The following is a 70,458-nucleotide window of genomic DNA, read 5'->3' on the forward strand; positions in this document are numbered from 1 at the left end:
CCCACCCACCCTACCCCACCCCCACCCGGCCACAGTTGTGACAACAGAAATTTCCCCAGATGTTGTCAAATGTCCCCTGGGTGGGCAGAATCACCCTTAGTGGAGAGCCTCTAGTCTATTCTTATCATGCAGGTAGCTACGTTTATGGACACCCTTGTACATTTTGGGGACATGGACTCAGTGTGGCCACAGCTAAACCTGCCATCATATCTTCCTCCATCCCTGCCTCCACCTGCGTTTCATTGAAGACCCCACCTGAGGGTCATCACTGACCTTTTATTCTCCCAAGTCCTGTTTGTCTTACTTCCCAAATAACTATTAAATCCGTCCATCTAATTCTCTCCATCTCCTCTGCCACCACCAAGGCTTCCCTGGACTATTGCAGTAGCCACCTCCCAGGTGGCCCTGCTTTCATTCCTGCCCCCTACAGTCCATTCCCCACACAGCAGTCAGAGAGACAGCTTTTCTAAATGCAGTTGTGATTATAGGCTCAGCTGGGTCGGGGAAGCTGCTTCCAAGAAGACTCCCTCACATGGCTGTTGGTGGGAGACCTCAGTTCTTTGCCACCTGGGCTTCTGGGGTATCCTCATAACATTGCACCTGGCTTCCCCTGGAGCGATTGACATGAGAGAGAGAGAGAGAGAGGGAGAAAAAGAGAGAGCAAGAAGGCTATGGTGCCTTTTATGACCTGGTTTCAGAAGCCTCACGGGTATTGGACACAATTACTTCTGCCATATTTTGTTTGTGAGAAACAATTCACTAAATTCAGCCCATACTCACAGGGAATAGACTTAGGCTCCACCTTTTAAAGCAGTGCCCAAAATGTGTGGACATATTTTTAAAAACCACATTCCCTTCACGCAGCTCAATATCAAGAAAACAAACAACCCAATCCATAAATGGGCAGAACACCTAAATAGACATTTCTCCAAAGAAGATATACAGATGGCCAACAGACACATGAAAGAATGCTCAACATCATTAATCATTAGAGAAATGCAAATCAAAACTACAATGACACGGGACTTCCCTGGTGGCGCAGTGGTTGAGAGTCCGCCTGCCGATGCAGGGGACACGGTTCGTGCCCCGGTCTGGGAGGATCCCGCGTGCTGCGGAGCGGCTGGGCCTGTGAGCCATGGCTGCTGGGCCTGCGCGTCCTGAGCCTGTGCTCCGCGATGGGAGAGGCCACAGCAGTGAGAGGCCCGTGTACTGCAAAAAAAAAAAAAAAAACTACAATGACATATCATCTCACACCGGTCAGAATGGCCATCATCAAAAAATCTACAAACAATAAATGCTGGAGAGGGTGTGGAGAAAAGGGAACCCTCTTGCACTGTTGGTGGGAATGTAAATTGATACAGCAACTATGGAGAACAGTATGGAGGTTCCTTAAAAAAACTAAAAATAGAACTACCATATGACCCAGCAATCCCACTACTGGGCATATACCCTAAGAAAACCATAATTCAAAAAGAGTCATGTACCACAATGTTCACTGCAGTTCTATTTACAATAGCCAGGACATGGAAGCAATCTAAGTGTCCATCAACAGATGAATGGATAAAGAAGATGTGACACATATATACAATGGAATATTACTCAGCCATAAAAAGAAAGGAAATTGAGTTATTTGTAGTGAGGTGGATGGACCTAGAGTCTGTCATACAGAGTAAAGTAAGTCAGAAAGAGAAAAAAGTAAAGTAAGTCAGAAAGAGAAAAAAGTAAAGTAAGTCGGAAAGAGAAAAAAAAAATATCGTATGCTAACACATATATATGGAATCTAAGAAAAAAAAAAAAGGTCATGAAGAACCTAGGAGCAAGACGGGAATAAAGATATAGACCTACTAGAGAATGGACTTGAGGAAACGGGGAGGGGGAAGGGTAAGCTGTGACAAAGTGAGAGGGTGGCATGGACATATATACGCTACCAAACGTGAAATAGATAGCTAGTGGGAAGCAGCTGCATAGCACAGGGAGATCAGCTCGGTGCTTTGTGACCACCTAGAGGGGTGGGATAGGGAGGGTGGGAGGGAGGGAGATGCAAGAGGGAAGAGATATGGGAACATATGTATATGTATAACTGATTCACTTTGTTATAAAGCAGAAACTAACACACCATTGTAAAGCAATTATACTCCAATAAAGATGTTAAAAAAATAATAATAAAAAAATAAATAAAAACCACATTCCCCAACAATTCCTCGGCAAATTCTATTGAATCCACTTTCAAATTCCTTCTAGACTATTACCCTTTCCCTTAACACCAACCTGGTTCAGCAACCCGAGTGTCCATCAATGGATGAATAAATAAATGCTGTCCATCCATACAATGGAATATTACTCAGCTTTAAAAAGGAAATTCTGACACCTGCTACAGCATGGATGATCCTTGAGGACGTGATGCTCAGAGAAATAAGCCAGACACAAAAGGGCAAATACTGTGTGATCCCACTCACAGGAGGTCCCCAGAGGAGTCAGATCCACAGAGACAGGAAGTAGATGGTGGGGGCCAGGGGCTGGGGGAGGGGCTGGGGAGTCAGTGTTTCATGGGGACAGTTTCAGTTTGGGAAGATGAGAAAGTTCTGGAGATGGATGGTGGGGATGGCTGCACAACAATGTAAACGTGCTTAGTGCCACTGAGCTGTGCTCTTTAAAAAGGTTTAAATGATACATTTTATGTTCTGTGTATTTTACCACAGTTAAAAATTTTCTTTTTTAATATCCGACCCTTATATGGTGCTCCCCATGTCCCAGGCACCATGCTAAGCTATGTGTTACCTCATTTGATCCCCTCCATCATCTGTGAGTTAGGGACAATGATTATCAACCCATTTTACAGCTGAGACAACTGAGGCTTAGAGAAGAGCAGTGATTTGCCCAAGTGCTTGCAGCCAGGATTAGATGCCCTAACCCTTGTACATACTGCTTTGCCATGAACCTCGGTGGTTATCATTACTGCTTCAGCTGAGAAGGAAGACACACAGCTGAGGCTGGTGACATTGCCTGCTAGGGTCCCTGGGTGTCAGTGAGTGGCTGAGCTGGGATGGGGACCCTGGAGAGTCTGAGCCCACACAGCCACTGCAGGCTCGATTTGTGAGGAGCAGAGGGGCCTGTGCTGGGCTGTGGGTTCCAGCCTTCACTTATATCTCCTCTCTGGGCCTCAGTTTCCCTTACTGCAAAGCTTGAAAGGACAGTAAGGAAGCAGCCAAGGGAAATGGGTACCTGGGGTCCAGGAGTCCAAAACACAGGCTCTCTGGGCCTTGGTTCCCTCATCTTCAAAGTGAAGACTAAGGGGACCTCCCTGGCGGCCCAGCGGTTAAGACTTCGCCTTCCAGTGCAGGGGCTGCAGGTTTGATCCCTGGTCAGGGAGCTAAGATCCCACATGCCTCGCAGCCAAAAAACCAGAACATAAAATAGAAGCAATATTGTAACAAATTCAATAAAGCCTTTTTTTTTTTTTTTTTTTTTTTTTGCGGTATGCGGGCCTCTCACTGTTGTGGCCTCTCCCGTGGCGGAGCACAGGCTCTGGACGCGCAGGCTCAGCGGCCATGGCTCACGGGCCCAGCCGCTCCGCGGCACGCGGGATCCTCCCGGACCGGGGCACGAACCCGTGTCCCCTGCATCGGCAGGCAGACTCTCAGCCACTGCGCCACCAGGGAAGCCCCAATAAAGACTTTAAAAAATAAATAAATAAAATGAAGGTTAGCAAGTTCCCTGGTTGCCTAGTGGTTAGGATTCTACACTTTCGCTGCCGAGGGCTCAAGTTCAATGTCTGGTTGTCAGGGAACTGATATTCCACAAGCTGTGAGGTTGCGGCCCCCCCCAAAACAAACAAACCTTGTTTAAAAATAAAATAAAATGAAGATTATACTTAATAATAGTTAATAATATTATTATTACTTTTCACTTCAGCAAGACTACATTTGGGGCTGGACTGTTTTCTGTGGGAGGCGTCCTGGGCACTGTGGGGTGTGGAGTATCATCCCTGGCTCCCACCCACTGGATGCCAGGTGTACCTCCAACCGAGACAACCAAAAATGTCTCCAGACACCCCAAGGATCGCCCTGATTGGGACCCCCTGTCCACACTATCAGGTTGGAGGCCTATGTTGAGTTGTTAGTATATCTGATCCTAAATGCTACTGAGATTCCCAGCTCTGCGGTTTCTGTGCTGTGTGACCTTGGGGGAGTCGCTTCTGTGTCTGAGCCTCAGTTTCCTCATCTGTAGAGCTCGGATTCATCAATAGCCCCTCCCTCCCGAAGTCTCTGGATTAACGTCTATAACCGGTATCAACCGCAGTAAGCACTCGCTCCAGAGGCACCGTTGCTACCCCAGTGGGGGGGGTCTTCTGGAAGATTCTGGCCCACAACAGCGGGCCCCTGCACCCTCCCTGCTGGCCGCCTCCCCTCCGGGCCTCCGATTGGGGGACCATACAGGCGGGCGTTGGGAACACTTCCTGTGCGGTGGCCGCCAGTGCCCGCTGGGCCAGGTGTGCCAACGGGAGAACGCAGCTGGGGCCGCCCCACTTCCTGCCCTGGGTGGAGGCGCCTCTCACGCTCCTTTGCCGCCACCCCCAAAATAACATGCCCCCCCAAACCAAAGCCACCCGCGCCAGCTGCAGCCTCCAACTTAGGGGACGCAGGACAGGCGGGGGCCAGCAGCTGTCATCACGGCGCCTGTCCCGCTGGGAATGTCCCCCCCAACCCCCCGCTGCTGCCACCTCCGGCATTCCAATCCCGAGGGGGTGACCTGGCCTCCCCCAAGGTCCGGACACAGGAGCTCTGAGCAGGCAGGGCTGGCTGGGGGGGAGGGGACTCCTCGGCCACGCTGGGTGACAAGGGACCCTCTCCGGCCAGAACCCCCAGACCCGAGGTGCCTCCGATCTTCACCTCAAGGGACCGTTTGAGGGGGGAGGGGCTGGCTGCCAGGACAAAAGCCCCCTCCTCCTCCCGGGAACGAAGGGGAGGCCGGGAGAGCCAAGGGCTGCGTGTTCTTTCCCCGACAACGTGACATCCTGGCAGCTGGCGCTCGGAGGGCTGGGCCAGAGCCTCTGGGCCTGGCCACCCGACACAAGGCCACTCAGTATGGGGGCACTGGGATGGAATGGCTGCGGTCCCGAGGGATCTGGATCAGCTGCCCGTAGGCCTCTGTCCTTCCAGTACATTCTGACAAGGAAGTCTGCCGGCTCGGCCTGCAGAACTTCACAGAAAGGCCAGGAGGCCTCCGCTGTCGGGCTCCGAGCTGGACGGGCCACCAGGATGGAGGGGGACAAAGGCCACGTGGAGGCCTTGCTGCTGCCCGCACCCCTGGCCCTGCATCCCGGGGCCGGGGGTACCCAGTGGGACCCCACCCCATCCCGGCCCGGGAGGGGCCGGCCCAGGGGACAGTGGCTCTGGGAGCAGCTCCCCTCCCCCAAGCCACGCACGGGGCAGCGGGCAGCTGGCGCCACCAGGGCGGGGTGAGGGGGGGCGGGGACAGGCCAGGGCCTGCATGTTAAAAGACCCCCAGCTTCCTGCGGCGAGCGGGACAAGGAGACAAAACCTTGTCTTCCGGCCATTGGGGCCACAATCGGTCAGGCTGTCCACCCACTGGCCGGAGCTGCGGTTTGGGGGGACATCGTGGGCAGATCTGTCCTGGCTGGGGCAGGGTTGCCAGAAAAAAGTACAGGTCCCGCAGGTAAACAAGTAATTACTCAGCGTATGTCCCTTGCAATACTTGGGACATACTTACGCTAAAAAAAATTTCACTGTGCATCTGAAATTCACATTTAACTGGGGGTCCTATATTTTTACTTGCTAAATCTACTACCCGAGGCCAGGGGCTCTGGGAGAAGCAAAACTGCTTACCAACATCCCCCCAGACTTGCTCCTCTGCTGGTCCCAGCCTCAGGGGTGGTCCCACTGTCCCTCCACCCTCACCCCTCACTGGATTCCCAGCCAGAGGCCCGTATCAGCCTCACCTTCCAAACCATGGCCCGTCACTCTCCCGCTGCAGTCTCTCTCCCATCTGCCCCTCATCCTCAGCAGAGGGGGCCATGAGTTCCTGCCTGCCCCCCAGATATCCGGCCCCCCTTCCCTGAATCTCAAAGGTTCCACGCCTCCATCCCCAGAGATCTGAACGGGGCCCCTCCTCTGCTCTGAGTCCGACAGTTGCTCCCCACTGCTCCCACAATAAAGGCCCAAAACCTCTGCTGGACATTGGAAGTCCCGTCCCCAGCAGGGCTCCAACAAACCCCTATACCCAACTCCCAGCCCCCCTCTCCTCAAATGAGCTGTGGTTTCCCAAAAGCTGCCTGTTCTCTCAGGTCCCCAGGTATGGCCCGTCACCCCCAACCTGAGTCAGGTCCCATCCTTTCTCTGCCCACAGGCCTCCATGGCTCCCACCTTCCTGAGAGTAAAAACCCAAGTCTCCCTGGGGTCCACAATGTCCTGCACGAGCTGCCCCTGTCCCCTCCCTGTCCTTACCTCCTCCCTCTTTTCCCCCTTGCTCTCTGCTCCAGACACACAGGTTCCTTGCTGTTCCTCCAACACACCAGGCATAGTCCTGCCCCAGGGCCTTTGCACATGCTGTTACTGCTGCCTGGAGCACACCTCGTCCTAAAAGCTACACAGTCCAACAGCCTTCCCTCCTCCAGGTCTCGGCTCAACTGTCACCTCCTCGGTGAGGTCTCCCTGGTCTACCTTAAAAAAAAAAAAAAAAAAACATTTATTTAATTTGGGTGCGCCGGGTCTTAGTTGCAGCACCTGGGATCTTTAGTTGCGGCATGCAGACTCTTAGTTGTGGCATACATGCAGGATCTAGTTCCCTGCCCAGGGATCGAACCCAGGCCCCCTTCATTAGGAGCGCAGAGTTTTACCCACTGGACCACCAGGAAAGTCCCTGGTCTACCTTATTTAAAACTGTAAACCACCCCGACTCCCCATCTTCCTTTCCTGCTCTATTTTTCTCCACAACTTATCATCTTCTAATATACTATGCATTGACTGTTGCACGTGGTCTGTCTCCCCAACTAGGACATCAGCTCCGTGAGGGCAGGGATGTTCTGTCTGGTTCACTGCTATATCCTGAGCAGGGTACACAGGGGTGTTTAATAAATACTTCTGGAATGAATAACCATCACCGTTTCTGGAACAGCCTCCTGCACACCCCCCTTCCACCTTTCAAGACTTACCTGAAGCAGGTGGGCTCGTGTTCCTCTCCCAGGTTTCCTTTATCCACAGGATGGCCCAAGATAGCTTTCGAATGCTCCAACATGCCCCTGCTGACCTTACTGCAGAACCTTCTGTGGCTCCCCAGTACCCTCAGGACTCTGTTAGCCTGGCCTTTGCCAACCTGTCTGGCTCCATCTCTCCCCCACCAATACTCCCCATCCCCTGGCCACGGTCTACCCTCCAGCCTCACTCTGCACCTTCACCCTCTCTGTTCCCTCAGCCTGGAACAGCTTCTCCAGTACCTTCACCTGACTTCATCCCTCAGGCCTCAGATTAGACATCACCTCCTCCTAGAAGCCTTCCAGGACCACCATCCACACCTAAGTCCAGCACCTCTTCTGGGCTCCACCATGCCTGAGCATCCCCATCACAGCCCTGACCACTTCTATTTTAACCACCTGGTCACCAGAGGCAACTTGTCATCAGACAAAGGAGACCCCAGGTCCACAGCACTTTCAGGAACCCACAAAATGGCTTCATTTTAATTTCTCTTAAAATCAAAAGAAACAATGAATAAAATAATACCAATTCAATTGTAAGAGATCATTTGTAATATCTTTTCATGAAGGGAGGCGTCAAGTGCCTCAGGCCCGTGAAGGTTTTTTGTTGCTGTTGTTGTTTTGTTTTTCTGGGTTTTTTTTTTTTTTGGTCGCGCCACGTGGCATGTGGGATCCTAGTTCCCTGACCAGGGATTGAACCCTGCAGTGGAAACCTGGAGTCCTACACACTGGACCGCCAGGGAATTCCCCCCGCGAAGTTCTTAAAGGGGCCCTGCTGATCCCATGTGGGTCTCCCCCCTGGACTATGAGTGCTGCAAAGGCAGAGGTCGAGACTGGGTCCCCACAGCTGCCTGGCAGTGGCCTGGCATACAGCAGGCACTTAATAATTGTTGTGTTGAATAACTGAATATCCAGTGAATCGCTGGGTCCTCACAGCCAGGCCTGGCTCACACATCATAGGAGATGCTTGATAAATGGATGGATGGATGGATGGATGGTGGATGGGTGGATGGATGGATGGATGGATGGACGGAGGGAGGGTCAGAAGGCAGATTGACCAGGACACCAATCTGGGACCAGCAGCGCCACCTTGTGGCACACTGCTTGCCTGCCTCTCCCTCTCTTAGGTTCCAGTGGAAAAGTTCTGGGGAGTTTTCAGAGCCTTTCCACTGGAAGGGGATGGAGAGGAGGAAAAGGAGGAGGAGGAAGCAGCAGGCAGTGAACTTAGAAACAAAGACCTTGGGTCCAAATCCCGCAGCCACCTGTTTGTGGCTGTGTGTCCCAGGGAAAACTACATCACCTCTTAATTCTTCAGCTTCCTCATCCAGAAAATGGGGGAAATCCAAATCTGGCCTCTGAATAACGTAATGATATAGCTCAGAAACAGCAGCTATTTCTTACTTCCCACCCTAGGACTCCTGGACAGGTGCTGTCCTCAAGGAGCCCCCCAAGGCTGGGAAGTGACAGAGTTTTCATGAAGACATGGCTGGGGCAGTGAAGTGGACATGGGTTTGGGGGTAGGGTTGTCAGGTTTAGTAAAAACAACAAAATAAATAGGATGTCCAGCTCAATTTGAATTTCAGATCAACAATGAATAATTTTCTAGTATAAGTATATACCAAATATTGCATGGAATACACTTAAACCCCCAGAAGGTATTTGTTGTTGACCTGAAATTCAAATTTAATCAGGAATTCTGTATTTTATCTGGCAACCTTAGCCTGGGGGAGCCTGGGGAGGCAGGCAGGAAGGCTTCCAGGAGGAAGGGGCAGTGGTGCTAAGAGCTGATGGTGTGGCCACCTTTCCTTCCCCTCCCCCACCTACACATGCACCCTTGACTGGGTTCACAAGGGACTGGAGGTGGGGTTGATCTCCACACCAGGGAAGAAGGTGAGTGAGGCTGCTCTCCTTTTGTTCAGAAGATGTGGGGCAAAATCATCAGGACTTTATATTCCACATCAAAATTGAGTTACATCCCCTTGACCAGGGATATTTTGACCACATCCCAGCACTGAAGGCCACTTGGAAGCTGAAGGCTACCAGGCATATCTCCTGGTGACTTTCCAGCTGTGTGACCTTGGACAAGTCACTTTACCTTTCTGAGCTCTACACATCGCAGACCTGTTCTCCTCCAGTGCTCTCCCCCCCTCTCACTCTGCCTCAGCCACATAGGGTTTTGGCTGCATCTCCAATTCACCAGGCGTGGTTCAGCCTCAGGGCCTTGGCACGTGCTGTTGCTATCATGAGGAATACTCTTCTCCGGATCTCTATGGGTCTCCCTCCTCTCCTCCCTCATTTATGTGCTCAAGCGGCACTCTGAAAGGCCACCCCTGACCACCCTACTAAAAAGTGTAGCTCCCACATTCTCAATCCCAGTTCTTTGCTTTTCTTGGTACCATTTACCAACACCAGACCCGTTATGCATTTCACTCATTTATCTAGTTTATCATCCATTTCCCCACTGGGTGGTTAGCATCACAAGGCTGGGATCTATTTTACTCACTTCTGTGCTCCCCTCCTCAGCACAGCAGCTCAGTAAGAATTGTTGAATGAATGAGTAGGAAAAATGAATGAATGAGTGAGTGGGAACAAAGGCCTGCCGCAAATGTGAAATTTGTATCTGCTATAATTTTATATAATTGCTTTAATCATTTGGGGGTTTCAGAGTCACTTAGGAATCGGACAGGCTGCATGTGGTTACTTAAATATGTATATTCAGTTTCTTAGTGGGCAACAGCCGTATGGTGCCAGGGGCCACTATACTGTGTGGCACAGAGTTCTAGAACATTCCTCTGATCTCAGAAAGCTCTATCACACAATGCTAGTATAGACCCTTTCAAAAAAAAGAAAAAAAAATGCACTAGTCACAGACACCCCATTTTTTCCATGTTCTTTCCGGAGGTTCCAGAATTCCCACCCCAACACAAATAATTTAGCAGAGGTGGCAAACTTGTGGCCCCTGGACTGGATATGGCTCCTTTGGGTTTTATTTGGTCCAGAGGTTTTTTTTTTAAAGAGGCAGGACACTTTGTCTACAGTCTGGAATCCCCATGGATCTGTGAATACGTGGGGGGGGTCTCCCCCAAGGTAAAGCTCTGCTCCCTCTAGGCAGGACATGCTGTCACTTTTTTAGCAGAGGCATTTACCTCCTGCCTGGCCCCTGGGGCCATCTGAGTTTGAGACCTTGGTTTATAGACGAAGAGAATAAAGGATTTTTTTTTTTGGTGGGGGGTGGTGAAAATCCAAGTGAGCACCTTCAGGAAGGGGTTGATCCAGGAGTCAGAGATCCAAGAGTTGGCCCCTGCACTGTCCCTGGATGACTGTCTCTGGGTCTCGGTTTTCTCATCTGTAAAATGGGGATGATAAAGGGATACACAGTGTTGGGAGGATAAAGTGGCGTGACGCTGGTCAGGGCAAGTTGCTCATAATGCTGGGTCCAGGTTGGCTCCATTACCCGCTCGCGGAGTGGGGAGACGGGGAGGAGGGGCGGAGGGGGAGGAGGGGGGGAGGGCTGGCCCCTGACACGCAGGAGGCATCACGCAATGCTCTCTGAGTTCCCACTGCCTCGATCTGGCCACTGGAGAAAGAAGGGCGGGGGACCCCAGGATCGCACTCACCTCCCAGGGCCGAATTCCTAGGGTCCCTGGCAGGGAGGGGCGTCCCTTGGCTGGATCCAGCGTCGTACAGGGTTCGCCCACTGGGTGCACAGTTGGCACGGCGCGCGCCCGCGAAATTCCAGCCCTTCCCGGACTTCACTTGTTGCTCCAACGTCCGGAGCCGGGCGAGGGGCGTGGCCTAGCGGCGGGCGGCCCCCCCAACCAGATTGGTCCTTCAGCCCGTCAGTCCCGGGTGCCCGCCCCCAAGCATAAAAGCCTGCCTTGGGCTGGCCCAAGACGGTTTTGGAGCTGGCCTTGAAGTAGTGGTCACCGTACCCTGGATGTCCCGTTGACCGCGGTGAGAGGCGAGGGCCCCCGATTAAGTGGGGGTGGGGGCCACCGAGTCCTGGGGTGCCCCAGAGGAGGAAGGGCAGGAAGGGTCTTCCTGGGGGCTCTGCTTGTCTTCGCGGCCTGGGGAAGGGTCTCCAGCCTGGGCTGAGCACACCTCCCCCCCAAAAAAAATACAACTTCTGGAACAGGCTCAGACTTTCAGACTCTCTTCTCTCAATATCTAGGACTTTCAGGGTGGGGTGCGGGAAAGAGCCCCCTAGAAGTGGCAGTATCAAGCGGTGGGGGAGGGTTAAGTCTCCAGTCCCAATCACATCCTCTTGCTTTGCAAACGCACTTTGGAGGCAAGCCACAGCCCATTCCGCCCTCTCTGGGTCTTCAGAGCGGGCCCCCTCCCTCCCCGCACCAGGGGGCAGTCCCTCTGCCTAGCAAAGCCCTTTCCCTTCCAAATAGTTTTGCAGCCCGGGGACTCGGCCCCTCCCTTGATCTCTGACACACCCAGCTGACCCTGGCGAGGTCTTGGGGCAAATCCCGCCCCCTTTTCCTGGGTGGGTATGGCCAGTGGATTGCACAAAGTGGTGGTGGGAAGGCCTACCCCCTTATCTGAGTCCTTGGGACTTTTGTAAAACCAGAGCCTAGGCCTGGGGTCCGTCCCTGGGAACTTCGGAAGTTGGATCTTCACATTCCCTGGCTGCAGCTGGACGACTGCGTGACTCCAGCCAGTTTCAGCCAGTTCTTGCTCTCGCTGCTGGGGCCCGCTGCAGGCAGGTTGCTGACCCCAAGGACTTTAATGGGGGTGCTGACATCTGCAATGGGTGTCCTTGGTTAAACCATTTCCAAAGGAGTTGATGGACAAAAGGGATGGGAGGGAGGACCTCTGAGCTGCCCAGGTGAGCTCAGGCTGCAGGGAAGGTAAGGGGAAGAACAGGGGTCAGGTGATGATCACTAGGGGTAGGTGTGCCTCCTTGCCCCACTTCCCAGTTGGGGGACCTTTGTACCAAGCAGAAGCTCAATCCTGGCTAGTTTCACCCATTTCTTTGTGGCAGGCAGAGTGGTGTGAAATGGATCTGTTTAATGAGCACCTACTGTGTGCCAGGCACCAAGCTACGTTCCAGACTCTCCTCCAGTCTACAGGGACTCTGTGCTAGGAACGGTTCTATCCCCATTTCATAGACGTGGCAAGTGAGGCTGCGAGAGGGGGTGCTGCCTTCCCAATCTCCCACAGCTAGGGAGTTGCAAAGCTGGGATTAGAACCCAGTTTGGACTGTAGAGCTGGTGCTCTCAAAGCATCAGTTTGCTGGGTTCCACTTGGGGGATAGCAAAACACGATGTCTGGAAGGAAATGCTCAAACTCAAGGTCGGGGGTTCACCACAGGCTTATCCCAGAATGATCTGGGGTGGGCTGGCTTCCATGGCAGTCCAGTGGTTGAGACTCTGTGCTTCCACTGCAGGGGGCATGAGTTCGATCCCTGGTCAGCTAAGATCCCACATGCTGCGTGGTGCAGCCAAAAAAAAAAAAAAGGACCTGGAGAACCAGACTTAAGGCAGGTTTAGCCCCATTTTACAGATAAGAAGACTGAGGCTAGGGGCGAGGAAGCTCCTTGCCCAACATAGCACAGCATGGGTGGAGCTGGGACTCCTGAAATCTAATCTGACAATGCTCTAGGTGTCTCATCTCATTTGGCCAGGGAAATGGAGCATACCTGTGGCTGCCATCTTGCCTGCAAATGTGTGCATTAGATTCAGAGAGCCTCCCTTGCCTTCCCCACATCCCTGAGACTGACTTGACTGTCTGCAGAGGGGCCAGGAATAGTCTCTCTCTTTTTTTTTTATTTAACTTAAAAAAAAAAAAAAACTTAACTTTTTTTTGAACAGGTAATGTTATCTACCTGGCTCAAAAGTCAGAGGCCTGCCCCAGCTACCTGATCTTCCTCCCTGAAAGGTGGCCACTGTAACAGTTTCCTGTGTCTCTTTAAAGATTCTGTCAAATACAAGCAAAAACTTTAGCCCCACTCCCACCTTTTTGTCTCTTAATATCTTGGTCCCAGTCAATTACATGTAAGCTTCCACACTTAAGCCACTGCCCTGGGCTACCACTTTAGTCCCCTTCTGTTGGGCCACCAGATTGTTTCCAGTGTCTGTGGCCAACACAGGTACACACATCTCTGTCCACGTGGCAGTACCAGTGTGGACTGTCCCCACAGTGAGGTTTCTGGGTCAAAGGCAAGATGCCTCTTAAAACCCAGTAGTAATCGACAAATTGCCGTCTACAGGGGTTTTGCACCATAGTATTGATAGAGGTGAGCCCTTGGAGGGCCGCACACAGGCCTTGCCCTTTAAGGTGTGGCCCCCGGGATCAGCTGCATGAGCAGCAGCTGGGAGCTTATTAGACTTTTGCTCTGCTGAATCAGCACCTGTTTTGAACAGGCTCACAGGTATGTGTCAACAGTTGAGAGGCAGGGCTCTAGGAAATTGGGGGCGGGGGTGGTCAGAGGGCAGGTGTGAACCCGGACATCCCCCTGGAGGGAAGAGAGGAGCAGGCTGTACCCAACTGGTCCTTCTGTTCACAGTGCTTGCTTCTGAGAAATGTCTACCAACGAGACAGAAGCCACTGCCAGCACCCAGGTGTCAGCGGAAGAACCGGTACAGCAGGTGAGGAATTTCTGAGATCTGTGGGATGAGGCTTCCCACCTGGTGGTGCCTTGGCAGGGAGCTGATGCCAGCACAGGGGGGGGTTAAGAGACACCCTTCTGAGTGGGTTGGGCAGAGCTATTATACTAGCCCCTAACAGGTGCCCCTCTAATAGGTGGAGGTGGGAGAGCTGGGGATTCCAAGGGCTCTTGGGAGAGCAGGGGTACAGCTCTGTTTGAAACTGCCTGGCTCCCCCCAGGCAGACCTTCCCTGTCTCTGCAGTTCTCTTAGGGTCCTCCTTTTAGGAAGCCAGTTTCTATCTCACCTCCTTTCCCCAGTTTAAATAAAAGCCCATTTTAATAAACAACTTTTTAAAAGTTAGGTATCATTCACATACCATAAAATTCACCCTTATGAAGAGAACTACTCAGTGATTTTTTTAGTAAACTGCCCAGTTATGCAGCCATCACCACCACACCGGAACTTTTTCATCTCCCCCCAAAGAGACCCCACACCCATTAGCAGTCGCTCCCCATTTTCTCTCCTCCTGGGAACCCCTGGGTTCTGTCTCTATGCATTTGCCTATTTTCGACATTTCATAGAAATGAAAACATACACGACGAGACCCTTTGGTATCTGGCTTCTCTCACTGAGAGTCATCTTTTTGAGGTTCATCTGCATTGTAATGTCTGTGGTGCTTTGTTCCTTTTTTATTTATTTTTATTTTAAAATTAATTTTTATCGGAGTAATTTTTACAATGTTATGTTAGTTTCAGGTGTACAGCAAAGTGATTCAGTTATACGTATACATATATCCCCTCTTTTTTAGACTCTATTCCCATTTAAGTCATTACAGAATATTCAGTAGAGTTCCCTGTGCTGTACATTAGGTTCTTATTAATTATCGCGTTCCTTTTTTAAACTTGTGGTAAAATACACATAACATAAAAATATACTATTTTAACTGTTTTGAAGTGTGTAGGTCAGTGGCAGTAAGTATATTCACAGTGTACAACCATCATCACTATCTAATTCCAGAACTTTTTCATTACCCCAAATCAAAACCCCATATCCATTAATAGTCACGCCCATTCCCCTCTCCCCCAGCCCCTGGCAACCACTAATCTGCTTCCTGCTGATGAATTTACCTTTTCTGGACATCTCATATAAGTAGAATAAGTGGAATCATTTTATAAAAGTAGAACCTTCTGTGTTAGGTACCACGTAAGTGGAATCATACCGTAGTTGTCCTTTCGTGTCTGACTTAGTTCACTGAGTATAACGTCCTCAAGGTTCTTCCATGTTGTAGATCTTGTCAGGAGTGCCTTTTTTAAAATAAATTTGTTAATGTATTTATTTTTGGCTTTGTTGGGCCTTCGTTGCCGCCCACGGGCTTTCTCTAGTTGCGGCAAGCAGGGGCTACTCATCGTTGCAGTGCGCGGGCTTCTCATTGCGGTGGCTTCTCTTGTTGCAGAGCACAGGCTCCAGGCGCGCGGGCTTCAGTAGTTGTGGCACACGGGCTCTAGAGCACAAGCTCAGTAGTTGTGGCACACGGGCTTAGTTGCTCCGCAGAATGTGGGATCTTCCCGGACCAGTACTCAAACCTGTGTCCCCTCCATTGGCAGGCGGATTCTTAACCACTGTGCCACCAGGGAAGTCCCTACTTTTAGTTTTTTGAGGAATCACCATAATGTTGTCCATAATGGCCGCACCATTTTGCATTCCCACCAACATCATACAAAGGTTCCAATTCCTCCACATCTTCACCATTACTTTTTAATTTCTGTTCATTTGATAGTAGCCATCCCAGCAAGTGCGGGGTGTGAGGTTGTAGCTCATTGTAGTTTTGACTTGCATTTCCCTAATGATCTGTGATGTGGAGAATCTTTTCTTGTACCTGTTAGCCATTTGGAGACTATATATTTTTTAAAACATGCTTTAGACCACATTTCTTTATCCATTCACCAACTGATGGACATTTGGGTTGTTTCCACTTCTTGGCCATTGTGAATAAGGCAGCTACAAACATTCGTGTACAAGTCTTATGTGGATGTGTGTTTTCCTATCTCTAGGGTAGAATCTTAGGAGCAGAATTGCTGGATTGTGTGGTAAGTTTGTCATTCATTTCTGAAGAGACCTCCTGGGCAAACACTGGAGGAGGACTGCCTGAGTCCAAGGTCCAGCTTTGCCACTGGCTTGTTTTGTGATCTTGGGTGGGGGGTGACTTCCTTAGCTTCTCCATGCCTTAGTTTACCCTTCCATAATGTTGGAATAATATTCCCAGTCTCCTGGGACTGGCGATTAAGTGAGCTAAAACAAATTCTACAAATAGCCCCTGTGAGAGTTAAGGCTTCTGCCTGCGTCTTCACACGGGTCATCTTTGCAACTCCTTCAGGACAGAAATGACTTCCCATTTTATGGATTGGAAACTGAGGCTCAGAAGGCCTGTCCTGAGTACTCAGTCCTGCTCTTGTAGGGTAAGAGTGGCCATATTCAATATGTAAATGAATGGGTGTGGCCATGTGCCAATAAAACTTTATTTACAAAACCAGGTAGCATAGGATATTTTTCAGCCATGTAACAGAATGAAGTACTGACACACAATGCAATGTGGATAAACCTTGAAGATATGGTCAGTGAGAGAGGCCAGACACAAATGGACAAATCTTGTGTGATCCCACTCACAGGAGGTCCCTAGAGGATTCAAATCCATAGAGACAGGAAGTAGATGGTTGGGGGCCAGGGGCTGGGGGAGGGGCTTGGGAGTCAGTGTTTCATGGGGACAGAGTTTCAGTTTGGGAAGATGAGAAAGTTCGGGAGACAGATGGTGGGGATGGATGGTTGCACAACAGTGTGAATGTACTTAATACCACTGAGATGTGCGCTTAAAAATGATTTGAATGGTAAATTTTAAGTTATGTGTATTTTGCCGCACTTTTTTTTTTTTTTTTTTTTGCGATACGTGGGCCTCTCACTTCTGTGGCCTCTCCCGTTGGGGAGCACAGGCTCCGGACGCGCAGGCTCAGCGGCCATGGCTCACGGGCCCCCCCCGCTCCGCGGCATGTGGGATCTTCCAGGACCGGGGCATGAACCTGTGTCCCCTGCACTGGCAGGCAAACTCCCAACCACTGTGCCACCAGGGAAGCCCTGCCACACTTTTTTAAAAAAAGGAATGAAGCACTGAGACACGCTACTACGTGGTGAACCTTGAAAATGTTACTCGGTGAAAGAGGCCATACACAAAAGGCCACATGTGTGATTCCATTGGTGTGAAATGTCCAGAACAGGCAAATCCACAGAGACAGAAAGTGGATTCATGGTTATCAGGGGCTGGGAGGCAGGGGCGTGACAGCCAGTGGGGACAGGGTTTCATTTTGGAGTGATGAAAAAGTTCTAGAATTAGACAGGGAATGTTGCACAACCTTGTGAATACACTAAAAACTTCTGACTTGTGCATTTCAAAATGGTGAAATTTTATGATGTGTGAACTAGATTTCAATAGTGCTGCTAGGAAAAAAAAAAACAGGCAAGAAGAAAAAAATCAGGCGGTGGACGGGACTTCGCCCCCAGGGGTCCGTAGTTTCCTGGCTTCAGTTGTAGACCCTGAGCTCCAGGACAATGGGGTTCTTGTGTCATGTCACTGCCTGGCGCACGGTGGCTGGCAAAGTCATGTTCAAACAAGTGGGCTGTGGGGACCAAGATACAGGAAGTGCCCGGCGGAACCCCAGAGTTCCTGAATTGTGCAACCGCGTGGGTGCAGAGGGAGGGGAGGCGAGCTGTTTCCCTGGCCTGAGCTGCCCTGCCCGTAGCCCAGCGTCGTGGACCGCGTGGCTGGCATGCCGCTCATCAGCTCCACCTGCCACATGGTGTCCGCCACCTACATGTCCACCAAGGAGAGCCATCCCCACGTCAAGACTGTGTGCGACGCGGCCGAGAAGGGCGTGAAGACCCTCACAGCGGTTGCCGTCAGCGGGGCGCAGCCCATCCTGTCCAAACTGGAGCCTCAGCGTGAGTGAAGCCTGGGAGAGCCTGGACCCGCCCCTCCTGGCTATTTCCCAGGCCCGGGTAGGGGGGAGGAGGAGGCGGGGCGGTGGTCTGAGGACTTACCACCCTGGAGGGATGCGCATGCGCGGTAACATCAGCTGTCTGTCTCCCCGCCCCCCGCTGCTCCGCAGTCACATCGGCCAGTGAATACGCCCACAGGGGGCTGGACAAACTGGAGGAGAATCTGCCCATCTTGCAGCAGCCACCGGAGAAGGTGACCGCCAGTGGGGGGAGGTGAGGGGGGGTGGGATGCTCAGCTGAGACGGGGGCCTGCCTAGGTATCCAGTCTGTGGTCCCACGTTAACCAGAGCAGATGAGTGGGACAGCTTCCTCCCTGACCCCTCCTCTGTCTGTCCCCAGACCCCCACCAGGCAGCTGCAGGAGCATTCTGAACACCAGCCAGATGGGCCCTAAACCCCCTCGTGTCTCCCACCTGGTGCAGAGCAAAAGCCAAAGCCTTACTCATGGCCCTGCCAGATCTGGCCCCGCTGCCTCTCTGCCCTCCCTGCCCACCTCACTTGCTCCATTCCATCTGCGCTGGCCTCCATCCTCCTGTTCAGTCACATCAGCGCCCATAGGTACCAGACACGGTGATGGAAACAGAGTCCTTGCCCTCATGGAACTTTCATACCAGGGAAGCAGGGAAAGCAAGTACAGTGAACACACCCATCTCAGTGATACCCCAGGATCTTTGCACCTGCTGTTCCTTCTTCATGGACCAGGATTCTGGGACTCTGTTCTAATCTCACCTCTTCAGAGGCCTTCCCTTCCCTCTTAAAGAAGGTCCTTCCAGTTCAGCTCTGCCCAGTAGAACTTTTTCTGTACACCTTCTTTCTGTGCACCATCCAATATGGAAACCAACAACCATATGTGGCTTCTGGGCCCTTAGAATGTGGCGAGTGTGACTGAGGAACTCGAATACTAATTTTAATTATTTTAATTATTTTTTTTAACATTGAGATTATTCTCTTTTTTTATTTTTATTTATTTATTTTTTTGCGGTCCGTGGGCCTCTCACTGTTGCGACCTCCCCCATTGCAGAGCACAGGCTCTGGATGCGCAGGCTCAGTGGCCATGGCTCACGGGCCCAGCCGCTCCACGGTATGTGGGATCTTCCCGGACCGGGGCACGAACCCGTGTCCCCTGCATCGGCAGGCGGACTCTCAACCACTGTGCCACCAGGGAAGCCCTAAAATTTATTTTTATTTATTCTTTTAAATTTAGTTGCACCGGGTCTTAGTTGTAGCAGGTGGGCTCCTTAGTTGTGGCTTGAGGGCTCCTTAGTTGTGGCATGCAAACTCTTAGTTGTGGCATGCATGTGGGATCTAGTTCCCTGACCAGGGATCGAACCCAGGCCCCCCAAATTGGGAGTGTGGAGTCTTAACCCCTGTGCCACCGGGGAAGTCCCTAATTTTAATTATTTAAAAATTTTAAATAGCTAATTTTAATTATTTTAAATCGAAATAGCCACACGTGGCTTGTGGCTCCTGTATTAGCATCATTCACATTACATCAGCTTGTTTGTTTGTTTGTTTTTAATGTTTATTGGAATATAGTTGCTCTACAATGTTGTGTTACTTTCTGCTGTACAGCAAAGTGAATCAGTTATACGTATATCCCCACTTTTTTAGATTTCCTTCCTATTTAGGTCCCCACAAAGCACTGAGTTAGAGTTCCCTGTGCTGTACAGTAGATCCTCATTAGTTATCTATCTTATACATAGTAGTGTATATATGTCAATCCCAGTCTCCCAATTCATCCCACCGACCCCCCTCCAGCTTTTTGGTTTAACAGCTTTCACTGAGATATAATTCATGTACCATACATCTCGCCCATTTAAAATGTACAACCCAGTGGTTGTAGTACCTTCAGATTGTGCAGCCACCATCATCCCTTTTAGAACATTTTCATCACCCCAGAAACAAATCCCACATCCCTTAGCTCCTTCCCCTCCCCCAGCCCCTGGCCCCCACCATCTACTTTCTGTCTCTGTGGGTTTGACTCCTCTAGGGACCTCCTGTGAGTGGAATCAGGCAGTATTTGTGCTTTTGTGTCTGGATTATTTCACTAAGGATCACGTCCTCAGGGTTCATGCATGTTGTAGCAGGTGTCAGAATTTCTGGGTGGACCACATTTTGTTTCTCCATACTTCCGTCAGTGAACTCTTGGGTTGTTTTCACCTTTGGGCTGTTATATACCCATGCTCATTGCAGCAGCATTCACAAGTTGCGTTAACTTTTTTTTTTGGCTGTGCCACGCAGCTTGCGAGATCTTAGTTCCCGGACCAGGGATTGAACCCCGGCCCCCTGCAGTGGAAACGTGGAGTCCTAACCACTGGACCACCAGTGAATTCCGTGCATTAATTTTTTGTTTTTGCGGTACGCGGGCCTCTCACTGTTGTGGCCTCTCCCGTTGCGGAGCACAGGTTCCGGACGCGCAGGCTCAGCGGCCATGGCTCACGGGCCTAGCCGCTCTGCGGCATGTGGGATCTTCCCGGACCGGGGCACGAACCCGTGTCCCCTGCATCGGCAGGCGGACTCTCAACCACTGCGCCACCAGGGAAGCCCCATGCATTAACTTTTAAAAAACGTTTCAGATAGTGTGTTACATAACTGCTTATTTGTCTCCCCAGCTGGGATGCGGGCACAGACTGTCTGCTTTGTTGCTGTGCCAAGTGCCCATCATACAGCCTGGCACGTAGGAGATGCTTATTAAACACCCACGTACTTCATCGCCCCTTTTTCCTGGTGGGACGGAAGTGCCGCACTAAGGCAAACCTGTTCACGTTGAGAATCTTCCCACAGGAAATAGGTCGGGGGCAGTGGGACACGCCAGCCACTCCTCCTGTTCCCTTAGGCTTTCTGCTGAGACCACCTACTTTGTCAGGCAGCTTATTCACCCGCTAGCTCTCAAGCGCCTCCTGTCTGCCAGGGACCACGATATGTCCCCCAAGGGCAGCCCCGTTACACAGAAACGGAGTGGGCTGGGGAGAATTGGAACAGAACCTGAACCCATGTCTTACCGCAAAGGGTGTTAACAAGTTGGGCATGTGGAAGGTGAAAACGGCCACATCCAAAGAAGGATGGAGAATCATCGCCCAGGAGCCACCTCCTTAGGGCTGAGTGCTTGCATTCTCCTCCTGTCCTGCCGGTGTCACCAGACCAGCATTCCTTCTGTTTATAGACGGGATGAGCTCAGGGTGACATTGGACAAGGTTGTCCAACAGAGCGGCAGCTCTGAGCTCCTGACTTCCTGGGAGGCTCTCTTCTTTTTCTTTTTTTTTTTTTTGGCCCTGCCTTGCATTTTGTAGGATCTAAGCTCCCCAACCAGGGACTGAACCCAGGCCCTTGGCAGTGAACGCCCCAGGTCCTAACCACTGGACCGCCAGGGAATTCCCATCGTGGGAGGCTCTCCTGATTCTGGGCCTTGTGAGGTTCCCCTTCAGAATGAGGTAGCTCTCCCTGGTCCTGTGGGACAACAGTGTTGTCAGAGCTGGGATTTGAACCCGGGCCAGCGTGAGCTACGTGACAGCCCCACTGTGTGCTCAGTGAGCTGAGGGCTGGTGTTCAAATCTGACAACCGTGCCCTCTCCCCCCAAAAAGTGACTGATTCCCATGAATAGGAGGGTTTAGGTGTTAAGAGGGGCGCCAGCTTAGAAGGGTAGGATGGGAGGGGGCATGGTTTTTAACTTTCCAGAGTGCTCTGTGGGTAGAGATCTACTTAAAGACTTAGATTCAAGAACACCAGGCATGGATCAAGCAGTACCCACTGTGTGCTGAAGCGGCTTCTCCAAGGATGCAATGCAAAGCTAGTCCAGAGGAGGGCAAATCTGGCCTTCTGCCTGTTTTTGTAAATAATGTTTTATTGGCACACGGCCGCAAACAGTGGCTTACGCATCGTCTATGGCTGCTTTTGCCTGAACACCGGCAGGTTTGAGTCGTTGGGACAGAGACCCTCTGGCCTGCAAAGCTGAAAATATTTACCATCTGGCCTTTCCTGGAGAAAGTTGCTGACCCCTTTTAACCAGTCAAGGTTACAGGCAGGAGAATCAAAATACCAGGTTAAAATTCAGGCTCTGCTCCTTAGCAGCTGGACAGCCCTCAACACAAGCTGTTCAGCCTCTCTTGGCCTTGCTTTCTCTTCTGGGGAATGTGTACACTCCTGTGTCTTGGAGATTTGCTGAAGTGGGTTCATCACCTGAAGGCCGAGAACATACTAAGTGTTGGTTCTTTTTTTTTTTTTTTAATTAATTTTCATTGGAGTATAGTTGATTTACAATGTTGTGTTAGTTTCAGGGGTACAGCAAAGTGAATCAGTTATACATATACATGTATCCACTCTTTTTTAGGTTCTTTTCCCATATAGGCCATTACAGAGTACTGAGTAGAGTTCCCTGTACTATACAGTAGGTCCTTACTAGTTATCTGTTTTATATGTGGTAGTGTGTATACGTCAATCCCAATTACCCAATTTATTGCCCGCCACTGAGTGTTGGTTCTTAACGTCTTGATACGAGCTTGGGGGTCCACAAAATGCTCTGATGTTTTGGGCACGTCACCAGTTCACAATGGGGAGTTTAAGGTAGTCAGCGTGTTAAATTGGCAGTTAATGGAGACAAAACGTTTGGTTATTTGGGCATGTGCATAAAATCCCTCCTGTTGCTTTATTTTTGTTTGTTTGTTTGCTTTTGGGTTTTTTTTTTTTTTTTTTTTTGCTGTACGCAGGCCTCTCACTGTTGTGGCCTCTCCCGTTGCGGAGCACAGGCTCCAGACGCGCAGGCTCAGTGGCCATGGCTCACGGGCCCAGCCTCTCCACGACATGTGGGATCTTCCTGGACCGGGGCACGAACCCGTGTCCCCTGCATCGGCAGGTGGACTCTCAACCACTGCGCCACCAGGGAAGCCCCTGGGTTTTTTTTTTTTTTTGGTTGCATTGGGTCTTCGTTGCTGCACGCGGGCTCTGTCTAGTTGTGGTGAGCGGGGGCCACTCTTCGTTGTGGTGTGCGGGCTTCTTATTGCGGTGGCTTCTCTCGTTGCGGAGCACGGGCTCTAGGCGTGCGGGCTTCAGTAGTTGTGGCTCGTGGGCTCTAGAGCGCAGGCCCAGCAGTTGTGGCGCACACGGGCCTAGTTGCTCCGCAGCATATGGGATCCTCCCAGACCAGGGCTCGAACCCGTGTCCCCTGCATTGGCAGGCAGATTCTTAACCACTGTGCCGCCAGGGAAGCCCTGCTTTTGCTGTTTTTTTGACCGCACCATGTGGCTTGTGGGATCTTAGTTCCCCAGCCAGGGATTGAACCTGCCCCCTCGCCATGAAACACGGAGTCCTAACCACTGGACCACCAGGGAATTCCCCTCCTGTTGCTTTAGTGTAGCTCTGAGCGTCTCACTCTAAAGCGGGGTCCCTCTCCCTCAGCACCACTGACACTGGGGCCAGTCATTCTCTGGGGGGGGGGCCATCCCAGGAGCTGTAGGGTGTTGAGCAGCATCCCTGGCCCCCACCTGCTCAATGCCAGGAGCCCCTCCCCCCGCAAGTCGTGATGACCACAGATGTCCCCAGACACCGCCCAATGTTCCCTGGGGACAGAAACACCCTGGATGAGTAGTGCAGTCCTGAGGGACTTAACATACTGATTACCTGTTCAAACAGGATTGCAGTTCTTAGTACAGGATTGGAGTGGTCCCTTCTAGGGATGTCGCTAGTTTCCGGTGTCACGCAGGTTCAGTGCTCGAGCCAAGCACTGTTCTAACCCTGTGATTTAGCCGATTAGGGCTGCTGTAACAATTACCCCTAACAACAGACATTCACGCTTGCACAATTCTGGAGGGTGGAATTCCGAGACAAGGTGTCGGCAGGGCTGGTTTCTCCGGGCTCCTCTCCTTGGCTTGTAGATGGCCATCTTTTCCCTGTGTCCTCACGTGGTCATCCCTCTGTGTGTGTCTGTGTCCTAATCTCTTTGTATAAAGACACCAGTCAGACTGGATTAGGATCCACTCTAATGGCCTCATTTTACCTTAATTACTGCTTTAAAGGTCTCATCTCCAAATACAGTCACATTCTGAGGTCCTGGGGGTTAGCGCTTCAGCACTGTTCAGCCCATAACACCATGGGGAGAAGAGGTGGAGGCCCAGAGAAGTCGAGTGACTTGCTTGAGGCCACACAGGATATATCAAGCCAAGGACTCTAACCAGGCTGTCCGGCTCCAGGGCGCATGATCTTAACTGCTTTCACCCTTCAGGGTCATCCTGGAGCTGGAACTCCTCCCTTCGGCCCAGGGTGCAGGGTGGGGGTACCCAGGTACAAAGGGAGGACAGAGATACTGATGCTGTCCTTTCTCGTAGGTCCTGGCAGACACCAAGGAGCTCGTGTCGTCCAAAGTGTCGGGAGCCCGAGAAGCTGTGTCCAACACCGTGTGCAGCGCCAGGGACACCATGGCCTCCCGGGTGACTGAGGCGGTGGAGGTGACCCGGGGTGCTGTGCAGAGTGGCGTGGACATGACCAAGTCCATGTTTACCAGTGGCGTCCACTCGGTCATGGGCTCCCGCGTGGGCCAGATGGTGCTGAGCGGGATGGACACGGTGCTGGGCAAATCGGAGGAGTGGGTAGACAACCACCTGCCCATGACGGACGCTGAACTTGGTGAGTGCAGCCCACAGGGCTGGGCCCCTTCCCCAGACCACCCGACGTGTGGTCCCTCTCAGCCACGAGGAGTCAGTCCATCACATGCTGTCATCTCATCCCTGCCCCCTCTTCCCGTCTATCTTAGCCCACCTGGACCAGCTCCTTTCCCTCTGCCCTGGTCTGTGGTGCCTGTCCTCCCTGAAGCAGCCTCCAGAGGGCGCCTGTGAGCACTCAAGTCAGGCCCCTCCAAGCCTCCCACCTCCCGTGGGTAAAAGCCCAAATCCTCCTGGAAGCTCCCTTGTACTTACCTGCTTGCCCTCATTCATTCTACTCCAGGCACACTAGCCTTCTTGCCCATCCTGGACCGTGTTCCCACCCCAGGGCCTTTGCACTGGCTGTTTCTTCTACCAGGAACTCTGCCCTGACATCCAGATGTCTCGTTCTTTCTACCTCCAGCTCTGTGCTCAAATGCCACCTCCCAATAAGGCCTCTAAAATTGCACCGTCCCTCATGCATGTTGTGTCCTGAAACCTCTCCCCAGGCCCGGCTCTGATTTTTCTCTTCAGCACTGGTCGTCAGTTCCACAAAGCAGAAGCTGTGTCCTTTCTGAGTCTAGAACGGGGCCTGGCACTTAGCAGGTGCTGAAATCCCCAAATAAAATCACTCAAACTCTTCTCTATCATTCCCCCACCCCACCCTAGGCATATATTTGTTTGTTCAAACGTTCCTTGAGCGCTGGCTGTATGCCAAGCCCTGTCTAGGTCCTAGGGATACGTCAGTGAACAAAGTTCTGCCTTCATAGAACCTAAAGTCTAATGTGTTCAGAAATCAGATTTAAGGAGATGTTTCTGAGGAGGTGACTTTTCCCTGTCGTGCATGGAGGGAGGGAATGAGCTGTGCAGTTGTCAGGGAAGAGACACAGGGAACACAGACCCGGGTGCAGGGGCGTACCTGGTGTGTTGGAGGGACAGCAAGGAGGCCCGTGTGTCTGGAGCAGTGAGCGAGGGGGAGAGAGGGAGGAGGGGAGGGCAGGGAGGGGATCGGGCAGGTCGTGCAGGGCCTTGTGGACCACGGGGAGGACTTGGGCTATTACCCCAGGGAGGTGGGACCCTGGAGGGCTGTGGGCAGGGGGCGGGGGCGGCGGGGCCTGACTCGGCACTCACTCACGCCCTCTGGTGGCTGCTTTTGGGAGGATAGACTCTAGGTGAGGAGAGGGTGGGAGCCAGGGGAATCCGGGTTCAGGTGAGCTGTGATGGGGCTGGACCAGGTGGTGGTAGGAATAAGGAGAAATAGACAAACTGGGGATAAAAGTGTTGAGACAAAGCAGCCAGTCTTATTCATGATCTCATACCCATGGCTCTTGGGGTTGGCCTTGACCCCGCCTTCTAGAGACGGCCTTCCTTTGCATACGTACTGGGAACTTCCAGCCTGGCCAGCAGCTGCAGACTCCAGTGCCCACAGCAGCAAGGGCCCACGAGGGCCACGTGTAACCAGACACCATGCTCCGTCCAAAGGGAGCAGCCTCTCGGCTCCGGCCAACTTTACCCAGAGCTGGTTTGTTTGAATGAGATGCCAAATATTTGGGATGACTGGAAAGAAATGACGACAGACTAGATCAGGGTTTCCCAACTGTCATTGGAGTCAGGTCATCCTCTGTGGGGGGCTGTCCTGGGTACTGTGGGGTATGGAGCAGCCTCCCTGACCCCACCCACTCGATGCCAGGAGCACCCCCAATTGTGACAACCACAGATGTCCCCAGACATCGCCCAGTATACCCTGGGGGCAGGATCACCCCCAGGTGAGAACCAGTGCTTTGCCTGTTCTAGAACTTCATATAAAGGGAATCATGGGAATTCCCTGGCGGTCCAGTGGTTAGGACTCCACGCTTTCACTGCCGAGGGCGTGGGTGCGATCCCTGGTGGTCGGGGAATGCTACAAGCCACGCGGTGCAGCCAAAAAAAAAAAAAAAAAAAAGGAATCGTGATTCCCTCATGGGTAGACAGCTCCTAATCATTATCTCTAATCTCTTTTCCCATTGGGATTGCAACGTGTCACTGTTATAGCTGTTAGCTGGAAAACTTCCATGGACAAAGTTCTCTGTTGCAATCTTGATTACCCCAAGGTACGGTTTATAGAGGAAAAGCAGGGCAAGTAGTTAACGTTCCCCCTTTTTATTTATTGTGGCATCACAGGCTGGTTCACCAGCACCCTCCAAGAGTGCGTAGTGAGTCTTTACATTATAGGTTTGAACACGAAGATTAACACAATGTATTGCGACCCGAGGTATTTATTTTATTGACGCTTCACTTGTCCTATTATTTTCGATTGCTTGGAGCCCTCCTTGAGCTGACTCTGAGACCCCATGATTCTCCCTGGGAATCCTCGGCAGAAAGTCATGGTCCCTTGCTCTCTGGAGAACCTCGATGTTCTAGGTGGGGTGATGTTCCTGGTGGGGCAGGATGGGACAGTGTTCCCAGTGGGGCGACGTTCCAGGCAAAGGATCTTAAGCCCTGCAGTGTGTGGCTTGAGCATAGCGTGTTGCTTGTCCTTTGTGTTTTCAATACCTGACTCCAAACCTCTTGAAGGAAGGGACCTGGCTGATGTCTTCCGTCCTGTATCCCAAGTTCAGTGCCTGCTGGCTTCTTGTAGTGCTCAGACCAAGTCACACTTAGCTATGGGTCTTGGCCCCCAAAAGTAGGGGGAGAGGCAGGGTTTGCTGGGAGGCAGGTTGTGAAGCAAGCCTGGGAGCCACTTCAGAGAACAGGTCTGTCTGAGCAGCTTTGACTTTCCGCTTTCCTTTGTGTCCATCCGCTAAGGGTGAAATCACTGTGCACAGTGGTGCTTGAGGTACTGGGGAGGTCTGTGAGTAAAGGTGCCATATTAGAGCTAGGATATTACTCGTGGGCTCGGGGCGGGAGCACAGCCCTGCTCCCCCTCTCTCCCAGTTCTCCCCTTTGCCAAGGGCACCGCCCCCTCCAGGGGCCCTGCCAGCTTGCTCTGACATGCCTAGGCTCTGCCAGACATCCTTGGCCTGAATAACAAAGCTGCTTTCACTCACAAGGGCAGAGCTCCCGGGTTCCCAGAGGGCCGTGGAGAAGTTCTGGCCATTAGGATGGGTTCAAAATGTTGCTGGTTTGGGTTTAGTCTTTGCAAACCTGCCTTTGGTGGGAGAATGGGGCAGAGTCTGTTTTTCCCAAGATTCCAGCTTTTATTTTCGCTGCCTCTAAATGTCCCAGGTGTTTGGGGGTTTTGTTCAGTTTTTAATTTATTTTTTAATCTTTTTGTAATTCATTTTTTTTAATTAAAATAATTTTTTAAATTGAAATTTAGTTGATTTACAATGTTGTGTTAGTTTCAGGTGTACAGCAAAGTGATTCAGTTATATCTATTCTTTTTTAGATTCTTTTCCATTATAGGGTGCTACAAGATATTGAATATAGTTCCCTGTGCTATACCGTAGGTCCTTGTTGGTTATCTATTTTGTTCAGTTTTTAAAATGTCATCATGAAATGACCCTTCTGTGACATCCTTGTCCCCCAGCCGACTATGTTAGACTACCTCCGGCCCACCGCCTGCTTTTGTAAATAAAGTTTTATTGGCACACAGCCACGCCCATTCATTTACATTTACTCTGGCTGCTTTTGAATACCAATGGCAGAGTTGATTAATTGCACAGTAGAGCCTGCAAAGCTGAAAATATTGACTGAACTGGCCTCTTACAGAAAAAGTTTATTAATCCCTGGATAAGAGTATGTTCTTCCAAAATTTTTAATGTTTATAGTGTCAGTGAAAATCAATAAAGAGCCAATAATAAGAGAAAAGAGTTTAATTTGAGCCAAACTGAGGACTATACCCCGGAAGCCTGCTTCCCAGATAACTCTGAGAAACTGCTCCTGAGAAGCAGAGTTTTCAGCAGTTTTTTATCTTGTCAGAACAAAAAACATTAAACAAGTCAGGGTTACATTTCTTCAAGGTTTCAAAAAAAGAAAGAAAAAAAGGAACAGACCACCATGTACACGAGTCAGTATGGCCTTGGCACCTAGGAAGGAATCTTATCATCAAAGGAGGACCAGCATTTTGGTGTCCCAGGAAGGGAGGCATTTAATCTTGATTTTGAACATGGACATTCTTTACTTCTGGCCAATGTGCCCTTTTCTTTAATAATTGAAGCAGATGTACAATGTAGGTTTGATAGGCCACAAAAAGGCTATTTTAGGTAGCATCAAATTCAAGTTAACTCAAGTATAAGCCAGAATGACTTCCCTATCTATATCTTGATATGTGAAAATTTCTTTTTATCAATAGAAACAACCGAATTCCCCTGACTGAAGTCTTACCTTGATCAAGCAAGGGGTCGATGGCACCATGTGGGATTTTGTTGCGTGATTTTCCCCTTTCTTTCATTTCTGGAACAGTGCCCAATCCAAAGGAGAGGCATATTTAGGTGGCTAAAGTGGAGATCTCACTCATCAGACCAGCCCCACTGTTCCTGCCTGACCAGAGCACATTTCTTGCGTTATCTTGGTCATGTGTACTCCCTGTTCTGTTTATTTGCTATTCTTTCAATCAACTTTGCCAGATTCTTTTAGAAAGGGAACTTTATCACTTACTATAAACAGATAAACCACAAATAGGTAATAAGAATAGCTAAACACTCGTTCATTTGCATGCCTTTCCGAAGGCAGTGAAATCTCGGAGTCCTAACCCCTGGACTGCCAGGGAATTTCCCAGATTTCGGGAAACTGAGGCTTATTGGCCAAATCACTTCTGCATCCAGGGGGCCACAAACATTTTCTTGACAGGCCAGGTAATAAATAATTTTGGCTTTTTTGGGCCATACAGTCTCTGTCGCAACTATGCAATTCTGCCATTGTAGCACAAAAGCATAGACAGTAGGTAAATGAATGGTTGTGATTTTGTGTCAATAAAACTTTATTGATAAAGGCAGGTGGCATTCAGCCCAGGGGCTATAGTTTGCAGACCCTGCCATAGGGCCTTACAAGGCCAGTGATTTATTAGGACGGATTTAAACTCAGATCGGGTTACTTACAAAGCTCGAACTTTTATCACTACTATAGTAAAGTCTAAAGGGAGCAGGATAAGATAGGATCAAATTATCAAGACAGGTGGATTTCCATCCTGTTGCCTTGTAACTTTATGAGTATTTTCTGGACTAGATAGTCCGGACTTTCCCTTAACGGCTGTGAAGATGGTTCTCCTATGGCTCAGACTTCTCCTCCCATCAAGTATCGTGGTTAAGAACGTGGGGCCTGGCTTCAAATCCTGATTTGTGACGTCCCAGCTGTGTGCCCTTCGGCAAGTTGCTTAACCTCTCTGAGTCCCCGTTTCCCCGTCTGTAAAAATGGGATAACGGTGTCTCCCTCTTAGAACTGTTATGATTTAACAAGAATGCCCGCAAAGCACCTAGAACATTGTGAAAGATTGGCCACTATTAATATATGTTAGGCGCTAATACAGGCAGGATTGGCAAACTTTTTTCTGTAAAGGACCAGATAATGAATATTTTAATCTTAATTAAAATAATAAATAAATAATAATAAAATAATTAATATTTTAATCTCTGCAGGCTAAGAAGCCACATATTCTAGAGGCCACCTCTGTTGTTTGAGAGCAGCCATAGACAACATATAATAAACATAGACGGTTGTATTCATGGGTTGGGTTGTCCCGAGGGCCGTAGTTTTCAGACTCTCACGCCAGTCTCAGGCCTTTTTTTTTTTTTTTTTTTTTTGCCATGCCTCACAGCATGTGGGATCTTAGTTCCCTGACCAGGGATCGAACCCATGCCCCTTGCGTTGGAAATGTGGAGTCTTAACCACTGGACTGCCAGGGAAGTCCGTAGTATAAGGCCTCTTAATCCTGGGATATTCAGTCCCTATCATACCCATTTCGCAGATGGGGAAAACCAAGGCAGGGAAATCCTTTTACACTTGCAGACCCGGGGCACAAACTCGGCCTTCACAGTGCTTCTCCTGCCTTCCCCCCGCAGCCCGCCTCGCCACGTCCCTGGAGGGCTTCGACATCGCCTCAGTGGCCCAGCAGCGGCAGGAACAGAGCTACTTTGTGCGTCTGGGCTCCCTGTCAGAGAGGCTGCGCCAGCGTGCCTACGAACACTCTCTGGGAAAACTGCAGAACACCAGGCAGAGGGCCCAGGAGGCCCTGCTACAGCTCTCACAGACGCTCAGCCTGGTGAGGCCCGCGGTGACGGGGGCGCTGGCCAGCAGCGTGTGTGCCAACAAACCCCTCCGCAGCCTAGTGGCTTATTCCTCCCCACACATCCTCCTGGGCTCACTCACGGGGCCGCGGCCCTGGATGAGTTTGCTGGGGCTGCTGTAACAAAGTCCCACACACCGGGCAGCTTAAACACAGACGTTTATTGCCTCACAGTTCTAGAGGCTGGGAGTCCAAGATCAAGGTGTTGGCACGGTGGTTCCTTTTCAGGCCTCTCTCCTTGGTGTGTGGACAACTGTCTTCTCTCTGTGTTCTCACCTGGTCATCCCTCCATGCATGTCTGTGTCCTAATATCCCCTTTTTATAAGGACACCAGTCATATAGGATTAGGGCCCACCCTAAGGACCTCATTTTAACTTAATTACCTCTTTAAAGACCCATCTCTAAATACAGTCACATCCTGAGGTCCTGGGGGTCAGGGCTCCAACCTGTGAATTTGGAGGGGACACAGTTCAGCGCATGACAGGTTGGCTGGAGGCTGGGTCTCTCGGTGTGGTCTCCTCCTCCATTAGGGTACCTCAGGCTCTCCCCTGGCGGTGGCCTTAGGGATCCAGGTACAGCGGGAACACGTGAGCACTTTTTTTTTTAATTTATTTTTGGCTGTGTTGGGTCTTTGCGGCACGCGGGATCTTTCGTTGCGGTGCGTGGGCTTCTCTCTAGTTGTGGCACTCGGGATGAGCACTTTTTTTGTTTGTTTAAAGTCAGTTTTATTTGAGGTATAACTTACATTTTACATACAATGAACATCACCCCTTTTAAAGTATACAGTTTGAGGAATTTTACAAATATAAACAGACATGTAACCACCACTGCAGTCAAGATGTGGAACATGTTCATCACCCCAAAAAGTTCCCTCCTGCTTCTTTGCAGTCAAATCCTGCCCCCTGAAGTTTTTAATTTTTCTGTTCTCTAAAGAGGGAAATTTCTAATTTCTTTCCCTGTTTGCTTAGCTTCTACTCAGTATTATCTCCTGTCTCTTTTTTAAAAAATTTTAATTGTGGTAAAACACACATTTTAACCAATTTTTAACCGATTTTAAGTGTATAGTTCAGTGGCATTCAGTACCTTCACATTGTTGTGCAACAGTCCCCACCATCATCTCCAGAACTTTCTCATCCTCCCAAACTGAAACTCTGTCCCCACGAAACACTCACTCCTCAGCCCCTCCCCCAGCCCGTGGCCCCCACCATCTACTTCCTGTCTCTATGGATGTGACTCCTCTAGGGACCTCCTGTGAGTGGAATCAGACAGTATTTGTCCTTCTGTGTCTGGCTTCTCTCACTGAGCATCCTGTCCTCAGGTCCATCCATGTTGTAGTGAGTGTCAGAATCTCGTTCCTTTTTAAGACTGAGTAAAATATTCCATTGCAAGTGCTTTTTAAGCCCCTGCTTGCGCTCCATCTGCTTGTGTCCCATTGGTCAAAGCCCGTCACGTGGCCAGGCCCACTTGCAGGGCGGGGTGGTGGTGGGGGGAGAAACAGGCAAGATGGGAGGAGCTGCAGAGAATCTCTGGCCACTTTCTTTGTGAGTACCACACGGGGCACAAGCATGTTGGTGACCCTGAAACCCACAGCCTGTGGAAACACTCTGAGAAAAGCAGCATGCCTCCCCCTTCCCTCCCCATCCCAGATGAAAGGACCACCCCCGCTCACTCTGGAATCCCACATCTAGGATTCCTGTGGGTTCCCATGCGCTCTGCTGGTTTTGGTCAAGGGCCAAGGCAGCCACCCTCTCTCTCTCTGCTCCAGATGGAAACCGTCAAGCAGGGTGTCGACCAGAAGCTAGTGGAGGGTCAGGAGAAACTACACCAGATGTGGCTCAGCTGGAACCAGAAGCAGCTCCAGGGCCCAGAGGAGGATGCAGCCAAGCCAGAGGTACCCACCGTGGGGGGAGCATGGGATACCTGGGGCCCTGACTTCCCTCTCCCCACCTCTGCTTGATGGACCTACCTGCTCGGAACGCTTTCCCCAGCCTCGCCTCCCATTAACTGCCTTCGGGACCTGATGACACCTCCTCCAGGAAGCCTGCCTGGATTTCCGCTCTTGGGTATAGGCGTTGCTTCTGAACCATGGGACGCCTGATAGTGATGGGTCTCAACCTGCTGAATTCTAAGCCATGTCCCATTTACTTGAGTCCTGACTCCTTCCCTGCCCCATCCCAGTGTCCCGTCACATCCTTCAAATTCACCTGCCCGGTTCTGAGTGTCAGCTTCTCACTAACGTGCTCTGGCCCCTCCAGTCTATCCCAGGCATTGGCCTCTTGAATGAGCCCTGACTTTTGCCACCTGTGCTGTCACTCATCTAAGCTTTCACTGAATCAGTGCCTTAGACAATTCTCATGCCTCATTCTGAACCGTAGTCCCTCTCTCTTAGGGACTCATAATATCCTAGCACAATAGCTTCTTAGCTTTACCCCTCTGGGCCTCAATTTCCCCATCTGTGAATGGGATATAGGACCGTCTGCCAGGTTGTTCAGGTGAAATGAACACGCATGTTCACAGCAGCATGAGTCACGTCAGCCAAAAAAGTGGAAACGGCCCAAATGTCCATCAACAGATGATGGACAAACAAATGTGTCCCTCCACACACGGGAACATCACTCAGCCACGAAAAGGAGAGAAACCCTGACACTCACTACAGCGTGGTTGCAGCCTGAGAACACGATGCTCAGTGAGAGAAGCCAGACACAGAAGGACCCACTGTGTGTGATTCCATTGATGGGAAACGTCCAGGACAGGCAAATACATAGACACAGAAAAAGTGGGTTAGTGGTTGTTGGGAGCTGGGAGAGGGGGAATGGAGAGGGAGTTTCTTTTGGGGTGATGGAATGTTCTGGAATTAGAGGTGCTGGTTGCAGAACCTGGTCAACGTACTAAAAACATGTACACTTAAAAGGGTGAATTTTCTGGTATGTGAGTTATTTTATACACACACACATTGACATGTAAGGCACATAGTAAGTGCTAAAAAATAATATTTATAAGGTATGGTGAATATCTCTGTAAATGCAAAACTGTTCAGCATTCAGACCCCAACTGCGGAAAACCGTCTCCCTTCCCCCCTCAACTGCTGAACGCAGCAACCAGAAAATAGATATTGATTCTGTCGGCACCTCCCTGCCAGGTCCAAAGCCAGAGTCCTCAGGTGAGCAGGCTCAGGGCAAAGTCTCGCCTCCCAGCCTGCTTTGATCTCCTCCGCGGCCCCGGGGAATTTTCAAGGACCCGATCTCAACTGCAGTCTCCCGCACTGTTTACAACTTCTGCCTAGAAAGTTCTTCCACACCTTCTCATTTTTTTAAACTTAAAAAAAACCAACAATTTGGGCTTCCTGGTGGCGCAGTGGTTGAGAGTCCGCCTGCTGATGCAGGGGACACGGGTTCGTGCCCCGGTCCGGGAAGATCCCACATGCCACGGAGCGGCTGGGCCCGTGAGCCATGGCCGCTGAGCCTGCACGTCTGGAGCCTGTGCTCCGCGACGGTGAGAGGCCCGCGTACCGCAAAAAAAAAACAACAAAAACAATTTTATGGAGATATAAAAGTCAGAATCTTGTACTGTAAAAAAGTTTTGAGGTATAATTCACATACTGTACAATTGACCCATGTAAATTATACAATTCGTGGGTTGTGTGACTATCACTGTAATTCAGAGCGTCCCCATCACCCCCAAAGGAGATCTTCTCCCCAATAGCAGTCAGGCCGCGTTTCCACACCCTCCTCCATTCCTGGCAACCACAAATGTACTTTGTCTCTGTGGACATTTCATGTAAACAGAATCACACCCTGTGTGTCCTGTGTCTGGCTTCTCTCACTGAGTATCGTGTTGTCAGGGTCCATCCACGTTGTAGTGAGTGTCAGTGCTTCACCCCTTTTTATGGCTGAGAGATGTGCCCGTGTGTGGATGGACCACCTTTTGTGTCTCCGTTTGCCAGTTGATGGGCATTTGGGTTGTCTCCACTTTCCGCTCCTGTGAATAACACCCCTTTAAGCCTTTGTGTACAAGTCTTTGCATGGACGTGTATTTTCATTTCTCTTGGGTGGATGCCTAGTGGAATTGCTGCGTCATATGGTAACTCTACAGTTTACCATTTTGAGGAACTGCTAGACCATCTGCCAAAGTGACTGCACCACAAGATACGAGGGTTCCAGTTTCTCCCCAGCATGGGGGTGAGGGGGTATCTGCCTGTGGGTTTGAGTTGCACTTCCCTGATGATTAACGACGTTGAACATCTTTTCACGTGCTTCTTGGCCATCTGCGTATTTCTTTGGAAAAATGTCTATACCTGTTTTTTTTTTTTCTATACCTGTTTTTCAATTTGATCAGTGATTATCTCACACAGTTTGAAACTCAAAGAGCCTGTATTCTTTTTTTTTTTTTTTTTGCGGTACACGGGCCTCTCACTGTTGTGGCCTCTCCCGTTGCGGAGCACAGGCTCCAGACGCGCAGGCCCAGTGGCCATGGCTCACGGGCCCAGCCGCTCCGCAGCATGTGGAATCTTCCCGGACCGGGGCACGAACCCGTGTCCCCTGCATCGGCAGGCGGACTCTCAACCACTGCGCCACCAGGGAAGTCCCAAAGAGCCCATATTCTGAACCACCTGTGCTCGACATCCTCTCCTGGGGAAAGGTTTTCCCCAAGGTGGGCGGTAGAACCCCCATTTTCTCTTTCCCGGGCTTTGGGTCCAGTTACCCCCCAACTCAGAGGGCCCTGATGGTCCCCCTCGACCCCTTCTCAGCAGGTTGAGTCCCAGACGCTCACCATGTTCCGTGACGTCGCCCAGCAGCTGCAGACCACCTGCGCCTCGCTGGGCTCCAGCCTCCAGGGGCTGCCAGCCCACGTCAAGGATCAGGCGCTGCAGGCTCGCCGCCAGGTGGAGGACCTCCAAGCCACCTTCTCCGGCATCCACTCCTTCAAGGACCTGTCCAGCAGCATCCTGACACAGAGCCGCGGGCAGGTGGCCAGGGCCCGAGAGGCCCTCGACCACGTGGTGGAGTATGTGGCCCAGAACACGCCCATCACGTGGCTGGTGGGACCCTTCGCCCCCGGAATCACCGAGAAGGCCCCAGAAGAGAAGAAATAGGAGAAGCAGGAGGGAGGCTCCCAGGGCCCAGGACCCCTCACTGGGAACACACGTCTCTAACCCTTCCAGCTCACCTCAGCTGCCACCTTGGGAAACCGAGGTCCTCAGAACCAACCAGTCCCTCACCCTGTCTGAGCTCGGAGGAGGCATGTCCTGAGCATCACAGCGATCATTAGGACGAGATTTCCAGAAAAAAAAATTTTTTTTTTCTAGAAGGTTCCAAAACTTTTTCTTTTCTTCCTCCAAAACCAGGAATATAGTTCTTACATCCACTCCTTTTTCTACATCAAGGCTCCTGCATATCAGCCTTGAGCTAAGGGACTTGGACTTCTGTGAAGTGGGCCTCCTGGGGATGGGGTAGGGGCAGAGCAGCTGATACTCATTCTAGAGCTGAAGGGGGTAAGGCCTGCCTGGTGGGGCTTCAGTGTTGCGTTAATAAATTTTACCTGCAGCTAAGTCCAGGGGTGTGTGTGTGTGTGCGTTAATAAATTTTACCTGCAGCTAAGTCCAGGGGTGTGTGTGTGTGTGTGTGTGTGTGTGTGTGTGTGTGTGTGTGTGTGTGTGTGTGTGTGTGTGTGTGTGTGTGTGTGTGTGTGTGTGTGTGTGTGTGTGTGTGTGTGTGTGTGTGTGTGTGTGTGTGTGTGTGTGTGTGTGTGTGTGTGTGTGTCTCTGTGTGACCTTCTCAGCCCCTTCTTTGCTTTGCTCCCAAGGGCGTGAACGGGACAGGGCCGGACCTGAAGGTCTGTACCCAGTGCGATGCACTCACCAGCCGACCCCCAAAGATGTCCACAACCTGATCCCTGGGCCCTGTGACTACATTCCCTCACGTGGCAAAGGAGATTTTGCAGATGGGATTCAGTTAAGGATCTGGAGACAGGGAGATGGTCCTGGATTATCCGGGTGGACCCTAAACATCATCACAAGGGTCCTTTTAAGAGGGAGGCTGGGGGACTTCCCAGGCGGTCCAGTGGTTAAGACGCCGTGCTTCCAATGCAGGGGGCGCAAGTTCGATCCCTGGTCGGGAACTAAGATCCCACATGCAAACTGCAACTAAGAGTTCGCATGCCACAACTAAGAAGTCCGCATGCTGCGACTAATACCTGGTGCAGCCAAAAATAAATACGTAATTAATTTTTTAGAAAAAGATGAACGAGTCTGGGGTTATAAAGTACAGCTTGGTGACTGCAGTTAACAGTCTTGCATTGTGTATTTGCTATTTTTTTTAAAAAAATATATTTATTTATTTTTGGCCATGTTGGGTCTTTGTTGATGAACGCAGGCTTTCTCTAGTTGCGGCGAACGGGGGCTACTCTTCCTTGCGGTGCTCGGGCTTCTCATTGCGGAGCATGGGGCTCTAGGCGTGCAGGCTTCAGTAGTCACGGCAGGCGGGCTCGGTAGTTGTGGCTCGCGGGCTCTAGAGCTCAGGCTCAGTAGTTGTGGCGCACGGGCTTAGTTGCTCTGTGGCATGTGGGATCTTCCCGGACCAGGGCTCGAACCCGTGTCCCTTGCATTGGCAGGCAGATTCTTAACCACTGGGCCACCAGGGAAATCCCTGCATTGTGTATTTGAAAGTTGCTAAGAGGGTAGGTCTTAAAAGTTCTCATTTCAAGAAAAGAAATATTTGTAACTATGTGAGGTGATGGATGTTAACTAGACTTATTGTGGTCATTTCACAGTGTATATTGAATACATATATCAAATCATTATGTTGTACACCTAAGACTAATGCTATGTTGTATGTCAATTACATCTCAAAAAAAACAAACAAAAGGTTAAACATTTGGGGGAAATAGTATGAAAAAGCACATGCAATGACAAATTCAAAATTAGGTGCCACAGAAAACCTGCCTGTCGACACTCGGTGATAGATACTTGCTGTATGTCAGGCACTGTGGTAAAATGATGTAGACTAAAAGTCTGCAAACTATAGCCTGAGGGCCAAAAGTACCCAAAGAGTTGTTTGTTTGTTGGCATGGCTAACAAGCTAAGAGGGTTTTAAAGCAAAGGTACACAACAGAGACCTCCTGTATCCCGCAAAGCTGAAAATATTTACTATCTAACCCTTTATAGGAATAGCTTGCCTACCTGTTTTGAGACCACTGTACAGGACTTCTTCCTGTTACATCTTACTGCTTAGACTTAAATATTTCTCCCAGTCCATAGAAGATGTGAACAAGGGTGAATTACTGATATTCACAACAATGTGGCTGAAACTCACAAGCATGATGCTGAGTGAGAGGAGGCAGACACAAACGCATCCGCACGCTGATTCTCCTTTGATGAACAAAACTAAACTATGGGACTTTCCTGGTGGTGCAGTAGTTAAGAATCTGCCTGCCAATGTGGCAGGGGACATGGGTTCAAGCCCTGGTCCGGGAAGATCCCCCATGCCGCGGAGCAACTAAGCCCATGCGCCACAACTACTGAAGCCCCCTGGCCTAGAGCCCGTGCTCCGCAACAAGAGAAGCCACCACAACGAGAACCGCTTGCAGTGCGACGCAACAGAGAGTAGCCCCTGCTCGCCACAACTAGAGAAAGCCTGCGCACAGCAACAAAGACCCAACGCAGCAAAAATAAATAATAATTCAATTAATAAAAAAAATAAAAACCTAAACTATGATGAGAAACCAGAAGGGTGGTTTCTCAGTGGGTAGGGATGGAGAAGGGGCCCTTGGGGAATTCTAGGGGATGGAAATGACCTCTATATCTCAATCAGGGAGTTGGCTACAGGGAGTGTGTACATACCCAAAAAAAACCACTGAGCTATCTGTCCCTTTAAGCTTTATAGAGTTTGGTGCCTATGAATTATACGTCAACACAAATTAAGACGGAGAAAGTAGCATGAGGTGGCGGTGGGGGAAATGAGCCTTTTTGTTCGCTTCCGGGGGGAGTGCAAACAGGTACACTGTTCTGGACAAAATCGGGCAGTGTTTAGTAAGAGTGAGAATGTACTCCAGGTCTGAAAAGTCCTAGAAGTTCCCTTTCTCTTCAGCCACCCTAGAGAAACCCTGTCAACGGAGTCACATAATCCTTTTATTTTTTTGGCCCCAAGGCATGCAGGATCTTAGTTCCCAGACTAGGCATGGGACCCGTGCCCCCTGCAGTGGAAGCACAGAGTCTTAACCACTGCACCACCAGGGAAGTCCCATCACCTAGTCCTTTCTATCAGCTCCAATAGGCAGGTGCTGTAATGATCGCTGTGTTACAAGAGAGTGAAACTGAGGCAGGGTTCAGCGGGCCCCCCTGTGGCCCCACCTCCCGGCAAGTGTCAGAATAAGGATTTGAACCCAGCACTCAGACTACCCTCCCCCTCACGCCATCCCTGCACTGTTCATAACCACCAACTTATAAGGTGTTAATGCCTGCCTGGGGGGAAGAGTGGCAGGAACCAGCATGTCCAACGACAGGGGACTCAACAAACCGTGATATGGCAATGCTTAGTGAGACCATAATACACTTAAAAAGAACAACGTTGGGGGACTTCCCTGGAGGTCCAGTGGTTAGGACTCCATGCTTCCAATGCAGGGGGCACGGGTTCGATCCCCGGTCAGGGAACTAGGATCCCTCAAGCCGTGTGGCACAGCCAAAAAAAGAAAAAAAAGAGCAAGGTCGGGCTACATATATTGGCTTAGAAAAATGTTGGAGACATCTTCAACAGAACAAAGCTAAGTATTGATAACATCTATATCCAGGGTCTGCACACCAGCAAACCACGGCCACTGTCTGGCCTGCGGCGTTGGGTCTTTGTTGCTGTGCGCCAACTTTCTCTAGAGCAGGGGCTACTCTTCGTTGTGGTGTGCAGGCTTCTCATTGCAGTGGCATCTCTTGTTTCGGAGCACGGGCTCTAGGCGCACGGGTTTCAGTAGTTGTGTGTGGCGCACCAGCGTAGTTGTTTCACAGCATGTGGGATTCCTAGGGATCAAACCTGCATTGGCGGGTGGATTCTTAACCACTGCGCCAAGAGGGAAGTCCCTGCCACCTGGTTTTGTAAATAAAGTTTTATTGACACACAGCTGACACCCATTTACTGAGGTATCACCTGTGACTGCTTTGGGGCTACAGCGGCAGCATAGGTAGTTGTAATAAAGACACTATGGTGCCTAAGACCGACAATATTTTACTAGCTGGTCCTTTACAGAAAAAAGTTTGCTGACTTCTGGCCAATTTGAATAAAAAGCAAAGCCAGACCAAAGGATACCAAATATCACATTCATGGATGCGTGTAAACGTGTGTGCAAAAGCGGAAAACGAAACGAATGGGCCCCCAAGTGGGAGTAGGAATGTGGACCTCAACCAGGACCTTCTTTTTTCTTTAAATGAAGGGAGGTGCATAACCACACCTGTCTGCAGGTGGTCAAATTTATCCATCTGCAGCCCATGGCTTCCCATGGAAACCTCGGATGTTCCAGCCGTGTTACCGTCTCTGAGCCTCAGTTTTCTCACCTATAAAATGGACACGGTCAAACCTACCAGGAACAGTTGTTTTAAGACATGGATAAGGATTTCCCTGGCGGTCCCGTGGTTAAGACTCCACAATTCCACTCCAGGGGGCACGAGTTCAATCCTGGGTCGGGGAACTAAAGATCCCACATGCCACAGAGCGCAACCAAAAAACTAACTAAATAAATAAAAGACATGGATCAGATGACCACCAAGATGTGTTTGGCCTGGGAACAGGCACCTAATGGACGCTCCAAAAATTGGTGATGGGTGTGGGGTGGAGAGGCATATGGGAAGATGGGTTTCATGCCTGCTCCGCCTCCAGCTCAGGAGGCCCTAAAGGCAGGGACCACTTCTTCCCCCATCCCCACCCCGATGTATCCCCAGAACCTAGACATGCTTGGCACACAGTAGGCGTTCAAGAAAATTTCTCCCTCACAGGCGACAGGCACTAAGGGAGGCACTGAGGTGGGGGGACAGGGCGGGGGTGGGGGACTTAGCATCCTGATAACTTACCATTTGCATTTCCCTCCCAAGAACCTTTCAGTGAACTTTGGCCTGGAGTCCATGCACCGTTTGGGAGAGCTGATGATAAAATTCAGGGTGTCGAATGAACAGACGGGAAAAAACCCTCATATCTTCATTTGCACTGACTCAACTGGTATTTGCCATTTCCTCAATTATGAATGAAGGACTTGTGGCTTTGTTTCTGGTAGAAAGCCACAGGCATTTCCATATCAGATCACACTGCTGCAGGTGGCTCAAAATACAGCTGACCCTCCTTATTACTGAATACTCACTGTGGGGATTAGATTTTGTTAGTTAATGTGGTGATACACACAGAGGTAGAACCCTAAGCCTGTTTGTTTGTTTCGGTATAGCTCTATTTCAAAAGTCTTTTTGAAGTGATTGTCTTGCAAGTATTTGAAAACAATTTTTTGTGGTGGTAAATATACTAAACATGAAACTTACCTTTTAACCTTTTTTTTTTTTTTCGGTTTTGACTGCACGGTGTGGCATATGGGATCTTAGTTCCCCGACCAGGAATTGAACCCACATCCCCTGTGGTGGAAGTAGGAGTCTTAACCACTGGACCACCAGGGAAGTACCACCTTTTAACCATTTTTAGGTGCACAGCTCAGTGGCATTAAACACATTCACATTGCTGTGCAACCATCCCCACCATCCGTCTCCAGAACTTTCTCATCTTCCCAAACTGAAACTGTCCCCATGAAACACTGTCTTCCTCTTCCGAAGGGGTGGCACCCACCACCTACTTTTTGTTTCTATGAATCTGACCTCCCTAGGGACCTCCTGTGAGTGGAATCACACTGTTTGTCCCTCCCTCTCTGGCTTATCTCACTAAGCACAATGTCTTCAAGGTTTATTCACGTTGTAGCTTGTCAGAATTTCCTTCCTTTTTAACATCGAATAATATTCCATTGTGTGGGTGGACCCCATTCATCCAAGGATGGATCACTAAGTTGTTGTTAAAGAAATTTTTAATAAGTATATGTCAACATAATGGACTTCCCTGTAACCTCCTATATTGGGCTTGATGCATCTAACAAATGATATATTTTTTTAATTGAAGTGTCGTTCATTTACAATGTCGTGTTAGTTTCAGGTGTACAGCAAACTAATTCAGTTTTGTATATATATATATTTTTTTCAGATTCTTTTCCATTATAGGTTATTACAGGATATTGAATATAGTTCCCTGTACTATACAGTAGGACCTTGTTGGTTATTTATTTTATTATTTAAAAAAATATTTATTTATTTTGCTGCTCCAGATCTTAGTTGCGGCACACGGGATCTTCGTCACCTCGTGCAGAATCTTTCGTTGCAGCATGTGGGATCTAATTCCCAGACCAGGGATCGAACAGGGGTCCCCTAGCTTTGGGAGCACGGACACTTAGCAACTGGACCATCAGGGAAGACCTGGTTATCAAACCTGCATTGGCGGGAGGATTCTTAACCACTGCGCCAAGAGGGAAGTCCCTGCCACCTGGTTTTGTAAATAAAGTTTTATTGACACACAGCTGACATCCATTTACTGAGGTATCACCTGTGACTGCTTTGGAGCTACAGCGGCAGCATAGGTAGTTGTAATAAAGACACTATGCTGCCTAAGACCGACAATATTTTATATATTTATATATAGTAGTGTGTATCTGTTAATCCCAGACTCCTCATTTATCCCTCCCCCCACCCCCTTCCCCTTTGGTAACCAGAAGTTTGTTTTCTATAGCAAACGGTATTTTGACAAGAGGTTCCGGGTGACAAAGGGGCCCAATCAAAGGTATATTATTTATGGCTTTTGTGGGCCTCTTCCTCCACTAAAAAAAAAAATTAAATTACATTTTACAACTGTGTTGGTATAAAGACACATATAATTCAGGCTGAATTATATTCATTTTCTTTTTTTTTTTTTTCCTTTCTGATTTTAAGAGAAATGAAAACATTTTCGTGGGTCCCAGAAGTATGACGGGCTCTGAGCACCGTGATTTAACTATGCTCAATAGATATGTAAGCCCTGGGTTCAGGACCCCTGTGAATTTTATTTTATATATATATTTATTCTTTAGTTACAGGCTTTAGTTAGTTCTGCTCCCTGTGAATTTTAAAACGTCATGTTTGCAGCTTCAAGATATGCCATTTTGGGAATTCCCTCGCGGTCCAGTGGTTAGGACTCTGCGCTTTCATTGCGGAGTGCCCAGGTTCAATCCCTGGTGGGGCAACTGAGATCCCCCAAGCTGCACTGCGCGGCCAAAAAGGTATGCCATCTTGCTGTCCCTTTTCCAACCACATGGGCGTCCCCAAATCCCTCCAGGGTGGCCATGATTCCCACCCCCGTCCCCCCCAATTATCCCATCCCCTCTATTCGGTGTCCTGGAAAACATTAATTACTAATTGAGATGAACTAATTTAAACGCTGTGGTTCTTTCTCACTAGACGGTGGGCTTCCGAGGGCTGTCGTCACCCTTGACCCCTGTTGTGGTCCCCAACGCCCGGGCACCCCGGAGGTGCGCAAACGTCCCCTAAGGGGCAGCCGGCGGAGGGACAGAGGGCGTCGCTCGGGGCGTCTCAGGGACTTTCCCGGTCCCGCTGGGAAAGCGTGATCTCATCCCCTTCCTCCCTCCCCTCCGGACGCGGAAGGGGCGGTCGGAGGCCGTGCGCCTGGAGGCACCAGCGTGCCTTCCGCGCTCTGCCATCCGCAGGCACCGCCGCCAGGGCGTCCGGCCGCCAGCCCCAGCCCCGAGGACACGAGCGGCGCAGCCAGCCGCCCCCGCGATCCCTGGTAGGTGAGGAAGGGGCGAGGGCCGGCTGGGGAGGGGCAGGGGACCCCCGCAGGCCTGCAGGGGGCCCGGCTGCCCACGCCCCTCGCCAGGGTTCGAAGCCAGCTGCCCCGCACTGGGAGCTTTGGACGTCCTTGCGCCGCGTGTTCAGTGCCCCTCGCCCCCCAATGCTCAACACCCCTCCCTGGCCCAAGTCCTCCCCACCCCCCCAACTCTTCCCCAACACCCCGAATCCTCCCCAACATGACGTACTACCTTCCAACACTGCTTTCCTCCTCCGCGTTTCTGATTTCTTCCCCAAACTGGGCACTCTCTCTGCCCCAGCCCCGGTTCTTCCCGCCCGGTGATCGCCACCCCCCACTGCCGCTCCCCCAGCTCCTCCAGGGCCCCGAATCCCCACTTTATCCAGGGGCTTCCGTGACCCCCCTCCCACTGGGGGAGTGCACTTCCCTCAGCGGGTCCCATGCATCAGCTGAGATGGGTCTCGGGGAATCTTCAACCCCCTGTTCCCCACCCCTTCCCGTGGGGAACGGGGTTGGTTGGTACCTGCCCAGGAGTCGATCCAAGTCTGCCCAGGCCGCTGGTACCACTCGGCTGGGCCCAGGACTTCTTCAGGGTACCTGTGTTCCTTTCCTCTCCTTGCGGCTGAGGCAGGGGTTTGGGGGAGGGGACACCACAGTGTGACCCAGGCAGGCTGAGGTCTGGGTTCCAGAGTTTGGGGGAGGGTTGCCCCAGGCTGCAGAACCTGCCTGGGCCTCTGTGTCCTCCTCCGAATAAGGGCCATTCATTCATTCCTCAACAAACATTTATGGAGCGAGCACCTGCTGCGTGCCAGGAGACACTGTTCAGTACACTGGGCACACAGTAGGGGCCAAATCGTGTCCTCATGGAGCCACAGGGAGCAAAAGTGTGACCTGTCACAGTGATGTGTGCCAAATGCAGAGGGCAGCTATCCGGTACCTTGGCCAGGCTTGAGGATTCCTCAGATCCAGGCATGGGAGGGGTACTGCACATAGTAGGTGCTCAGTGAATAAAGGCAGGGGCCCTGCAGCCACGCTGCCTGGTTTAAATCACTGCCCCTTTACTTTCTACCTGTGTGATCCCGGGCAAGTCACTCTACCTTTCTGTGCCTCCCTTTTCTACTGGGAAACAGGCAGTCAAAATAGTCTTAACTCGCAGCGTTGTCCTTTGCTTTGCACAGTGCCCGGCACATAGTAGGTGCTCAGTAAACACTTATTTTTTAAAAAAATATTTATTTGGGTGCCCCGAGTCTTAGCTGCAGCACATGGAATCTTCATTGCGGCGTGCGGGATCTTTAGTTGTGGCATGAGAACTGTTAGTTGTGGCATGCATGTGGGATCTAGTTCCCTGACCAGGGATAGAACCTGGGCCCCCTGCGTTGGGAGCATGGAGTCTTAGCCACTGGACCACCAGGGAAGCCCCCTGGAACATTTCTTAATTAGCCAAAAGGAGTGAAGTGCCCCTACTATGTGCCAGTCCTGGTAGGAGCCGATTAGGCTGTCTTCTTGGGGAGGAAGGATTCAAGCAGAAAACATTTATTGGGTGCCTACTGTGTGCCAGGCACTGCTCTGTCCACTCACTGATTTATTCAGCCAATAAGTATTTATTTATAAGATATACTTATTTATTTATATAAGTATACTGTGTGCTGGTCTCCAGAGATCCTTCCTGGAGATCACCACCTGGTCTGGATCCCATCATTGCTTGCTTGAGCCAGTGGTCACCTCCACCCATGTCCCCTCCCCACCCTCTCTCCTGCCCTCACCACCCCACCCCCGAATCTGTCCTCGCTGAAGTAGCCAGAGGGCACCTGTGAGCACCTGAATTAGGTCCCCTCCCAGCTCTGCATGCAGCTCCCCAGGGCTCCCTCCTACGTCTCACAAGGCCCTGCCTGACCTGCCCCGTCCCCCCCCCCCCGCCCTCCCCTCCTCCCTCTCTCCCCGTCGCTCACTCTGCTCCAGACACGTGGGCCTCCTCGTTCCTCCAACACATCAGGTCCAGTCCCACCCCAGGACCTTTGCACATGCTGTCCCCACTTCCTGAAACTCTCTTTCCCCAGATCTTCACCTGAGTTGCTCCCCCACTTCCTTCAGGTCTCAGCTCCCGTATGTCACTTCCTCCCAGAGGTCTCCCTTGATCTCCAGTTCTCGGCAGCCTTTCCCCCAGTCCTTGCCTTTCTCCCCCACCCTGGCTCATTTTCTTGATGGCTCTATCCGTTCTCTGCAATGAACTACTTTCTCATTCATCCCGGGTCTCCCCCAACTAGACTGTGAGCTCCAAGAGGGCCGGGGGTCTGCAACAGCACCTACAATAGCTCTTGGCACACAGTAGGTGCTCAATTAATATTCCCTCTGTGTGTGAAGAGATTACCCAAGAGTGTAGACAGGAGAGGAGGGGGTAGGCAGATTCCAGATTTGGTGAACAAATATAAAAGAAGAGAAAAAAGAAATTCTGCCAGTATTTATTTCTGATTTGTACGGTTTCTTATATTGTTATTCTGAACTCTCGCTCAGGACGAGGGCCACTCTCCTGCTGGGTTTACACACGAGGAAACTGAGGCTGAGAAAACAGTCTCCACCGCTGGCAGGTGGCAGAGCCAGGTCCCTCACCCCGGTGGGTGCTTCCCCACCCCCACCCCGCTGTCCCCGGCACCCACTGTCAGGTGTAGAGTGGACTTTGCCCTGGAGGCTGTGGAAGGTGGGCAGAATGAAAGCCAGGTTTCCAGAAGGTTGGGGTGGCCGCTGGGCGGGGCAGATGGAGTGGACGGGGGACATGCCAGGGCACAGTGTCTGGGGAGGGGGCGCTGCATCGGGGCTCAGGCTGGCGGGTGGGGAGATGGAGGAGAAACACGGTGTGACTTTAGGCAGTTTGCCAGGAGTGCAGGCGCGGGAGGGCCTGCCTGCATGATTCTTTTTTTCTTTTAATATTTATTTACGTGGCTGCACTGGGTCTCAGTGGCGGCACGTAGGATCTTTAGTTGTGGCACGCGGATCTAGTTCCCTGACCAGGGATCGAACCTGGGCCCCCTGCATTGGGAGCGTATTTTTATTTATTTATTTATTTATTTATTTATTTATTTATGGCTGCGTTGGGTCTTTGTTGCTGCGCGTGGGCTCTCTAGTTGCGGTGAGCAGGGGCTACTCTTTGTTGCTGTGCACAGGCTTCTTATTGCGGTGGCTTCTCTTGTTGCGGAGCACGGGCTCTAGGTACACAGGCTTAGTTGCTCTGCGGTATGTGGGTTCTTCCCAGACCAGGGCTCAAACCCGTGTCCCCTGCATCAGCAGGCGGATTCTTAACCACTGCCCCACCCGGGAAGTCCCCGGGAGCATAGCGTCTTATCCACTGGACCACCAGGGAAGCCCCTGCTTGGCTAATTCTGAGTCTGGCTGTGAGCTTTTCCACAAGCCCAGCCCTGAGCCTCTGCTGCGGGGGCCTCCAGCTCGGCTACTGCTGGGGGCAGACAGCTGTCAGGTACCCTAAGGCTCACGGAGCACCGAGGGTGTGCTAGCCACGGCTCTGTACCATTTCTACACGGATTAACTCATTCGACCTATGGCAGTCCTCGCAGGAAGAGGTCATCCTTGTACCCAGTCCACAAAGGAGGAGACTGAGGCACCAATGTGCTTGTGGCCTGTCCAAGGTCACAGCCTGGAAGCCATACCGCTGAGATTTGAACCCCAAGCGCATGCTCCCACCCACTTCTCTCTCTTGCCCTGGAGCTGACTCATTTCGGGTGGGTGTCCCATAAAGGGGGGAGGCTGTGGCCAAGCGCAGGACAAGGGCAGCTGCCACTCTGTTCTTGTTGACCGTCTGGATTCCAAGAGAACCCAGAACACCAGAGTTTCACACAGCACCTCCTCTGTTCAGCGTTGGCAGCTAACTCAAATTCTCTTCTCACACTGCTGCCCGTGGTGTAGTTGCGGGAGTTGGTGAACTTTTCTTCCTTTTAACATTTTATTGACCTAGAACCTGAATTCAGAATAGGACACAGATCCTAAGTACTGAACTTGAATTTTCAGAGTGAACAGTGCGTGATGAACTTAATGTCTGGCCGCGTTCATGCCCCGTCCTTCACGCTTTATCAGCTGTGCCCTTTATTCGTTAAAAATTGGAGGGTGCATGTCACCAGGTGATTGATTTTTCTCTCTTTTTTTCATTGGAGTATAGTTGCTTTACAATGTTGTGTTAGTTTCTGCTGTGCAGCAAAGTGAATCAGCTCTACGTATATATATATCCCCTCCTTTTTGGATTTCCTTCCCATTTAGGTCACCACAGAGCATTGAGTTCCCTGTGCTATACAGTAGGTTCTCATTAGTTATGTATTTTTTTTAACTTTTTTTTTTTTGGCTGCAACACGTGGCTTGCGGGATCTTAGTTCCCCGACCAGGGATGAAACCCGGGCCCCCTGCAGTAGGAGCATGGAGTCTTAACCACTGGACCACCAGGGAAGTCTTAGTTATCTGTTTTATACATAGTAGTGTCTATATGTCAGTCCCAATCTCCCAATTTATCCCACCTGCCCTGCCCCCTTGGTGTCCATACGTTTATTCTCTACATCTGTGTCTCTATTTCTCCTTTGCAGATAGGTTCATCTGTACTATTTTTCTAGATTCCACATATATGTTAATATACATGTGTCTTTGTCTCTCTGACTTACCTCACTCTGTATGACAGTCTCTAGGTCCATCCATCTTTTTTTTTAATTAATTTTTATTGGCATCTAGTTGATTTACAATGTTGTGTTAGTTTCTGCTGTACAGCAAAGTGACTCAGTTATACATATACATATATCCCCTCTTTTTTCAGATTCTGTTCCCATATAGGTCATTACAGAGTACTGAGTAGAGTTCCCAGTGATTTTTTCTTTTTAAGTTACTATACACGCAGCTGTTCCCAGGAGCCACTGAGAGGTGGAAAGAACAGTTGATCTGAGGGTCATTGCTGTAGAGGGAGATATCTGATACTTCAAGGAGTTTTGATAGTTCGGTAAGTTTTGGCTGACTTGTGGTCCCACCTGATCGTCATCGTTTTTATGCCATTTTGTTGCCGACAGCAAGCTCACATCAGAGATGGGAGAAACTATACACTTTGCCTTTCTCTCTCTTTTTTTTAAATTTATTTAATTTTTATTATTTATTGTTTGGCTGCGTTGGGTCTTCGTTGCTGCGCAGGCTTTCTCTAGTTGCGGCGAGCGGGGGCTACTCTTTGTTGCAGTGCACGGGCTTCTCACTGCGGTGGCTTCTCTTGTTGTGGAGCACGGGCTCTAGGCTCATGGGCTCTAGAGCGCAGGCTCAGTAGTTGTGGTGCATGGACTTAGTTGCTCCACGGCATGTGGGATCTTCCCGGACCAGGGCTCGAACCTGTGTCCCCTGCATTGGCAGGTGGATTCTGAACAGCTGCGCCTCCAGGGAAGCCCCACTTTGCCTTTCTGTTACTTGTGCCTGCATTATGGCAACAACGTCTGTCCTCCACTTTCTTCCAGTAGTCTGGCCATGAGCTCATTTCAGGGGCTGTTTCAATTAAAACTAGATAAGTCTGTTTCTCAGGCCATATAACCAGGCCCATGTAAGCTGGAATCTCTGGCGATACACTTTGGAGACCACAGGCTCAGTGGGCTCTAGGGCCAGGCAGCCTGGCTTCCAATCCAGCTGCGGCCTTTACATACCTTTTCTCGACTAATTCTTCAAGATCTGGTGTGTATTTTTTCAGATCTCAATTCAGATGCTACATTTTTAAGTTTAAGTGAAATCTGATCCTACCAAAACAAAGTTGGGTCTTTTTTTTAAAGAGGAGATAACAGTACTTACAGAATTTATTTTTTAATACATACAATTATTTAAATGCATTGTATTTTACCTTGATAATCATTTTTTTTAATATCTATTTATTTATTTGGTTGCACCGGGTCTTAGTTGTGGAAGGCGGGCTCCTTAGTTGCGGCATGTGAACTCTTAGTTGCGGCATGCATGTGGGATCTAGTTCCCTGACCAGGGATCGAACCCGGGCCTCCTGCATTGGGAGCGTGGAGACTTATCCACTGTGCCACCAGGGAAGTCCCCAAAGTTGGGTTTAATGGGGAAACATTTTTTTTTTTACACTGACCCAGCTTTTCCATTTTAATGAATTAAATATGAATAAAATTTAATATTTACTTTCTCCCCGGTAGCTGTAGCCACATTTCCAGTACTCAGTAGCCACATGGAGCTGGGGCTGCCATAACAAAGTCCCACAGGCTGGGGGCCTTAAAAACCAGACATTTATTGCCTGACAGTCTGGAGGCTGGAAGTCCAAGATCAAAGTGTCGGCAGGGTTGGTTCCTTCTGAGGCCTCTCTCCTTGGCTTGCAGATGGCTGTCTTCTCCCTGTGTCCTCACGTGATCCTCCCTCTGTGGGTGTCTGTGTCCTAGTCTCCCCTTCTTATAAGGACACCAGTCTGGGCTTCCCTGGTGGCGCAGTGATTGAGAGTCCGCCTGCCGATGCAGGGACACGGGTTCGTGCCCCGGTCCAGGAAGATCCCACATGCTTGTGTACTGCAAAAAAAAAAAAAAAAAAAAAAGGACACCAGTCTTATTGGATTAGGACCCCACCCTTATGACCTCATTTTAACTTGATTACCTCTGTAAAGACCACATCTCCAAATGTAGTCACATCCTGGGGTCCTGGGGGTTAGGGTTTTAACATCTGAACTTGGTGAGGGGGGAACCCAGTTCAACCAATAACAGCCAGTTATCCCCCGTAATAATTATATGGGCTGGAGAGACAGGCATCTGGTCTTAGGGTTACAAACATGGGTGCCATAGGGCTGTTCTGCCCGTCGTTAGCTGTGCAATCTAAGTTTGCCCCTCTATGGAATGGGGAAAAAAAAAAAATCATATGCCTGTTTTGTAGCCCAGGTGTTGGCAAACTTTTCTCTGGAAAGGACCAGAGAGTGAATATTTTCATCTTTACGGGCTACATGGTGTCTGTTGCAGCTACTCAGCTCTGTCACTGTAGCCTCAAAGCAGCCATGGACCCTGTGTAAAGGAGTGAGCGTGTCTGTGTTCCAAGAAAACTTTATTTACTAAAACAGCCCATGGGCCATACTTTGTGACCCCTTCCTAGGGAGCTGTGCACAGTGTCATCAGGGCAGGCTTGACCAAAAATTTGAAGGAAGGTAGGGAGTGAGCTGTGGGGATACATGGGGGAAACAGTGTTCCAGGCAGAAGGAGCAGCCAGTGCAAATGCCCTGAGGCAGGACTGTGCCTGGCAAGTTTGAAGGATAGCGGGAAGGCCAGTGGGGCAATTAAGAGATATGATATACTAGGTTTGTATATTATATATACATATACCCACTTTGTTGCCGTAAGTTGCCATATATTGATATTTGTTTTTGAAAGAAGCAAAAAAGTTTATGAAAAGAAAAAAGGAACTCTTCTCTGCAGTAATATATGGCTCGCATTTAGTCTTTCTTTATGGAAAAATAATTCAGGAGCTAAGAAAGCACTTAAGCAATAATGATCTTCCTTCTTTTTTGGGGGGGGGACTGTCAGCTCCAAGAAGGAAGAGTATTCCTGTTTTATTCTTCTCTCTGTCCTGATACATTCAGTGTCCAATACATGGCAGATGCTGGAAAATTACTGCTTGAATGAATGAATGAATGCTGTGTATGTATAACTTTCGCCTCTTCACACACTTCCTTTATTTATTATTTGCAACAAATATGTTCAGAGTTTTTACTCTGCGGATGGCACATTGGCTTGCTTTTTTTTTTTTTTTCTTTTAAGCTTATAAGGTCTCTTTAAAATATTTGAATCGATTGCTAACTCGACACAACTGAGCAGATTCCTGAAAATCTGCGTTTCTGGCTTCTCTTGAAAAGTTAGCAGATGTGGTCCCACTGAGCCCATTTTCCTTCTCGGCAACACACATGAGGCAAGACCACGGCATTTAGACAGGTCGCGGTGGTTCTAGGTTTTCAGGTAAAAGCCCAAGTGCCCCCCTTTCCCCCTACTCAGGCCCACAAGTTCCTGCACGACCTGCCCCGTCCCCTTCCTGCCCTACCCTCCTCCCTCTCTCCCCCTCGCTCACTCTGCTCCAGACATACAGGCCTCCTCGCTGTTCCTTCAACACACCAGGCATGGTCCTGCCCCAGGGCCTTTGCACGGGCTGTTTCCTCTGCCTGGATCTCTCTTCCTTCAGATGTCCCCACTCTCTCCCCATGTTTATGTCCTGTCGAAATCTCTCTTCTCATCAAGACATTCCTAAACTACGTTGTTTAAAACTGCACACAGGGACTTCCCTGGTGGCACAGTGGCTGGGACTACACACTCCCAGTGCAGGGGGCCCGGGGTTCCGTCCCTGGTCAGGGAACTAGATCCCACAGGCATGCCACAACTGGAACTTTGTGTGCCACAACTGAGGAGCTCACGTGCCGTAACTAAGACCCGGCACAACCAAATAAACAAAACAAAAACCCCCAAAACTGCACCCCTCCGCCCCCATTCTTGGAATTCATGACTCTCCTTCCCTCCTTGTTTCTCCGCGGCATTCATACTGTTATATATCATGAATTTCACTCATGTATCCGCCGATCATTTGTCCCCGCATACTAGGAAGTCAGCTCCATTTTAGGGTCTCTGCTATTTCCTGGTGCCTATCAGCATTTCAATATGTCAGGCCGCTTTCAATTTCGAAACAGTCAGACAGCCGCTCATCTCCTTGCGTCCTTCCTCCCCCCGCCCCCCCGCCCCCCGTCCCCAGCACCGCCTCTCTCTCTGATGCTTCTCGGCCACTTCTCTTCTGCCCACTCTGCTCGGTCACATCCCCGTCACACCTCTGGAACCATCGACCTTGGTCCTGGGCCATTTGGCATCCGCTCAGAATGAATTAAAAAAAATAAAAAAAGCTGAGTCATGTGTACAGTGCCGTCTGTGAGTTATCAGCAAAGGGGGTTGATGGATGAATCAGCTCTTCATCTAGACCAGGCATCCTCAACGTCAGCGCTTAGCAACGTCTGGGGCTCGGTCATTCTCTTGAAGGGCTGTCCTGGGCACTGTGGGATGTTGAGCTGCATCCTGGCCCCCACCCACTCAATGCCAGGAGCACTTTTCCACGCAGTCGTGACAACAGAAATGTCCCCAGATGTCGCCATGTGTCCTCTGGGGGGATAGAGTTGTCCCTGGTGCAGATGCACTGTTCTTGGCTTGGGGGTGGGGCGGGTCCCAACGTGGACACCAGTGGGGAACAGGCAGTAGGCCTAGCTGAGGGGCAGAGAAAGTGTTCTCGGCCCCCTGGACTGGACGTGAGGCTATGCTTTTTCCAGGTCTGAATGTGATGTAAATTGAGCGCCTGGGGATTTAAATTTGGGGGTTTGGGACACTCTCCACGGTGTCTTTGTTCTGTGTCCTTGGGAAAGACCTTTTCTCTGTGTGTGTTTTCTTTCTTTCTTTTAAATTTTTATTGGAGTGGAGTTGATTTACAATATTGTGTTACTTTCTGCTGTACAGCAAAGTGAATCAGTTATACACATACATATATCCACTCTTTTTAAGATTCTTTCCCCATATAGGTCATTACAAAGTATTGAGTAGAGTTCCCTGTGCTATACAGTAGGTCCTGATTAGTTACCTATTTTATATATAGTAGTGTGTATATGTCAATCCCAGTATCCCAATTTATCCCTCCCCACCTTTCCCCCCTGATAACCATAAGATTGTTTTCTACATCTGTGACTCTATTTCTGTTTTGTAAATAAGTTCATTTGTACCATTTTTTAAGATTCCATGTATAAGTGATATGATATGGTATTTGTCCTTCTCTGTTTGACTTACTTCACTCAGTATGACAATCTCTGGGTCCATCCATGTTGCTGCAGATGGCATTATTTCATTCTTTTTTATGGCTGAGTAATAGTCCATTATATATATATGTACCACATCTTTATCCATTCCTCTGTTGATGGACATTTAGGTTGCTTCCATGTCCTGGCTATTGTAAGCAGTGCTGCAATGAATATTGGGGTGCATGTGTCTTTTCAAATTATGGTTTTCTCCAGGTATATGCTCAGGAGTGGAATTGCTGGATCATATGGTAGCTCTCTTTTTAGTTTTTAAGGAACGTCCATACTGTTCTCCATAGTGGCTGTACCAATTTACATTCCCACCAACAGTGTGGGAGGGTTCCCTTCTTCTCTACACCTTCTCCAGCATTTATTGTTTGTAAATTTTTTGATGATGGCCATTCTGACTGGTGTGAGGTGATACTTCATTGTAGTTTTGATTTGCATTTCTCTAGTAATTAGTGATGTTGAGCATCTTTTCATGTGCTTTTTGGCCATCTGTATGTTTTCTTTGGAGAAATGTCTATTTAGATCTTCCGCCCATTTTTTTGATTGGATTGTTTGGGGTTTTTTTTGTTATTGAGCTGCATGAGCTGTTTGTGTATTTTGGAGATTAATCCCTTGTGGGTTGCTTCGTTGGCAAATATTTTCTCCCATTCTGTGGGTTGTCTTTTCGTTTTGTTTATGGTTTCCTTTGCAGTGCAAAAGCTTTTTTATTATTATCATTATATTATATAATATATATATTTATTATTATCATTAGGTCCCATTTGTTTATTTTTGTTTTTATTTTCATTACTCTAAGAAGTGGGTCAAAAAATATCTTGCTGCGATTTATGTCAAAGAGTGTTCTGCCTGTGGTTTCCTCTAAGAGTTTTATAGTGTGCGGCCTTACATTTAGGTTTTTAATCCATTTTGAGTTTATATTATTTTATTTTTTTAAGGGATTGGGTTTTTTTGTTTGTTTGTTTTAATTTAGTTAGTTATTTTTGGCTGGGTTGAATCTTCGTTGCTGTGCGCGGGCTTTCTCTAGTTGTGGCGAGTGGGGGCTACTCTTCATTGCAGTGGGCGGGTTTCTCATTGCAGTGGCTTCTCTTGTTGTGGAGCATGGGCTCCAGGCGTGTGGGCTTCAGTAGTGTGGCACGCGGGCTCAGCAGTTGTGGCTCATGGGCTCTCTAGAGCTCAGGCTCCGTAGTTTTGGCACACAGGCTTAGCTGCTCCGCGGCATGTGGGATCTTCCCGGACCAGGGCTCGAACCCATGTCCCCTGCATTGGCAGGCAGATCCTTAACCACTGTGCCACCAGGGAAGTCCCTAATTTCATTCTTTTACATGTAGCTGTCCAGTTTTCCCAGCACCACTTATTGAAGAGACTGTCTTTTCTCCATTGTATAGTCTTACCTCCTTTGTCATAGATTAGTTGACCATAGGTGTGTGGGTTTATCTCTAGGCTTTCTATCCTGTTCCACTGATATCTATTTCAGTTTTTGTGCTAGTACCATACTGTTTTGATGATTGTAGCTTTGTAGTATAGTCTGAAGTCAGGGAGCCTGATTCCTCCAGCTCCATTTTTCTTTCTCAAGATTGCTTTGGTTATTTGGGGTCTCTTGTGTTTCTATACAAATTGTAAAATTTTTTGTTCTAATTCTGTGAAAAATGCCATTGGTAATTTGACAGAGATTGCATTGAATCTGTAGATTGCTTTGAGTAGTATAGTCATTTTGATAATATTGATTCTTCCAGTCCAAGAACATGGTGTATATCTGTCCATCTGTTTGTGTCATCCTTGATTTCTTTCATGAGTATTTTATAGTTTTCTGAGTACAGGTCTTTTGTCTCATTAGGTAGATTTATTCCTAGGTATTTTATTTTTTTGATGCGATTTTAAAAGGGATTGTTTCCTTAATTTCTCTTTCTGATACTTCATTGTTAGTGTGTAGGAATGAAACATTTCTGTGTATTAATTTCATATCCTGCAACTTTACTGAATTCATTGATGAGCTCTAGTAGTTTTCTGGTAGCATCTTTAGGATTTTCTATGTATAGTATCATGTCAGCTGCAAACAGTGACAGTTTTACTTCTTCTTTTCCAATTTGGATTCCTTTTATTTCTTTTTCTTCTCTGATTGCTGTGGCTAGGACTTCCAAAACTATGTTGAATAAAAGTGGTGAGAGTGGACATCCTTGTTCCTGTTTTTTTTTTTTTTAAGCGTTTTAAAATATATATATTTATTTATTTTATTTATTTTTGGCTGTGTTGGGTCTTTGTTCCTGCACACGGGCTTTCTCTAGTTGTGGCGAGCGGGGGCTACTCTTCATTGTGGTGCACAGGCTCCTCATTGTGGTGGCTTCTCTTGTTGCGGAGCATGGGCTCTAGGCACGCGGGCTTCAGTAGTTGTGGCACATGGCTCAGTAGTTGTGGCTCGTGGGCTCTAGAGGTCAGGCTCAGTAGCTGTGGTGCACGGGCTTAGTTGCTCCGCGGCATGTGGGATCTTCTCAGACCAGGGCTCAAACCCGTGTCCCCTGTATTGGCAGGTGGATTCTTAACACTGTGCTACCAGAGAAGCCCTGTGCCTGTGTTCTTATCGACAGTATTGGAAGGAAATATTGCTGGCCCCATTCATACATTGATTCATTCATTCAACAAGTATTTGTTAGGTACCTGCTGTGTGGTTCCACAAACCCTATAATGCCCAAGGTGACTGGGAGGCAGACAGATGTGGAAGGTTTAACACACAGGAAAAGGTCACCCAGTGGCCAATTCTGTTGTGGGGGGACATGGAGAGACAGACTGGGATAGAGAACCGGGGTGGTCATGGAGGGCTCCCTGAGGTTGCACCATTGTACCTGGGGGCTAAGGATGAGCTTCAGGTCACCCAAGCAAAGATCTGGGGTCAGGTGCTCCAAGCAGAGGGAACAGTGCATGCAAAGATCCTGAAGTGGGAACCAGCTTGGCATTTTTCAAGAAATGGAGAGAAGAGGAAAGAGCCTCCAAAGGGCTTAGCAGCAGTGTTAGGCATAGATCTGGCCCTTGGTCATGGTTAACTCATTATAGTAATAATGCAACCTGTATCAGTTAGCTATTGCTGTGGAACAAATTACCCCAGAACTTCGTGGCTTCGAAACAACAAACATTTATTATCTCATATAGTTTCTGAACATCAGGAATCTGGTGGCAGATGAGCTGGATGGCTCTGGCTCTAGGTCTCTGATGAGGCTGCAGTTAGGCTGTCTGCCGGGGCTGCCTCATCTGAAGGTTTAACTGGGGCTGGAGCCTGAGATTGGCGCCCCCATGTGGCTGGAGGTGGGGAGCCTCAGTTTCTCCCCTGGTGGGCCTTTCTAGAGGACCACTCACATCATGGTTTACCCCCGACAGAGTGACAGAGAGAGTGACTAAGAAGGAAGCCAGTGTCTTTTATAACCTAATGTCACAGGTGACAGCCTATCACTTCTGCCATATTCTATCAATCTCACAGAACTCTGGGACAACATTGGAAGGACCACCCAAGGCTTGAATACCAGGATGTGGGGTCACTGGGGGCCATCTAGGAGGCTGACCCTTCCTGAGTGACTTCCAGTCATTGGGCTCAGAGCTTTCCATACGTTAACGCAACTCAGCTCCCTGAAACAATCCCATAAGTGGGCTTATTATCATCCTAATAGGCAGTATAGTCTTGTAGTTACGCACATAGCCTCAGCCTCTAGAACCAGACAGCTTGGGCTCAAATCCCAGCTCTGGGAATTCCCTGGTGGTCCAGTGGTTAGGACTCCATGCTTCCACTGCAGGGGGTGCAAGTTTGATCCCTGGTTGGGGAACTAAGATCCCGCATGCCTTTTGGACAAAACAAACAAATCCCAGATCTGTCACCGGCTGTGTGACTTGGGGCAAATGACTTCACTTCTCTGGCTCACCTTCTTCCTCTGTGAATGGGGAAAATAGTAGCAGCTACCCGCTGGGTGACACCAGGCAGGTACCTCTGCTGTCCTCTTGCAGAGGAGGAGAGGGAAGGTGGGGGAGGTGAGAAGTCTTGCCCAAGGTCAAGGTCTGGTGATAGGTCTGGTAAGTTTTGAAGGCATGGGGGGGGCGTTGTCTGGGCCGCCTCCCAGAGCCCCCTTTCTGGTGATAACCATGTCTTTCTGCTTCACAGGTCTGCTCTGCAGCCCCCAGGGGACCTAGTACCCGTGAGCAGGTAGGGACACCGGGCCTGCAGCGCAGGGGGGCGGCGTGTGGAACATGACTCCATCACCCAGTGCTTCTCCCGCCACCGGAGGCCACACCAACCTGTGCCCATGGCCAGCACAGGGCCGTCGCTTTCTGGCGCCTTTGACATTCTAGGCGCGGTGGGCCAGGATAAGCTCTTGTATCTTAAGCACAAGCTGAAGACCCTGCGGCCAGGCTGCCGGGGGGCGGACCTCCTGCATGCCCTGGTGCTCCTAAAGCTGGGCCAGGAGACCGAGGCCAGGATCTCCCTGGAGGCGCTGAAGGAGGACGCCGTGGCGAAGCTGGTGGCCCACCAGTGGGCTGGTGTGGACAGCACTGAGGCCCCAGAGGAGCCCCCAGACATGTCCCGGACCGTTGCCAGGATGTACCACCTTCTTGCCGAGGAGAGGCTGTGTCCAGCGCCAATGCGGGAGGAGGCCTACCGCGCAGCCGTCCGTGCTTTCAGGTCCAGGGACGACCCACAGCTGGGGGAGCTCCAAGAAGAGGCACGAGACCGGTGCGGATGGGACGTCCTTAGGGACCTGGAGGCCATCCAAACTCTCCACTCCGATCTGGGGTGCCTCCTGCCGTCCTCGGCATCACCCTCCAGGACCCGCAGCGATCCGCGGCCCATCGAGGACCTTTCGGACTGGAGCAGAGGGCATTCCCTGAGATCCACCGGCAGCCCGGCCTCCCTGGCCAGCAACTTGGAAATTAGCCAGTCGCCCACCATGGCCCTCCTCAGCACTCACCACAGCCCCCACGGGCCCAGCAAGCTGTGTGACAAGCCCCGGGCCAGCCCGGTGCCCGAGCCTGCCCCTATGGGCTGCCAGGAGCCCGAGGAGATGAGCTGGCCCCCATCAGTGGAGGCTGCCGGGCCCCCGGTGCGGCCAAACAGCCCAGCCCCCAGGCTTCCCGAGGTGGCCGCAGATGCATGCCCCGCCAGCCTGCACGACCCCCCGGAAGCTCCAAAAACCAGCAGTCACTACTCGGTGGAGTGCACGGATGTGCCAGCAGCTCCCAAATCTCTCCCCTCGCCTTCCAGAAACGCCTGCCCTGTCGCGGATCAGACGCCAATCCAACTTTCAGAGGAAGACACCACTTACCCGGCGGCTCAGCCACGCCCACCGACTCCATCGGACCCCAAAACGTCCCCTCCCTTTTCGTCTCCATCGACCCCTCCTAAGGCTCACCCTACCGTCTCGAAGCCGGGGCCCCCTCCTCCTGAGCTGGAGTCGCCGGAGCAGAAGTTCTATAACTTCGTGGTGCTGCACGCTGGCGCTGACGAGCACATCGCGCTGCGCGTGCGCGAGAGGCTGGAAGCCCTGGGCGTGAGCGACGGCGCCACCTTCTGCGAAGATTTCCAGGTGCCAGGGCGCGGCGAGCTGCACTGCCTGCAGGACGCCTTAGACCACTCGGCCTTCACCATCCTGTTGCTCACCTCCAACTTCGACTGCCGGCTGAGCCAGCACCAGGCGAACCAGTCGCTGATGAGCAGCCTCACGCGGCACGGGTGGCAGGATTGCGTGATCCCCTTCCTGCCCTTGGAGAGTTCCCTGACCCAGCTCAGCCCCAGCACGTCCAGCCTGCTCACCGCCCTGGTGTGGCTGGACGAGCACTCCCCGATCTTCGCCAAGAAGGTGGCCAACACCTTCAAGTCCCAGAAGCTGCGGGCCCGCAAGGCCAAGTGGAGGAAGGAACAGGATGTCCGGGCCTTGCAGGAGCACAGCCAACACCTGGAGGGTGAGCGGCAGCAGGCAGCGGCGTGGAGTGCCGCACAGTCAGCTTACTTCCATAACTACCTGTCCTACCAGAGGCAGATGGAGAAGCTCCAGGTAGCTTTCAGGAGCTACATGCCATTTGAGACTCGGCAGCCTCCTGTGCTTCAGGCGCCCTTTGGGGGACCGGGGCCCCTCGGAGGCCCACCACCAGCCTTTCCCACCCGGCCGGGCCATCAGCCGCCATCCCTGCCTCCTTGGCTGGCGGGCATGCCCCCACCGGCTTTCCCGCAGCCCCCCATGGCTTTCCCGCAGCCCCAGGCCTTCCCGCAGCCTGCGGACTTCCCACAGACTTCACCTGTGCACCCTCAGAGCTCTGGGCTGCAGCCCCTCATCATACATCATGCACACATGGTACAGCTGGGACTCAACAACCATATGTGGAACCAGAGAGGGATGCAGGCGCCCGAGGACAAGACGCCAGAAACGGAATGACCAAGTGAGTGGACCTGATAACCTCGGCCTTGATTCCCCATCTCCAGGGGTCAGTGGAACATGGGGTCATTTGCTACTTTCAGGACACTGCCGAGAAAATTGACCCCATGACTTTCTGGCCCTCCAGGTAGCCAGAATTGGATTTGTTTACAAATTCTCAGTCAATCCCTCCCTCTCTCTGGACCGTGGTGGTGGGGAATGGGTTGGGGGTATGGGTATGGTGGTGTTTTTTTGTTTTTTTTTTTTTGCTGTACGCGGGCCTCTCACTGTTGTGGCCTCTCCCGTTGCGGAGCGCAGGCTCGTGACGCGCAGGCTCAGCAGCCATGACTCACGGGCCTAACCGCTCCAAGGCATGTGGGATCTTCCCGGACCGGGGCACGAACCCGTGTCCTCTGCATCGGCAGGCGGACTCTCAACCACTGCACCACCAGGGAAGCCCCATGGGTATGGTGTTTTAATTGTAATAAATATTTATTGAATGCTTTGACAGCGCCATTGTCCTCTGGGAGACCTCTGCCTGGCCATCTGTCAGGATAAAAACGTAGCTGCTATTGCCATAAAAGGGACAGGAGCCAAACAGTTGCGCACGTTTGCTTTCATTTCATTGGTCAGGATGTAGTCACATGGCCCATCTCCGGCTGCAAAGGAAGCTGGGAAATGTAGTCCTCTGATGGGTCACGTGCTTTGCCAGAAGTGTTGGTTCTAATGCCAGAGAAGGTGGAGAGAAAAGACATTGTGAGTACATTTAGCTGTTTCTGTTGCAGCCCTTTTTGGGGGAAGCGGGGGTCTGCTTTGATGCTCCCACCAAGGCTGGGCTCTGATCACACTGTGTAATCTTCAGCAAGTGCCTTCACCTCTCCGAGCCTCTGCTTTCTTATCTGAGAAATGGGTTTATGAGGCCATTGTTCCAAGGTCATCAGCAGATCGTGTGCGATAACAGTGAAATACCAGGGACAGTGTAAGTGCTCATTAACTTTGTGCCCGGTATGAAGGGGATTAATCTTTTTCAGGGTCTCAGACCTTTTGAGAATGAGAATAGAATTAATATTTGTTGAGCACTCACCGTTTATCCGTCTTGGAGGCTTTAAATCTAAACCTTTTTTTTTTTTTTTTAATTTTTGGACTCACTGCACGGTATGCGGAATCTCCCTGACCAGGGATCTCCCCGACCAGGGAATCGAACCCGCGCCTCCTGCAGTGGAAGCGCAGTCTTAACCACTGGACCATCTAAACGTATTTTAATCCTCAAAAATGACCCCCCCCAACGGTAGAAGCTTCTGTTGCTGGTCCCCATTTTACAGATGGGGAAAACTGAGGCAGAGAGAGGTGAATTCTGGTCCCCAAAGTCACACAGATGGGAAGTGGGGTCACACAGATGGGAAGTCACACAGATGGGAAGTGGGGAGATTGCAATGAAGTAGTCGGATTTCCAAGGGAGGGAATGAAAGCCAGCCCAGGAAGGGCTATGTGGGCCAGGTGATCCGGGAAGCTGCAGGCCTCCTCTCGCCCAACAGCGTGATTTGAACACTGACTTAGCATGCCCTTTCCTCCTCCACCAGCCACCCCAAAGGGCGGGCCTGGTGTGAGTCACCCAGACTGTCACGCAGCACTTACTATTTTAGTCGCTGACTCAGATTTTGTCGAAGGTCTGCTTCCGGCTTCCCTGCCATGACATGAAACTTGGGGAGATTGGATTCTCCGGGTGGGGTTGTGGAAACAGTTTCTTTTCTTTTCTTTTTGGCCGCTCTGGTGTGGCTTGCGGATCTTATTTCCCCGACCAGGGAACGAACGTGGGCCACAGCAGTGAAAACGCCAAGTCTCAACCATTCGACCACCAGGGAATTCCCAAACAGACGGCTTCGGATCACTAAGGCTAGAGTCAGCTGCAGTTAACAGGCCATTTTTGCAGTTGACCAATATTTATTGAGCTCCTACTGTGTGCCAGGATTGTCCCAGACACTGGGGTGCAGTGGGCGCGAAGACAGATGTGAACCATCCCCTGCTCTCTTTTCAATTGCAGGTAGAGGTGGAGGGAAGGGAGCGGTGAATGAATCATCAAATGAGGAAGCAAGATAATTTCAGAAACTGAGGAGACTTCAGAAGAAATAAACTGGGCATGCACGGTGATGGGGTGCCTCAGGAGGAAGAACTTTGGCCCAGGTGGCCAGGAAGGCCTCTCTGAGGAGGTGGCATTACAGCCGAGACCTGGAGGAAAAGCTTGGGAAGGAAGGGTTAGATCTTCTGGGCAGAGGAAACAGGCAGTGCAAAGGCCCTGGGGCAGGACCGTGCCTGCGTTGTTGCATGAACAGCAAAGATGGGCAGAGTGAGTGAGGAGGAGAGAGGGTGGTGAGGACCGGGAGGGGGAGGGGACGAGGCAGGTCGTGCAGGGCCTTGTGGGTTTCAGGGAGGACTTGGGCTTTTACCCCCAGGGAGGTGGGACCATGGAGGGCTGTGGGCAGAGGAGGGGCGGGGCCTGACTCAGGTGTTCATGGGCGACCTCTGGCCGGGGCGGGGAGGGCAGACTGGGGAGCAAGGGTGGAAGCTGGGAGCCCAGAGGGGACTGGTCCAGGCCAGTGAGGATGGGGGCTGGACCGGGTGGAGGCAGAGGAGGGAGAAGTGGGCCCATTCAGAATGTGAGCCCCTATTTCATCCCTGAGATGTTGTGAGTCGCAAGTCACAGCCCTTTTCTGGGCCTCATCTTTCTCACCTGTACCATGGACATAGTGACCTCCAGTCTGGAACTCCAGTACCTACATGTCCCTGTGTCAACCCAGTATATTTATCTATTTTTATAAATTTATTTATTTATTTAAAATTTTTGGCTGCATTGGGTCTTCGTTGCCGCGCATGGGCTTTCTCTAGTTGCGGCGAGCGGGGGCTACTCTTCATTGCAGTGCACAGGCTTCTCATTGCGGTGGCTTCTCTTGTTGCAGAGCATAGGCTCTAGGCGTTCAGTAGTTGTGGCTCGTGAGCTCTAGAGCACAGGCTCAGTAATTGTGGCGCACGGGCTTAGTTGCTCCGCGGCATGTGGGATCTTCCTGGACCAGGGTTCAAACCCGTGTCCCCTACATTGGCAGGCATATTCTTTCTTAACCACTGTACCACCAGAGAAATCCCCAACCCCGTATATTTAAAGGATGATCATTTTGAAATCCCTGGGCTAAGGTCTTTACGTGCTGGATGAACACACTTAATCCTCTCAACAGCCCCAGGAGCTAGAAACAATGCTCCCAATTTACAGATGAGGAAACTGAGGCCAGGAGGGGTGACGTCATTTATCCAAGGTCACACAGCTTATAAGTAGCCTTCTGGGGCAGGAGAAGGAGCCAGGCATCTCTCTACTGGATTCTAGCCCATATGGAGACTCTCCAGCCTGTTAATTGATGACCTCCGTTTTTAATTTTTATTTTATTTTATTTTTTGGCTGTGCTGCACAGCATGTGGGATCTTAGTTCCCCAACCAGGGATCGAACCGGTGCCCCGTGCACTGGAAGTGCAGAGTCTTAACCACTGGACTGCCAGGGAAGTCCCTAGATTTTTAAAATTCTTTGAAATATTCCTGTTCATTTTGTTACTTGTTAATTTGTGGCTTCTCCACTACACCCTGCCCACCCTGAGAGAGCTGGGGGCCCATGTGTCTTGGTCACTGCAGTATTTTCAGAACCCAGCACAGGATGTGGCACACAATAACTGTTCAGTAAAGTAAATCCTTCTGACAAACAATTAGTGAGCACCTACTGTGTGTAGAACATGCTGGGTGCCCTGGACACAGAGCTGGTCCCTGCCCCCATGGAGCTCACTGGGCAGTGAGTGGAGAGGACATGGATTCCTCCATCCATTTAGCCAACCAACATTTATTGAGCTCCTACTGTGTGCAGGCCCTTGGGCACAGGGATGACTGAGTAGTCACCCTCTCAGGTGACCTGAGACACCCCCATTCTGTCCTCTCAGGGCTCACTGTCCAGTGCCAGAGACAGAATTATGGGGAGATCAGGCCTGTGATGTAGTGTACGGGGCTGTGGAGGCCCAAAGGGGACCCTTGACCAGCCTTGGGGGAATTAAGAGAATCTTCTGGAAGGAGGAAGTAAGCTGACACCAGAGGCCTAAGTCGGAATGAGCCATTGGTGGGGAAAAGTGTCCCTGGGGATGGGCACAGCATGGGCAAAGGCCTGGAGGGGAGACCACGTAGGGAAGGGCAACTTCACACCCGGCCACAATTCCTGCTGCCCCAGCGCCCCCTGGTGGCAGCCATCACCTCGGAGGCCAGCCTACCCCACATGGCCCCGTGGGCCTGGGGTATTTCCTGGAGAAGTCCCATTCCCCCTCTTGGCCAAACAGCCTTAAAGAAAAATAGGGGGAAATTTTTTGAAAAGTTTCCCCTTTTTTCTTTATATATTTTAGATTGTGACCTTTTTTTTCTTGGCCACGAGGCATGGCACCTGGGATCTTAATTCCCTGACCAGGGATGGAACCCGGGCCCTTGGCAATGGGAGCACAGAGTTCCTACCACTAGACCACGAAGGAATGCCCTAAAATCCGTTTTAAATTGCACTTCTCCAATCCTCTCCTCTGCTCTGACTTACGTTATATAAGATAATAATAATAACAAGCACAAACACTTCGATAAAACTTACTATGGGCCAAGGATTGCTCTAAGAGCTTTAGTGCAATCCTGACCACATCCTTACAATACCCTTAAGAGGTGGATTTCATTATTCCCATTTTACATATGAGGAAACAGGCTCAGAGAGGTTAAGTAATCTGGCCAAGGTCACACAGCCTATAAGGAACAGAGATTCTAATGAAAAATATAACATGAATTTTTTTTGTTATGAGAATTATGTTATTTTTTAAGTGTACACTTCAGTGGTTTTTAGTATATTTCACTATATTGTGCAATCATCACCACTATGTAATTCCAGAACATTATCATCACTCCAAAAAGAAGCCAAGTCCCCATTAGCAGTCACTGGGCATTCCCCTCCTCAGCCCCTGGCAATCACAAATCTGCTTTCTGTCTCTGTGGATTTGCCCATTCTAGACGTTTCATATAAATGGGATCACATACTATGTGGCCTTTGGCGTCTGGCTTCTTTTATTCAGCAGAACATAAACTTGCATTCCTAGGCCACTCCCATTATCGGGAGCACTGGTCACCACTCTGTGTGTCCTCATTCTTTTTCATGGCTGCATAGTATTCCACCTCTAGAGAGCCCCTTCATAACCAGTATGAGAAACACCCTTGGAACCTGCATTGCTAGAGCAGAGGGGTGCCTAGGGGTCAGTTAGGCAATCCACTGCAAAGCAGAACAAAACTGAGAAATCCTACTTTTATTTTTATTTTCTGGTTGCACCATATATACCTGGTGTGCCCAGGCTCTCGGGTCAGTGAGATTATCAATCAACAAACACACATCTGCAAGCACATGGGCAGAGTTGTTTGCCAGGGTGCTGGTGTGGAGGTTTGCAGATGGCCTGCGATGAGGCAGTGAGCGTCTGTTTATTCTCTTTCTTCTAGAAGCATCTGCTTCCTACCAGGGCCTGGCACTTGTGCTGGGCCTTTGCCAGGGGTCGTTGTGACACTGGAGCTCAAGGTTACCCTGACCCAGACCCCGGCCAGGCAGGGCCTCGGGAAACTGAAAGTCCAGTGGAGCCAGAAGGAGGAAGTTTCTGCAGGCTCTGCAGCCGACACCCACCTCCACCCCCTACTCCTCTGCCCATGCTAATAAAGGGCCTTCTGAAAGGTAGGGTCAGCCCTGAGAAGGGCCAGTGTGGGATTTTTCCTGCAGTGTTTGCTCCAGTATCAGCCCTCTTTCCTCCCAAGGCTGCAGAAACTGCCCTGGTCAAGGTCATGGGTACCTTTGAGTTGTTAAGTCCAGAGGTCACTTCTCTGTTCTCCTCCCCCTCTCGGAGGCGTCTGACGGGGCCAGTCGGCCTCCTTCTAAGAACTGCATTGTCACATGGTCCCCGGGCCCCATACTCCTCCTCGCTCCCGCCTCGCTCTCCCTCCCACCCACTTACCCACCCACCCACCTCTCCCGGACCCCCTCGGGCTTCTCCCCTCCCCCACCCCACCCCTCCCTGGCGGCCTCGTCTATGCCCTCAGCCCTGTCTCCAGCTCGGACCTCCTCTGAGCTCCAGATTCAGGGTGCAGCTGCCCCTCTACGTCTCCACTTGGGGGGTTCACGGGGGTCTCACACTCAACACCGCCACGCGGTGTCTGACCATCCTCGCTAACCTGCTCCTCCCACGTCTCATCTTTGCTGACGGAAGCTCCGTACTGGCAGTTCCTCGGCGAGAACCTGGGAGTCACCCTAGACTGACCTGTCAGCCAGTCCTCCTGCTTCTGCGTTCAAAAAACTGTGCAGAACCCACCCACTTCTCTCCCCTCCTCTGCCCCCACCTGGACCAGCGCTGTCACCTGCACCCTGGTCCCTGGGCTCCCATCCTCGTCCCCACAGCCTGTCCTCCTTGAAGCAGCCACCAGAGGGAGACCGTGAGCATCTGAGTCAGGCCCCGCCCCCTCCTCTGCCCAAGGCCCTCCAGGACTCCCACCTCTTTTTTTTTTTTTTTTTTTGCGGTACGCAGGCCTCTCACTGTTGTGGCCGCTCCAGTTGCGGAGCACAGGCTCCGGACGCGCAGGCTCAGCGGCCATGGCTCACGGCCCCAGCCGCTCCGTGGCATGTGGGATCCTCCCGGACCGGGGCACGAACACGTGTCCCCTGCATCGGCAGGCGGAATCTCAACCACTGCGCCACCAGGGAAGCCCGCTCCCACCTCTTTTGCGGTAAAAGCCCAAGTCATCCCTGTGGCCCACAAGGCCCTGCACGACCTGCCCCGTCCCCTCCCTGCCCTCACATCCTCCCTCTCTCCCCCTCGCTCACTCTGCTCCAGACACATGGGCCTCCTCGCTGTTCTTCCAACACTCCAGGCATGGTTCTGCCTCAGGGCCTTTGCACGTGCTGTGCCCGCTGCATGGTGTCTTTCCTCCAGATTCCTCCATAGCTCCCTCTCTCACTTCCTCCAGATCTTTGCTCAAATGTTATTCTCTCAAGGGAGGCTTCTTTGAGCCCCCATTTAAAATTCATTTACAGTAGCACCCAGCAATCCCCCTGACTCTGCTTTATTTTTTTTAAGATTCATTTATTTCTTTGTTTCGTTTGTTTCGTCTTCAGACCAGATTTCGTTGGTTGGTTGTTCTGAGTCTTAATTGGGACACGTGGGTTCCTTTGTTGTGGCAGGTGGGCTCCTTAGTTGCAGCATGCAAACTCTTAGTTGTGGCATGCATGTAGGATCTAGTTCCTTGACCAGGGATCGAACCCAGGCCCCCTGCATTGGGACCGCGGAGTCTTATCCACTGCGCCACCAGGGAAGTCCTGCTCTATTGTTTCATAACACTTAGCACTTTTGGACAAATATAAGTCACTTATTCATTGCACACTTTGTTATTGGCCTTCTTTGCGAGGACACGAATTTTGTCTGACTTCACTGCTGGATCTTGGGACTGGCACACAGTAGGCACTCAATAAATGAACAGGCATACCTTGTTGTATTGTGTGTCACTTTATTGCCCTCTGCAGATATTGCATTTTTTCCATATTGAAGGTCTGTGGCAACTCTGTGTCAAGCAAGTCTATCGGCGCCATTTTTCCAACAGCATTTGCTGCCTTCGTATCTCTGTGTCACATTTTGGTAATCCTTGCAAAATTTCAAACATTGTCATTGTGAATATATTTGCTACGATGATCTGTGATCAGTGTTCTTTGACATTACTATTGTAATTGTTTTGGGGCACCATGTAAGATGGTGAACTTAATTGATAAATGTGGTGTGTTCTGACCGCCCCACCCACTGGGTGTTCCCCCATCTCTCCCCATCTCCTTGGGCCTCCTTATCCCCTGAAACACAACCATACTGAAATTAGATCAGTTAGTAACCCTACAATGGCCTCTAGGTATTCCAGTGAAAGGAAGAATCACACGTTTCTTTAAATCAAAAGCTAGAAATGAGGGACTTCCCTGGTAGCGCAGTGGTTAAGAATCTGCCTGCCAATGCAGGGGACATGGGTTCGATCCCTGGTCCGGGAAGATCCCACATGCTGTAGAGCAGCTAAGCCCATGTGCCACAACTACTGAGCTCGCGAGCCACAACTACTGAAGCCCGCGTGCCTAGGGCCCGCGCACCGCAGTGAAGAGTAGCCCCCGCTCGCCGCAGCTAGAGAAAGCCCGCGGGCAGCAATGAAGACCCAAAATAAATAAATAAATTTTTTAAAAGAGCTAGAAATGATTAATCTTAGTGAGGAAGGCATGTCGAAAGCTGAGACAGGCCAACAGCTGGGGCTCGTGCTACAAATAATTAGCCAAGCCGTGAATGTAAAGGAAACGTTCCCGAAGGAAATTAAAAGTGCTACTCCAGTGAACACGTGAACGATAACAGAGTGAAAGAGCCTCCCTGCTGATAGGGTAGAAGTTTTCGTGGTCTGGATAGAAGATCAAACCAGCCAGAACATTCCGTTAAGTCAAAGCCTCATCCAGCGCAAGGCCCTAACTCTCTTCAGTCCTTTGAAGGCTGAGAGAGGTGAGGAAGCTGCAGAAGAAAAGTGTGAGGCCAGCCGAGCTGTGTTCATGAGGTTTAAGGAAAGAAGCCGTTTCCATGACATCAAAGTGCAAGGGGAAGCAGCAAGTGCTGGTGTAGAAGCTGCAGCAAGTTCTCCAGAAGATCTAGTTAAGACCATTCAGGAAGGTGGCTACACTAAGCAGATGTTCAGTGTGGGTAAAACAGCCTTCTATTATTGGAAGAAGATGTCATCTAGGACTTTCATAGCTAGACAGGAGAAGCCAATGCCTGGCTTCCAAGCTTCAAAGGTCAGGCTGGCTCTCTTATTAGGGGCTAATGCAGCTGGTGACTTTCAGTTGAAGCCAATGCTCATTTACCATTCCCCAGATCCTAGGGCCCTTCAGAATTATGCTCAATCTACTCTACCTGTGCTCTGTAAATAGAACAACAAAGCCTGGATGACAGGATATCTGTTGACAACGTGGTTTACTAAGTATTTTAAGCCCACTGTGGAGACCTACTGAAATGCAGCAGGACCCTGTGGTCCCTCCCCCCACCCCCACTCCCCGCCATGTCCTCAGCCTGCCTTTGTCTGTGGAAAAACTTTAGCCAAAGAATAAGCTTATTCAGAGAAGTGAGAAGTTGCAGAAACAAAGGAAAACAGTCCAACAAGACTAACTAATAATAGTCATTAAGCATAGTTAAGGACTTTTAGTTCCTTCTCAAGGGCTGTAGATAATATTTTGAGCCCTATCCCGTGAGCTGTCTTGTAGAGACTGAAACTCCCACCAGGTGGAAGAAGTTAACTACATGATGACCAGACTGTGGCCATGTCATAAGCTGCCACAGTTCCAAGAATTAGCCTCAAGGAAATGGGAAAAAACCGACCCTGGAACTAAAGATTAACTGTACTTAAAATAATCAAGATGATACTGATCAGACCACCGCATGATCAGTTTCAAGATGCCTGTCAGAGCTGCCTGTGCTGTTTCTGCATCTAGCCCCCTCCCTCCATCTATAAAAGCTCTTGCCCACTGATTGTCGGTGGGGGGCGAGTCAGCCTTTGGACAGTTGCCCCCACCCACCCCCGCACCGTGGTTGCCAGTATCCGAAATAAAGCACACTTTCCTTTCCACCGAACGTGCCTCTTTATTGGCTTTTGAGCTGCAAGCAGCCAGACCCCACTTTTGGTTACGCTACATCTCAGAGAAAAGGGTTCCTTTCAAAATATAACTGCTCATCGACAAGGCACCTGGTCACCCAAGAGCTCTGACGCTGACGGACAATGAGATTCTTGTTGTTTTCATGCTTGCTAACTCAATATAGGGAAGAAACTTTGTACTCTATTACAAGTTAATCACTAAAGGGATGTTGCCTGTAAGCCTTAAATTATACATAATGGCCCATCTCTGGGAAGCCGGTCTCCCAGGAGCGTTAATTTAAAACACCTTAGTTCAGATCGCAGGAAACCTCCTGACCAGGTCCACCTGTGAGCGGCTGCAGGCAGGAAGAAATTAACACAACCCAGAACCAGAACTTTACCCCCGCCCCTTCTAGTATAAAAGAACCCGGAATTCTAACTCGGGGAAGGTGGTTCTTTGGGACACTAGTCCACCATCTTCTCCGTCTGCTGGCTTTCCGAGTAAGATCGCTATTCCCTTCCCCAACACCTCATCTCTTGATTTATTCGCCTGTCGTGCAGCACGCAGCACAAGCTTGGATTCGGTAAGAAAACAACACCCATGTTGCAGCCCATGGAGCAAGGGGTCATTAACACTTTCATGTCTTATTCTTTAAGAAATTCATTTTTGGGAATTCCCTGAAGTCCAGTGGTTAGGACTCCGCACTTTCATTGCCCGCGGGTTTGATCCCTGGTCAGGAAACTAAGATCCCACAAGACGGGCGGTGCAGACAAAACAAAAGGAAAAAAAAAAAAAAGAAGAAGTACATTTCGAAAGGCTACAGCTGCCATGAACAGTGATTCCTCTGATGGATCTGGGCAAAATCAACTGAAAACCTTCTGGAAAGGACTGACCATTCTAGATGCCATGAAGACCATTCGTGATTCATGGGAAGAGGTTAGAGTATCAACATCAACAGGAATTTGGGAGAAGTTGGTGCCAACCCTCATGGATGA

At 50.4% G+C, this 70,458-nt stretch overlaps 2 protein-coding genes and 1 long non-coding RNA gene across 4 annotated transcripts; 2 read left to right on the forward strand and 1 right to left on the reverse strand.

Moving 5' to 3' along the window:
* Positions 1-10,442: 10,442 nt before the first annotated feature.
* Positions 10,443-10,978, reverse strand: LOC132518730 (uncharacterized). The gene is made up of 2 exons (XR_009539938.1): positions 10,828-10,978; positions 10,443-10,556 (listed from the first exon to the last, which is right to left on the reverse strand). It is a non-coding gene; the product is annotated as an uncharacterized LOC132518730 (long non-coding RNA).
* A 109-nt stretch (positions 10,979-11,087) lies between these two features.
* PLIN3 (perilipin 3) lies at positions 11,088-36,229 on the forward strand. 2 transcript variants are annotated; one of them, XM_060145497.1, is made up of 8 exons: positions 11,088-11,164; positions 13,725-13,806; positions 17,595-17,793; positions 17,961-18,043; positions 24,168-24,465; positions 30,458-30,657; positions 32,447-32,572; positions 35,429-36,229. In XM_060145497.1, the coding sequence occupies exons 2-8, from the start codon at positions 13,741-13,743 to the stop codon at positions 35,771-35,773; spliced, it is 1,317 nt and encodes a 438-aa protein (XP_060001480.1). In that variant the 5' UTR covers positions 11,088-11,164; positions 13,725-13,740; the 3' UTR covers positions 35,774-36,229. The 2 variants fall into 2 exon arrangements, with proteins under 2 accessions (XP_060001480.1, XP_060001481.1); XM_060145498.1 differs by having other exon boundaries at positions 35,432-36,229.
* A 7,151-nt stretch (positions 36,230-43,380) lies between these two features.
* TICAM1 (TIR domain containing adaptor molecule 1) lies at positions 43,381-60,249 on the forward strand. Its single transcript, XM_060145501.1, has 2 exons — positions 43,381-43,517; positions 57,500-60,249. The coding sequence occupies exon 2, from the start codon at positions 57,642-57,644 to the stop codon at positions 59,763-59,765; it is 2,124 nt and encodes a 707-aa protein (XP_060001484.1). The 5' UTR covers positions 43,381-43,517; positions 57,500-57,641; the 3' UTR covers positions 59,766-60,249.
* The last annotated feature ends 10,209 nt before the right edge of the window (positions 60,250-70,458 follow it).

Source organism: Lagenorhynchus albirostris, chromosome 3 (genome assembly GCF_949774975.1).
Source record: "Lagenorhynchus albirostris chromosome 3, mLagAlb1.1, whole genome shotgun sequence".
NCBI classification, from domain to species: Eukaryota; Metazoa; Chordata; class Mammalia; order Artiodactyla; family Delphinidae; genus Lagenorhynchus; species Lagenorhynchus albirostris.

Bases quoted from the DNA above. Each gene is read 5' to 3' on its own strand.
- PLIN3 (XM_060145497.1), top strand. From the start codon at position 13,741: ATGTCTACCAACGAGACAGAAGCCACTGCCAGCACCCAGGTGTCAGCG. The intron at 17,794-17,960 runs GTGAGTGAAGCC...GCTGCTCCGCAG, and splicing joins GTCCAAACTGGAGCCTCAGC to TCACATCGGCCAGTGAATAC. The intron at 30,658-32,446 runs GTGAGGCCCGCG...TCTCTGCTCCAG, and splicing joins TCTCACAGACGCTCAGCCTG to ATGGAAACCGTCAAGCAGGG.
- TICAM1 (XM_060145501.1), top strand. From the start codon at position 57,642: ATGGCCAGCACAGGGCCGTCGCTTTCTGGCGCCTTTGACATTCTAGGC.